We start from the raw sequence: 72,089 nt of genomic DNA on the forward strand, positions 1-72,089 counted from the left end.
AAGTACATACAGTTAGGTCCAGAAATATTTGGACAGTGACACAATTTTCGCGAGTTGGGCTCTGCATGCCACCACATTGGATTTGAAATGAAACCTCTACAACAGAATTCAAGTGCAGATTGTAACGTTTAATTTGAAGGTTTGAACAAAAATATCTGATAGAAATTGTAGGAATTGTACACATTTCTTTACAAACACTCCACATTTTAGGAGGTCAAAGGTAATTGGACAAATAAACCAAACCCAAACAAAATATTTTTATTTTCAATATTTTGTTGTGAATCCTTTGGAGGCAATCACTGCCTTAAGTCTGGAACCCATGGACATCACCAAACGCTGGGTTTCCTCCTTCTTAATGCTTTGCCAGGCCTTTACAGCCGCAGCCTTCAGGTCTTGCTTGTTTGTGCGTCTTTGCCGTCTTAAGTCTGAATTTGAGCAAGTGAAATGCATGCTCAATTGGGTTAAGATCTGGTGATTGACTTGGCCATTGCAGAATGTTCCACTTTTTTGCACTCATGAACTCCTGGGTAGCTTTGGCTGTATGCTTGGGGTCATTGTCCATCTGTACTATGAAGCGCCGTCCGATCAACTTTGCGGCATTTGGCTGAATCTGGGCTGAAAGTATGTCCCGGTACACTTCAGAATTCATCCGGCTACTCTTGTCTGCTGTTATGTCATCAATAAACACAAGTGACCCAGTGCCATTGAAAGCCATACATGCCCATGCCATCACGTTGCCTCCACCATGTTTTACAGAGGATGTGGTGTGCCTTGGATCATGTGCCGTTCCCTTTCTTCTCCAAACTTTTTTCTTCCCATCATTCTGGTACAGGTTGATCTTGGTCTCATCTGTCCATAGAATACTTTTCCAGAACTGAGCTGGCTTCAAGAGGTGTTTTTCAGCAAATTTAACTCTGGCCTGTCTATTTTTGGAATTGATGAATGGTTTGCATCTAGATGTGAACCCTTTGTATTTACTTTCATGGAGTCTTCTCTTTACTGTTGACTTAGAGACAGATACACCTACTTCACTGAGAGTGTTCTGGACTTCAGTTGATGTTGTGAACAAGTTCTTCTTCACCAAAGAAAGTATGCGGCGATCATCCACCACTGTTGTCATCCGTGGACGCCCAGGCCTTTTTGAGTTCCCAAGCTCACCAGTCAATTCCTTTCTTCTCAGAATGTACCCGACTGTTGATTTTGCTACTCCAAGCATGTCTGCTATCTCTCTGATGGATTTTTTCTTTTTTTTCAGCCTCAGGATGTTTTGCTTCACCTCAATTGAGAGTTCCTTAGACCGCATGTTGTCTGGTCACAGCAACAGCTTCCAAATGCAAAACCACACACCTGTAATCAACCCCAGACCTTTTAACTACTTCATTGATTACAGGTTAACGAGGGAGACGCCTTCAGAGTTAATTGCAGCCCTTAGAGTCCCTTGTCCAATTACTTTTGGTCCCTTGAAAAAGAGGAGGCTATGCATTACAGAGCTATGATTCCTAAACCCTTTCTCCGATTTGGATGTGAAAACTCTCATATTGCAGCTGGGAGTGTGCACTTTCAGCCCATATTATATATATAATTGTATTTCTGAACATGTTTTTGTAAACAGGTAAAATAACAAAACTTGTGTCACTGTCCAAATATTTCTGGACCTAACTGTATACTCATGCTGAAAGAAAAGAGCTGGATGAGTAAAAGGAGGAGACACAAATATAGGAGTATCTGCAACTGAACATGGATGCCATAACTGTGCAACTTGAGCCTTGCTCATTTTGGGCTTCTAATCTGGAAAAATGGCCTGACCTTGCCACTTACGCCTTGGGGGTCATGTCGTGTCCCGCAGCCAGCGTTTTCTCGGAACGTGTATTCAGTGCTGCTGGAGGTGTGCTGACAGATAAGCACACGTGTCTGTCCAGAGACAATGTGGACAGACTAACGTCAATCAAGATGAACAAATCATGGATCCGCAAGGACATTTCTACCCCTGTGTCATCCTGGGGAGAGTAAAAGCTTGTGGATTTTTGAATGTGCTTCATGCAAATCAACATTTTAAGTTTGCAACTGTGGGACAATTGATGTCACTTAAGTGGTGTCTGTGGCCCAATTTTTGGAAAAAATTGAGACTCTTGTTGGAGTCCCCTTGCTGTGTTTTAGATGATCGTTCATCAAGATGAACAACTCATGGATCCGCAAGGACTTTTCTACCCCTGTGTCATCCTGGGGAGACTAAAGGCTTGTGTATTTTTGAATGTGCTTCATGCAAATAACCATTTTAAGTTTTCAACTGTGGGGCAATTGATGTCACTTAACCTTCGTCAGGCTGCATAATTTTACAACGTTAACAGGCTGCAGAGGTACAATTGTACCTTCATATATACCTCCACTGTGGGAAGACTTTCTCCTTTACTTGGTTTCAAAAACTAAAGTTCATTCAGCTACAAATGTTATGCTGATATCTATTGGCGAGTGTTGTTACTGCTCACTTATGTTGCTGTCAATTAAGTTGATTCAAACTGGGAGTGGCTTCTACTTCTCTTCCTGCCTTCCTCCTCTCAGTAGCCATTTTGCTGTTCATCTCATTGCTGTGAGCACACACATTTCTAGGCTTGTGAAGTCTTCAATTTCTTGGATACGAAGGTAGGAAAGTCTCACAGCATCTAACAGCCAGTTATACCTTCATTCGCCTTATGTGGGGACAGAACAGTCAGAAATTGTCTTTGAGCCTGGACTTGGCTTACATATATTTTGTATGAAACTTATCACTATAGGTATGATTTTTATACGAAAAATGGATAATAATTAGTATCTACATATTGTTTTACGATGTTTTACTTATATTCAACACAAAATAAAGATGGTGGCTCTGTTACAATTTTCCTATTGGTCGAAAAAACAGTCGAAGATGGAATGAAAATTCTGAAACCGTATACGGTTTACATAATATATAAATGACATTTATAAATAATTATCACTAGAAATAATTTACTTTTTTATCTGAACTTTAGAATCGAGTTTCATTCTACTTGCCACATGTTACTGAACGAAATTACGAAGCCAAAATTCATCTACCAAGTCATCATGAGTGATAGTGATGCTGGATCTAGTTTCCGCCATAATCCAAGAAAACGTGTTTGCAGGTTAGTATCATTTTGTGAAAAGCCAATAATGTAGTATTGTGTAGTATTTCGGAAAATTATTTATTTTTCATTTTTTCATATTTACAGATTTACATCTGACAAAATAATGCGAATGCTAAAAGAATCTGATTCTGAGCATGAGGAAGAACCATATGTTGCATCTGATCATGAAAACTATGTACCAGAAGTGGATGTTACTGAAGAAGATTCAGACATTGAACAAGAAATGGTCATAGAGCAGGAAAAAGAATACGACTCAGACGAAAGTGTTGAGGATGAGTCTGTGCCTCAAAGTGCAGGCGACATTTGGACTGCTAAGGATAAAACTCAGTGGTGTAGTGATCCACTGCCAAATGCACTAACAAAATCTCTTAATGTCCTATGACAAAGAGGTGGCCCTGCAGCAATCAGCAACCTGTATACAGCAAAAGAACTATTCAAGTCAATCATGACTCCCGAGATGTGTGACATCATATTGCAAGAAACAAATCGAAAGGCCAAGAGAGTTTGTGATGCTTACAACAACAAACTGGTACAACATTTTCCTGATTCTTCTGAATGGCCGCCACAAAAAACATTCAAGTAATTTACTGAAACTGAACTCCATGCATTTTTGGGCATACTGATTGCTGCTGGTGGGCACAGAGACAACAAAGAGAATCTGGAGGAAATGTGGAATGTTGCTGTTCTGCCTCTTATACGTGCAGCCATGTCTCGTGACCGCTTCAAGATGATACTCAGATTTATCAAATTTGACAACGAAAATACACATGCAGAACATGTGCAAACAGATAAAGCTGCACCAATACGGGACATCTGGACAATGCTGAACAGAAATCTGAAGAGAGCCTTCAAGCCATATAATTGTATCACCATAGACGAGCAATTATTTCCATTTAGAGGCAATAATAAATTTACCCAGTATATACCTTCAAAACCAGCTAAATATGGCATAAAGATTTTCTTGGCTTGTGACTCATCAAACACCTACCCGTTACAAGGTCAGCTCTACACTGGGAAACTAACTGATGGTCCTCGACAAGTAAACATTGGTGAACGAACAGTATTGGACCTAGTGAGCTCGTATAAAGGCTCTGGAAGAAATGTCACCGACTCACCACCGATAACTTCTTTAAAACCATGGAACTAGCTAAGGTATTGAACTCCTGGAACATGACACTAGTTGGTACAGTGAGAAAAAACAAAAGGTTCCTACCTAGCAACATGCAGACTGCCAAAGAAAGGCCTGTAAACTCGACAAATTTTGCCTACCATCATGATGCAACAGTCTGTTCATATGTACCAAAGAAGAACAAATCAGTCGTGCTTCTATCATCTATGCACATGACGGGAGAAGTTGAAGAGACACTAGCAGCCAAGCCAGAGATAATAAAATACTACAACAAAACAAAAGGCGGAGTTGATGTTATGGATAAAATGTTGGGAGAGTACACTGTGAAACGACGAAAATTACGTTGGCCTCTGGCATTTTTCTACAATATGATTGACGTCACTGAGTTAGCATCCTACATCATCTACAGAGAACACAATCTAAGCTTCAGGACAAAGGATCAATGAAGAAAGTTCCTGAAAGATCTCGCAAATCAGCTGTGTATGCCTGCAACTGAAGATCGTAGTACAAACCGAATGTTGATGAGAAACCATTTTCTTCGAGGTACAGTAGAAATGGTGCTTGGACGATGCATTCTGGTAGCATCGCAAGCAGCAGCTGGCCCTCAAATACCTCATGGAAGTCGTGGACCCTCCCTTGTTGTTGGTAGTTGCTATGTCTGCCGAGACCTGAGGCAAAAACAACGTAAGACTAGAAAGTCTTGTGTGGTTTGTGTGAAACCCAATTGCGATGAACACTCGGTAGCTAGGACAACATGCATTACTTGCGAAGAAAATCAATAAAAAAAGTTTCTTACATTTTCTTTTATAATGTAAATGAACAGTTGTTTTACTTGTTTATAATAATAAAAAAGCATTATCATTAAAAAAAAATTATTCTTTTTTCCTTCATTCAAAATATATGACGGTACATTTGTACCTATGCAGCTTGTTATGGAAGCAAAAATATCTCGACCCCTTATCTCGGAAGGGGGTGGAGATATTTTATTGAAATTTGGCCAATATATTCTGGACCAAAACTGCAGAGATGTCACGAAATTTCAGCCCTCTACGGCTTTTCGAAAAAAAGTAATTGCAATTTTAAAACGGAATAGTTACAATTGTACCTACTCAGCCGAACGAAGGTTAAGTGGTGTCTGTGGCCAAATTTTTGGAAAAAATGGAGATTCTTGTTGAAGTCCCCTTGCTGTGTTTTACATAATTTTAGAAGAGCATGACATGCCTAAGAGGTTGACTTTCAGCATCTGCAAGCTGTTGGCTACAGAAATGCTGCCTTTCCGTCCGGTGGACACAGAGGATTTTTGAGACCTTATGTCCATCACAGTGCCCCAAGATCAGATGCTCAGTCGCCACTACTTCTCCAAGAAAGGTGTGCCTGCGCTACACCAGCATGTCGCACACAACATCACCGATTCCTTGAGAAAATCTGTGTGTGACAGGGTGCATTTCACCACAGATACTTGGACCAGTAAGCATGGACAGGGGCGTTACATGTCGCTGACTGGGCCCTGGGTAACTATGGTGAAAGGTCGAGAGGGGTTTGCTGTACAAGTCTTGCCGTCCCCATGAGTTGTGCGTCAATCCTCTGTATGTAGAAGTTCCTCCACTGCTTCTGCCTCCTCAACCTCATCTGGGTCCTCCACCTCCGCCCAAATCCTGTCTGGTAAGGCCACCCGCGTTGTAACTGTGCACAAGGAATCCCGCACACCTCCTTACTATGCTGGCAGCAGATCTCAACGGCATCAAGCGGTTGACTCTTTACTTTGAAATGTATGGGAAATGTGAGTCACACCGTTGAGGAGTTGTGGACGGTTAGCTCTGGAGACCAAGTTTCATCAATGGTTGTTTCCACTCACCCTGCAGCCAGGGAAGGCCATGTGCGAGAATGCTGTAAACCTGAGTGCGGACCTTCGCCGGTGCAATGTGACACATGTGCCTTGTATGGCTCACGTGTTGAACCTGGTTGTCCAGCAATTTTTAAACCACTATCTCGGCCTACATGGACTTCTGCAGAGGGCACGTTCGCTATGTGCTCACTTCCGCTGTTTACACCCCGCAGCTCAATGAGTTGCTTCGCTCCAGAAGTCTTTCGGCCTGCCGGTTCACCGTCTGAAATGCAATGTGCCAACACGCAAGAATTTGAATCAGCACATGTTGCAGCGACTGTGGCAGCACCGCCAAGCCCTGGTGCAATACATTATGATGTATAGCCTAGGCCAACGAGATCCAGAGGTGGGGCAGATCCTGCTGCTGGAGTTCTCTCAGCTCAAGGAGCTATGCACCCTTCTGCACAGTTTCGAAATAGCGACGAAGATGTTTAGCGCTGACAATGCAAATCTAGTCATTTACATGCTGGAGTACACTCTAAAAAGTATTCAGAGTCAGGTGGTGGGACAAGAGGAAGGGGAGGAAGTACAGGATGAGTGATATGCAGAAGGGATAACAAGATCTCCAAGGTCCAAATGGTCAGCAGCACCAAGGCGGCAGGCATGCGACGGTGGGGGAGAGGGATTAACAAGGGCGCATGGTAACATCGAAACTGTTGAGGAAGATGCAAGAGCTCAGGAAAAAATGGAGGATGAACTGGCGATGGGCATGGAAGACTCAGCAGATAAGGGAGACCTTGATCACATTTCTGTTGTGTGAGGTTGGGGGGAGAGGGCAGAGGAAGGAAGCATGATTCTCACCTCACCACCAACAACACAGCAAGGACTTGTTCCTCCTGGATGCGCAAGACACATGAGCGCCTTCTTTCTGCACTATCTACAACATGACCCTCAGATTGTCAGAATTAGAAGTAATGTTGACTACTGGGTTGCAACACTCTTAGATCCCCGGTTCAAGTCAAAATTTGGCGAAATAATTCCTGCCATAGAAAGGGATGCACGTATGCATGAGTATCAGCAGAAGCTGGTATGCAATCTTAGTTTGGCTTTTCCACTAAACAACAGTGTTGCACAGAGTGAATCTCACATTTCTAACTTGCCAACCATGGAACTGTCGAGTCATCACTCAAACCATACCAGTAACACCGTATCTGGTGGTAACAGCAATTTTATGTAATCGTGTCATGAATTTTTTAGACCATCATTTGCATGGCCTGAAGACACAAGAAGTCTGACACATAGTCAACGCCTGGAGAGGATGATGCAGGAGTATCTCCAAATGAACAGCGATGTCATATCTTTGCAGCTGGAGACCTTCTCATTTTGGGCTTCCAATCTGGAAAAATGGCCTGAGCTCGCCACTTACGCCTTGGAGAACTTGTCGTGTCCCGCAGCCAGCGTTCTGTCGAAATGTGTCTTCAGTGCTGCTGGGTGTGTGCTGACAGATAAGCGCACGCGTCTGTCCACTGACAATGTGGACAGACTAACGTTCATCAAGATGAAGAAGTCATGGATCAGCTGGAGGAAGTAGGAAGTGAACGCTGTCTCCACGTGGATTTTACAGAGGCTGGGAACGCTCTGAACATTGTAGGGAGCCCCAACTACATGCTGGTATATGTGAGTAACAGGCTTCATTGAGATATCCTAACTGCTGACATGTATTGTAGAGCTGTGAGTGTTATGTGATGGACTCTTTTCATTTACCTTTCATTATGCAGAGTTTTAAATTTATTTGGACCGGACATACCAATTGCAACCTGAGGGGTATGTTTGACTTTAGAGATATATGCAGCACCATATGGGATGCTGCATAGGCACTTGGTGATTGTATTGCTTTTTCCATAGGACCCTAGTCCATTCATCTACACTGACACAGAAAAGAAAAAAGCTTGTTGAAGGGGAATTATGAATGGGCATGTTATTAATAGGTATTTTTGATTATATGGGCACATAGGTGTTTCTGGTTTTGAGGTGATGGACCTCTATGTGTTATTCTCCTCCTGTGCACCCTCTGGAGGTTGGTATCTCCTTCTGCCATGATTATTTACTGTGAGATTCCTGGTGGTAATTACACCTGAAAATATGAACTGTCTGGGACACAAAATTCTTTTAATCTTTCAGGTGACACCATCATTCACCTAGAATATACAGCCTTGTCCCGAATGAGATGACAAGAATCTGAAAAATATTTCTAGAACAGGAATTCTGTGTTCGGTAATATCCACGCTAATATTTTATGGAACTCTGTATTACCTGGCAATTTTTGGAGTCTAAAGATACGCCAGCACCAGAGGAGACTATAATAGTCATATGTACAATCTGAAGATCATTTGTTTGATGTACTCTGTTTGGGGAGATTACAAAAACTATGTCTGTATTCACTGTATGATTGGAGGATAATGTATAAATTATTTGTATTTTTCTATACTACTTTTTGATGACCCCTGAGGAACCTTCTATTAGAAGGGGAAACGCGTCGGGTCGATTAGGGGTAGAAGGTTGACAGCCTCCTCACTAATATAGGAAGTGGCAGTATATATAGAATTATATCTCAGTGCAGAACCAACTAATTTAGGGTAAAAAGTGCTGCCTTTAGGGATCTTGACTGTAGGACCCTTGACTATTGGACTGTTTAGGGATATATTTTTATATTGCGCCTTACTGACATTTGTTCTTGCTCCTAAATAGGGGTAACACATAGGACTATAAAAATAAGGGGGATATATGTTTGAAATTTTTGTATGGCACCAATGAATATTTTCTATATAATGTGGAAGTATGTTTAATTGCTTCTGTTAATAAAATTGATAATTTTTAAATTAAGGAGTTTTTAGTCTGTGAACCAGTTTTGAGCTCTCCTTGCATTACTTTTTTCGTGAGAAAAAAAGAAGTCATGGATCAGCAAGGATTTTTCTACCCCTGTGTCATTATGGGGAGACGAAAGGATTGTGGATTTTGATTGTGCTTCATGCAGATCAACATGTTAAGTTTGCAACTGTGGGACAATTGATGCCACTTAAGTGGTGTCTGTGGCCCAATTTTTGGAAAACATGGAGACTCTGGTTAGAGTCCCCTTGCCGTGTTTTAGATGATCGTTCATCAAGATGAAGAAGTCATGGATCCGTAAGGACTTTTCTACCCCTGTGTCATCCTGGGGAGAGTAAAGGCTTGTGTATTTTTGATTGTGCTTCATGTAAATCAACATGTTAAGTTTGGAAATGTGGGACAATTGATGCCACTTAAGTGGTGTCTGTGGCCCAATTTTTGGAAAAAAAAAGGAGACTCTTGTTGGAGTCCACTTGCTGTGTTTTAAATGATCCAAGATGAAGAAGTCTGGTTTAATGAGCTAAGGGTATAAAAACCCATCTGACTTCATATTTGGTATAAGCGCCCTTGGATAAAGCCTCGGTGAAACGCATCAGGGTGTTCTGTGGTAAGATGCAGCATGTGACTATTTTGGATATTCTGTATATCTGCATATGACTTATTATATGTACAGTCATATAAAAAAGTTTGGGCACCCCTATTAATGTTAACCTTTTTTCTTTATAACAATTTGGGTTTTTGCAACACCTATTTCTGTTTCATGTATCTAATAATTGATGGACTGAGTAATATTTCTGGATTGAAATGAGGTTTATTATACTAACAGAAAATGTGCTATCCGCATTTAAACAAAATTTGACCGGTGCAAAAGTATGGGCACCCTTATCAATTTCTTGATTTGAACACTCCTAACTACTTTTTACTGACTTACTAAAGCACTAAATTGGTTTTGTATCCTCATTGAGCTTTTAACTTCATAGGCAGTTGTATCCAATCATGAGAAAAGGTATTTAAGGTGGCCACTGCAAGTAGTTCTCCTATTTGAATCTCCTATGAAGAGTGGCAACATGGGCTCCTCAAATCAACTCTCAAATGATCTGAAAACAAAGATTATTCAACATAGTTGTTCAGGGGAAGGATACAAAAAGTTGTCTCAGAGATTTAAACTGTCAGTTTCCACTGTGAGGAACATAGTAAGGAAATGGAATAACACAAGAACAGTTTTTGTTAAGCCCAGAAGTGGCAGGCCAAGAAAAATATCAGAAAGGCAGAGAAGAAGAATGGTGAGAACAGTCAAGGACAATCCACAGACCACCTCCAAAGACCTGCAGCTTCATCTTGCTACAGATGGTGTCTGTCATGATTCACCTCCCTATCCACATGGCTAGGGGGCGGAGCCTTCTCTCGGGCCTCACTTCCAGCCCCTGGATGCCTTAAAAGCTGACACTTCCAGTGAACCAGGGCCGGCTATAAGCTTAGCTCTGCTTTGCCTGTGATTGCTGGTCCTGTGAGTGATATCCTGATCTGTCTGTTCCTGTGCCCCCGTGCCCTTGTCTGTGTTCTGTCCCCTGGTCGTCCCTCCTGTCCTGTGTCCCCCCTCCTATTCCCCACTCGGTTGCTTCCTCCGGTACTGACCTTAGCCTGACTTTGACTTCGCTTCTGCTTGCTCCTCCGGTCCTGCTTCTGCCTGTACGCTCTTTGACCCAGCTTGTCTGACTATTCCTCACATACCCTGCAGTTCTGCCTCTCAGCTGTGCTGATTAGGCAGTGCATGAGAACGCTGTGCATTTCCTTCCTGGTTCTCATTGCTCTGTGTAGTGTTGTTTGCTGCAGAGCTCAGGCTCCCCCTGGTGGCAGCATTACAGTATAGCCGGCCCCAATAGGCTTTATCTCCCATAAGGAAAAAAAAAAGCCATTTAATTCTTGGTAGTGGGATCCAACTTTGCAGGATAACAGACTGTAATGGATCTACTCAGTACTTTGTGCGAGCAAGTAGCCAACCTTACGCAGCTGGTGCAGGATTTGGCTGCAGAGCATCGCACCCTGGTAGCTTCACACAACATTCTGCAGAGTGAGGTTTCTGCTTCTGCGAGGGCCACCTCAGTGGCAGTTACCTCACAAACCGTAGGACAGCATAGTCCCACTGATGTCCAACTGACCTCCCCCGAACCCACGGTGATGCTCCCCGATAAATTCTCGGGTGAGAAAAACCTATTTTGGACATTTAGGGAGAGTTGCAGGCTTCTTTTCACTCTCCGGCCTCGGTCCTCGGGGAATGAGACCCAGCGGGTGGGGATCATCATGTCATTACTTAGAGGGGGTCCCCAGACCTGGTCGTTTTCCCTACCCCCTTCGGCCCCGGAACGACATTCGGTTGACCTCTTCTTTGACTCCCTCGGGGTGATATATGACGAACCAGACCGTGTACGGGTGGCTGAGGACAGGATCATGTGTCTCACTCAGGGAAATCACACTGATGAGCTATATTGTTCTGAGTTTCGGCAGTGGTCCACTGAGGTACGATGGAATGATTCTGCACTCAGGTGCCAATTCCGGAGAGGTCTTTCGCACTACCTGAAATACGCTTTGGCTCTGCACCCTCCTCCCAGCACCTTGGATGATGCGATGACGGAGGCAGTTTGTATGGACCGCAGATTACGGGAAAGAAGGGGAACCATGCGTGACATTCTGCCCCCTCTACCTAGGGCACCTTCTTTGCCGGCTATGGAACAGATGGAAGTTGGAGCCATCAGTCCAGTTGAGAAGGAGAGGAGAAGACGCCGGGATCTCAAGCTGTGCTTCTATTGTGGACACCATGGACACTGGACGAAAGACTGCCCGGCTTGCCCCTCCGCTAAACAGTTGTCGGGAAACTTCTAAGTCTGGGTAACGGTCGAGGAGGTTGCCCAGACTGTCAGGTACCTTTCCTCTCCTCCAATAAGATACTTCTGAATGTCGACCTCTGTTCAAGGAGTCGGTCTGGTCTGCTACTGCCTTTGTTGACTGTGGGTCCGCTATGAATTTCATTGACTCTGAGTTGGTCCAAAGATTAGAGTTAGGCACAGTGAGGTTAGAAGGACCCATTCAACTCCTGGCAATTGATAAAACACCGCTGCCTCAAAACCTCATTCGGTTGCTACAGAAAAATTTACTCTAGTGATCGGGTCTCTGCATTCTGAAACTATTTCTTGTTTTGTAATGGCTAATCTCCCTGCTGGATTAGTGTTGGGGTATCCATGGTTAAGGTTACATAATCCCGTTATTGATTGGGAGTGTCGTACCATATTCAAATGGAGTCCTGCTTGTCATAAAAGGTGTTTACAATCTGTACCTGTGTTCTCCGTAAGTCCTGAGGGTCTTCCGGAATACCTGAGGGACTACGGAGATGTATTCTCGGAAACAGAGGCCAAGGTTTTGCCGCCTCATCGCCCATATGACTGTGCCATTGATTTACTTCCCAATACCAAATTGCCCAAGGCCCGTTTATATCACCTCTCGGGTCCAGAAAGGGCTGCTATGAAATCATACATATCTGATAGTATACGTAAAGGGCATATCCATCCTTCTTCTTCCCCTGTGGCTGCTGGGTTCTTTTTTGTAAAGAAGAAGGACGGAGGATTAAGGCCATGTCTCGATTTCCGAGAGTTAAACAAAATTACTGTGAAAAACACGTATCCGTTTCCACTCATCCCTGATCTCTACAATCAACTCTCTGAAGCCCGGTGGTTTACCAAACTAGATCTCAGGGGGGCCTATAATCTTATCCGTATTAGAGAAGGGGATGAGTGGAAAACGGCCTTTCTGACGTCAGAGGGGTTATTCGAGAATTTGGTGATGCCTTTTGGTCTAACAAATGCCCCTGCGGTGTTTCAAAATTTCATCAACGATATCTTCTCTGATTTTCTTGGTCGTTTTGTGGTCATCTATCTCGATGACATTTTGATTTTGATTCGCTCAGTATTACAGAGATTACGTGATAACCATCTGTTTGCCAAGCTTGAAAAATATGTTTTCTCTGTTCAGGAAATAGCCTTTCTTGGGTTACTCCTTTCTCGTGATGGGTTTAAAATGGACCCAGGAAAGGTGCAGGCTATCATGGATTGGGTGCAACCCAGGGATATCAAGGCGCTACAACACATTTTGGGTTTCGCTAATTATTATCGAAGGTTCATTAAGGGGTTTTCTCAAATTGCCAAGCCATTGACTGACCTTACATGGAAAGGGGCGGATCTGCAGAACTGGTCGCAAACGGCTGTCCAGGCCTTTCTTGAGTTGAAGAACCGGTTCATGTCCACCCCAGTCCTGGTACAGCCTGACCTCGAGGCGCCGTTTGTTGTTGAGGTGGACGCCTCAGAAGTGGGGGTGGGAGCTGTTCTCTCTCAGGGCCCTGCTACTCTGACTAATCTGCGACCATGTGCGTTCTTCTCCAAGAAATTCACTCCAGCTGAGAGGAACTATGATGTGGGTAACCGTGAATTATTGGCGGTAAAGTTGGCATTCGAAGAATGGAGGCATTTTTTGGAGGGTGCTGTTCACCATATTACTGTCATCACTGATCATAAAAACCTCGCGTATATCGAGTCCGCCAAGAGATTGACGCCTCGACAAGCGAGGTGGGCTCTTTTCTTTTCTAGATTTCATTTTTGTATTACTTTTCGGACGGGGTCTAAAAACGTGAGGGCAGATGCACTGTTTCGTAGTTTGGACCCGGTGTCACCTCCAGAGCCTCCTTCCTCCATTCTTCCATGAGGGGTGGTGGTCGCTGCCTTGTCGTCCGAGTTAGAGGCTGAGGTCAGGGAGGCCCAGTCCTCAGCGCCATCTTCCGCTCCAGACACTAAACTGTTTGTCCCTTTGCACCTCCGGTTACGAGTACTTTAAAAGTTCCATGAGTCCGTACTTAGTGGCCATCCTGGAGTTACAGCCACTCGCAGGGCTGTTGCTCGACTGTTTTGGTGGCCGTCTCTTCACTCAGATGTTGCTCGGTTTGTGTCTGACTGTGCTACATGTGCCCGTGCTAAGGTATGTCGTAACCGGCCGGGGAACTGGTTCCATTACCTGTTCCTGAAAGACCATGGACCCACTTGTCCATGGATTTCGTTACGGACCTCCCTGTCTCTAATGGTATGACTGTGATCTGGGTGGTGGTGGATCGTTTTAGTAAACAGGCACATTTTGTTCCCCTCTCCGCTCTACCTTCTGCTGCGACCCTTGCCAACCACTTTATTGACCAGTTGGTTCGGTTACATGGGTTGCCCCTGAATATTGTGTCTGACAGGGGGGTACAATTCATTTCTCGGTTTTGGAGGTCCTTGTGCAGGCGGTTGGGAATTGAGTTGTCCTTCTCGTCCGCCTATCATCCCGAGTCTAATGGGCAGATGGAAAGGACGAATCAGACCCTTGAGCAAATCCTTCGGTGCTTGGTTTCTGCTCAGCAGGAGGATTGGTGTACGTTTTTGCCCCTTGCGGAGTTTGCATTCAATAGCAGAGTCCATCAGTCTACGGGAACTTCTCCCTTCTTCTGTAATTACGGGTTTCACCCTCACTTCGGGACCTTCTCTAGAGTGGATTCGGGGTGTCCAGGGGCCGACTCCATCGTTCAGCATCTGGGGGAGGTGTGGAAGGAGGTATGGCGGTGCATCGTGACGGCTCAACAGTCCCAGAAACGCCAAGCGGACAAACGCCGTTCTCTGGGACCCCCATTTCAGGTGGGGGACAAAGTGTGGCTGTCCACTCGGAATATCAGGCTCAGGGTTCCGTCTGCTAAGTTGGGTCCTAAGTTTATAGGGCCCTATGAGATCATCGAAGTGATCAACCCGGTGGCCTTTCGGTTACAACTGCCCCAGACCTTGCGTATTCCCAATGTATTTCATACCTCCTTGCTTAAGCCATTTGTTCCTTCGGTGGTGGGTTCTCAGACCCCTCCGGCTCCGATACTGGTGGACGGTGAGGAGGCGTATGAAATTCAGCGTATTATCGACTCTCGTTGGGTTCGTAGTTCCCTCCAGTATCTGATTCATTGGAAGGGTTACGGTCCGGAGGACCGGTCCTGGGTGCCGGCTGGCTCCGTGCGGGCCGATCGGTTAATTGCGGCTTTCCACCGTAAGTATCCTGGGAAGCCTGGGGGTCCGGTGGCCCCCCCTTGAGGAGGGGGTACTGTCATGATTCGCCTCCCTATCCACATGGCTAGGGGGCGGAGCCTTCTCTCGGGCCTCACTTCCGGCCCCTGGATGCCTTAAAAGCTGACACTTCCAGTGAACCAGCGCCGGCTATAAGCTTAGCTCTGCTTTGCCTGTGATTGCTGGTCCTGTGAGTGATATCCTGATCTGTCTGTTCCTGTGCCCCCGTGCCCTTGTCTGTGTTCTGTCCCCTGGTCGTCCCTCCTGTCCTGTGTCCCCCCTCCTATTCCCCACTCGGTTGCTTCCTCCGGTACTGACCTTAGCCTGACTTTGACTTCGCTTCTGCTTGCTCCTCCGGTCCTGCTTCTGCCCGTACGGTGTTTGACCCAGCTTGTCTGACTATTCCTCACATACCCTGCAGTTCTGCCTCTCAGCTGTGCTGATTAGGCAGTGCATGAGAGCGCTGTGCATTTCCTTCCTGGTTCTCATTGCTCTGTGTAGTGTCGTCTGCTGCAGAGCTCAGGCTCCCCCTGGTGGCAGCATTACAGTGTCAATGTGCATCGGTCAACAATACAGCGCACGTTGCACAAGGAGAAGCTGTATGGGAGAGTGATGCGAAAGAAGCCGTTTCTGCAAGCACGCCACAAACAGAGTCGCCTAAGGTATGCAAAAGCACATTTGGACAAGCCAGTTACATTTTGGAAGAAGGTCCTGTGGACTGATGAAACAAAGATTGAGTTGTTTGGTCATACAAAAAGGCGTTATGCATGGAGGCAAAAAAACACGGCATTCCAAGAAAAGCACTTGTTACCCACAGTAAAATTTGGTGGAGGTTCCATCATGCTTTGGGGCTGTGTGGCCAATGCCGGCACCGGGAATCTTGTTAAAGTTGAGGGTCACATGGATTCAACTCAGTATCAGCAGATTCTTGACAATAATGTGCAAGAATCAGAGACGAATTTGAAGTTACGCAGGGGATGGATATTTCAGGAAGACAATGATCCAAAACACCGCTCCAAATCTACTCAGGCATTCATGCAGAGGAACAATTACAATGTTCTGGAATGGCCATCCCAGTCCCCAGACCTGAATATCATTGAAAATCTGTGGGATAATTTGAAGCGTGCTGTCCATGCTCGGCGACCATCAAACTTAACTGAACTGGAATTGTTTTGTAAACAGGAATGGTCAAATATACCTTCATCCAGGATCCAGGAACTCATTAAAAGCTACAGGAAGTGACTAGAGGCTGTTATTTTAGGAAAAGGAGGATCTACAAAATATTAATGTCACTTTTATGTTGAGGTGCCCATACTTTTGCACTGGTCAAATTTTGTTTAAATGCGGATTGCACATTTTCTGTTAGTACAATAAACCTCATTTCAATCCAGAAATATTACTGAGTCCATCAGTTATTAGATATATGAAACTGAAATAGCTGTTGCAAAAACCCAAATTGTTATAAAGAAAAAAGGTTAACATTAATAGGGGTACCCAAACTTTTTCATATGACTGTATGTAATGCGGTGTGTCGAGACTCTCATTCATTATAACTTTTGTCCATAGCTTTCCAGAAGGTTAGTTATGGCATTACCTACTAGTATTTATCTTTGATTCCTCACACCCCCTATTACATTATTGAATGTCCATGCTTTGTTACAGTCAATGCAGTGTTACATCTGTTATCATTATTATAGACATGCTGTCATGCTTCCATCTCCCTGCTTTGCAGAGTGTTCATTCACATGGATCAACTTTATTAACATTTTGTAAACTCATATGTGGCATGTAATATTTGTGCATTAGGGCTAATCAGATGATACTTTATGAATCTATTTGATGTGTCAATTTTTGACAGATATTATATATTCTGTTTGTGCCCTATGTATGAATAATTTTTGTTCACTATTGTTAGCCACTGAGAGATTCTTTATAACTATACCCCAAATAAAGTTGTTCCTCTTCAAGTCATCTTCTTACTGTGCATAAATTTTAATCTTGTATATTTTTTATACTTACCAATAAAGATTTTTTAAAATGGCATGCTGTAGTTTTTCATAGGTTTTTGTTTGGTTCACTGTGAACTACATTTCTATGGTGATTACATAGGCTCTTTTTGAGTGGTGATCAATTTTTCAGGTTTGTCTGGAAAAATGGCCTGAGCTCGCCACTTACGCCTTGGAGATCCTATCGTGTCTCTCAGCCAGTGTTCTCTCGGAACATGTCTTCAGTGCTGCTGGGTATGTGCTGACAGATAAGCGCACGCGTCTGTCCAGTGACAATGTGTACAGACTAGCGTTCATCAAGATGAACAAGTCATGGATGCGCAAAGACTTTTCTACCCCTGTGTCATCCTGGGGAGACTAAAGGCTTGTGGATTTTTGAATATGCTTCATGAAAATAACCATTTTAAGTTTGCAACTGTGGGACAATTGATGCAACTTAAGTGGTGTCTGTTCCCAAATTTGGCGAATTAATTTCTGCCATCGAAAGGGACGCATGTATGCAGGAGTATCAGCAGAACCTGTTACACAATTTAAGATCAGCTTTTCCACTAAACACCAGTGGTGCACAAAATGAATCTCATCGCTTTGTCATGGCTAGGAGGAAATGGTCTTTTACTTGTCCACATCTGAAGGACCAAGGGCTGGCTGCTGTGCTGTGATGGCGTTGAGTAGGGTGTCCCTCCACAGTTGCAAATTTGGTCATCTACAAAATGAGTGGAAAAAGGCCAGATGCTGGTGGAAAGGGGAACAGGCGTGTTGGAAAGGGAAAAAAAGTTTGTGTCCGTGGGGTTGGTGGCAAAGCAACAGTAACATCTGCTGAAGAAACATCATCTTTTACGGGGGGACTGGCAAATTACGATAAGGTGGTATATATTCCAATCGCCAGTCGGGGTCCACCGTGCTCCCATATGGAAAAGGAGATGCTGGCAACAAGGTTAGGAGGAGGATACAGAGCTGGGTGGCTCTGAAACTAATAGGATCCTGACACGAGTTACACGACACTCTGATCAGGAGACTGTGAACCCTGTTAGCGTCACAGGGTCCACACACCCAGCCCAGGAACTCCCTGTTAACAACACAGGGGCCCTGGGGTACGCTGTCCGTGTGTGTAGGGGGCACACCTGTGGATAGCAGGTGCAGCAGCAGCCCAGTTAATGCCCCTGGGCTGCACTAGCAGGACTGGTAGGACAGGAGCTGGCCGTACCATGCTGTGTTACCAAGCGTGGTGACGTCCAGCACCGACGCCCTACCCCTTCCTACCTCTGTCCCAAAGCCGCAATTGGTTCAACACATGGCGATGTGCTCTGTCTGAGCATAATAGAAGACTGGTCACCTCCATATTGTCTCCAGCCCCTTTTATAACCTGGGTCCACCCCAACCCAGAGTAGACCACAATGCACCTCCAGGAGCCAATAGCAGAGTGCCACGTCATCAGTCACATAACCAGCGGCCTATCCGGAACCGCCACTTCACGGATGACCTCATGGCAGCCACACCCCAAACACCTCACCAGTCATCGTCTGATGAACAATGATGAGGTGCCAAGTCATAGGGGCGGGCCTCTGCGAGCCAGTCCGGAGTGGCCACATCATCAGGACATCTGATGCCCTCTGGCCTATCAGGGCCTGCCACCTCACAGACATGGCCAGTGAGGTCCTTACCGGACCTAGTCTCTGATGCAGTAAGTGCCTGAGCATGCTCAGTAGCCTGAACAACAGTTTCAGAAAACAGACTATCAGCTTGAGCATGTTCAGTAGGCACAACACAAGACTTAGACACGGCACGGAGTCCAAGTAGCCGTGCAAAGAGGCTTTTCGCACTAAGTGTGGGAGCATGCTCAGTAGCCCGAACTGGGGACTTAGCCTCAGGAATGGCACAGTCAGGCTGAGCATGCTCATTAGGTGAAACACTGGACTTTGGCTGGGGTAAATCGGCACATGCATGCACACTAGCGGCGTCTCCACACTTAGACGTGGAGGAGGAAGCAGCCAGCTGGACGACCCGAGGCACGGTAAAAAATGGCAGCCGACGCCTGGGTGCAACTGGAACCACAGCAGGCTGCTTGCGGCTACGGCGGCACTGATTCGTAACACCATCTTCCAGCCAAAATAAGATGTCTACATCTTCCCGAGGATAATCAGATATGATCCCTTTGTTATGGACACGACCATCGCTCCCAAATGTAGATGAGGCACCAAACAGCAGGTGCTTGAATGGATCTCAAGTGCTCCATCAAGTGGCCTCTCCTCCACCTCAACTTCAATATCCCAAATACTCCATTCCTCTGTGGTGTCACCCCAATCGCACTTGTTTTCTACCAGCTCTCAAGTCTCTATCCGCCCTGCTGAGTATGGGGTAACAGAGATGGTGGAGTCTGCAGAGCTGTTCAGTCACACTATAGCCTTTGAATCAGAGGTCTACTCCAAAGCTACAGTGAGTCCAGACAAGAAAATGATCTGCACTGATGCCCAGAAGCTATGTGAGTCGGATCCAGGCCCAGATGAAGAAGGTTCTGAGCATAATGTAGACCCTCATTCCCAAACTGTAACTCCTCTTGATAGAGATGTGATGCCCTGGCCTATCAGGTCGTCACAAGGGTGCCGTGCAATCTGCCCTTCTGCATGGTACCCACTCCTCGTTGGCTACGGGTCCTGTCCCTTTGGTGTTGCTAAGAATAGGTATACACAAATCCTGAGGAACATTCTGCACCACACCCACCAGACACCCATTGTGCAGCCTGAGGGGAATAGAGCCATACAGATGGAGGGATAGTAGAAGGAGGGCCAGAAGTGTCAGTCAGTAGTCAGAGAGTTCGAGTGCAGCAGTGACAGTGAAAGGTCACACTGCGGAGCTGGGCTCCTGTACCCGTCCTAGGTACCAGACGTTGGCCTGGCTAGAAGGAGCTGGAACCTCAGACGCAGGGGGTAGTGACAGGGGGCACGGTACTGCCACGGAGGGCAGTTCGGCGGCCTTGTGCTACAACCGGGCAGGGGCCAGGGCACGACGGGGTACGCAGACCCTAGGCTGGGAGGAAGCTTCACGCAGCCCAGTAATTCACCAGACGAGAACGGAGTCTTCAGGAACCGTTCCCCATCCACTTCAGAATCGGGGTACTAGCGCAAAGAGGGGGATAGGACTTCCCACAAACGTCCAGAAAATCCCAAGCGTGAACCCTGAGAGCAAGCTCACCCTGCTAGCCACGCAGGTGAGCGGGACCCGAGTAGTTTTAAGTGAAAGGGATCCATACAAAGGACACACAGTGCCAAGGGACAAGGCTTCAGACCAACCAGCAACACCAAGGGGGCAGGGGCCCAGCGTGCTTGACCAACGGAGACGGAGCATTCAAGAGTTTGGTTTACCTGGTGTCAGCGTCAGTGACTTTGGACTGTGTGAGTACCCGATATCCCATCACCCCTGAAGGGTTCTCCACTCCATCCATCACCGAGTCCCGGGACACCACTCCCCCTGCACACGGAGGGGTTAACATCTCGAGATGCCACTCCATCGTTCCCGGGCTCTCCCCCAAACGGCAGCGGTGGTCCCTCACGTTACCACACACCGTGGCTGGCGTCACGAACATTATCCCATTCACCACCCAAAACATCCCCCCTTTTTATTCTGGGTAGCCGCGTGACCCCGCCTCGCATCCGAAGACCCCTCGAGCCACTGTGGATCCGGGTCCGAGCAGCCCGTCGGCTGTTACGGAGGCGGCACACCTTAGAAAAATTTGGCGTCACGAACAGGATGCGAGCACGACCCACTAACCTGGGTGACGTGCGCCTTGAGAAGTTAAAATCGCTTTCCAAAATCCCGTTTTCTGCGACATCCGCCATTTTTCCACTGTTTTCGCACCAAAAACGCCATCTTCTTGGAAAAGGGTGCAAAGCTGAAGCCCCGCCCTTCGTCTTCAGCCTGAAAAAGGAACCGAAAGTTCCCAGAGATCCACAGCGCACGAAAGAGTGCTGGGAGAAAACCGAGGGTGCGTGCCCGAATGTAGCGAAAGCGGAAAAGAAGCAGGGACGACAGGACTCTGCCATACTGTTCCTGGACAACACAGGCAAGATGACAGAGCGGAGCTGTTCACTGGAACGTGCCGTTCCTGGGACCGCGACCTGGATTGAAGAAGAAACCGAGCAGCTGTGCAGGAGAATGCGGACGCAGTTCCTGTTCATAGTAAACTACTGGAGGGAAGAGATGAGGAGTCTGGCAGTGGCGGTGCGAGCCCGTGAGATTGAAATCCCACGTGAAGAAAGGGTAAGCGGTTACCCAGTCCCTATTGATTACCATAATCCGGCCATGGCGGCTGAGGGATCCGGTCCGCCCCCGCTTGCGGCTACCACTCCACTGTCACCACTCCCCCTGCACACGGAGCTGCCACTCCGTCGTTCCCGGGCTCACCTCCCCAAACGGCAGCGGTGGTCCCTCAGGTTACCACACACCGTGAGTGGCGTCACGAACATTATCACATTCACCACCCAAAACATTCCCCCTTTTTATTCCGGGTAGCTGCGCGACCCCGAGTCGGATGCGGGAACCCCTCGAGCCACTGTGGATCCGGGTCTGAGCAGCCCGTCGACTGTCACAGGGTCGGTACAGAGACAATGAGGAACATGCTGATGAAACTCAGATACCTGATTGGAACAGCAACGTTACTATTCGGTCAGGGCAGGAAGAGGTTGGCTCTGAAGAGTCTATACGAGAGGAGTGAGAACACACAGGGTGATGATGAGGTTGGAGACCTCACTTACTGTCAACCCACAGTCGATGAGGTTAGCAGAGGAGTTGGAGGAGGATGCTACTGACGACGAGGTTAGGTTGCGCCTTCCTGGACAGAGACGGAGTACTGGAAGCACGTCAACAAGTGCATCCTCAGCCACAACTCTGCCTCTGAGCAGAAGTCGTGGTGGCTCTGCAGGTCGCATGTGCTGTAAGCCTTTAGCCTGGGCCTTTTTTGACATCACAAAGGATAACCCAACTCATGTTATCTTTAAGATTTGTCACCAATCTGTAAGTAAAGGCCAAAAACTCACTAGTTTCAGTACTTTGTCCATAAACCGTCACATGGATATGAAGTGATAGGGTGAGGGTGTATTGATGACTAGAGATGAGCGAACCGGTCGCAGTTCGGCTCGAGCTCGGTTCTCCGAACCGAGGTCTGGTTTGCGTTCGGTTCGGCGAACCGCTCGAACCACATAGGAAACAATGGGAGGCAATCACAAACATATAAAAACACCTAGAAAACACCCTCAAAGGTGTCCAAAAGGTGACAAACAACTCAAAAGACAAACACATGGGAAAGTGACAAGGACATATACTCATGCGAAAACAAAAGAGCTGGACAAGGAAAAAGAGGAGACACAGATATAGGCATGGCATGCCCATCTAAAATGATGTAAAACACCGCAAGGTGACTCCAAGCGGAGTCTCCCTTTTTTCCAAAAATTGGGCCACACAGATACCCACCCCTTCAGTGGCAGCACTTGTGCCCCAGTTGTACACTTCACAGGTAGATTTGCATCAAGCACATTCCAAATCCACAAGCATTTACTCTCCCCAGGATGACACAGGGGTAGTAAATTCCTTGTGGATCCATGACTTGTTCATTTTGATGAACGTTAGTCTGTCCACATTGTCACTGGACAGACGCGTGCGCTTATCTGTCAGCACACACCCAGCAGCACTGAAGACACGTTCAGAGACAACACTGGCAGCTGGACACGACAAGATCTCCAAGGCGTAAGTGGAGAGCTCTGGCCATTTTTCAAGATTTGAAGCCCAAAATGAGCAAGGCTCCATTTGCAATGTCATGGCATCGATGTTCATTTGGAGATACTCCTGGGAGTTTCACTCCGTGCACCACGGTTGTTTGGTGGAAAAGCTGAGTTAAGATCGAGTAACAGCTTTTGCTGATACTCATGCATACGTGCGTCCCTTTCTATGGCTGGAATTATGTCACAAAATTTGGACTTGTACCGGGGATCTAATAGTGTGGCAAGCCAGTACTCATCATCACTTCTAATTTTGACAATACGAGGGTCATGTTGGAGGTAGTGCAGCAAGAAGGCGCTCATGTGTCTTGCGCAGCCATGCGGACCAAGTCCACGCTGTGTTTGTGGCATAGAGGTGCTAACCGTTCTTTCTTCCTCTGACATCTCCCCCCAACCTCTTTCAACTGAAATTTGACCAAGGTCTCCCTCATCCGCTGAGTCTTACATGTCCATGGACAGTTCGTTCTCCATTTATTCATGTTCTCCTGCACCTTCCTCAACATTTTTCCTACTACCATGCGCCCTAGTTGATCCCTGTCCCCCATGGTCCTATGCCTGCCGCCTTGGCGATGATGAACGTCTGGACCGTGGTGATGTTGTTGTGTCTTGCGCATATGAATCCTCCTGTAGTTCCTCCCCTTCCTGTTGTCCCACCCCATGACTACGAATAGTATTCAGCGTGTGCTCCAGCATGTAAATGACTGGAATTGTCATGCTGATAATGGCATTGTCAGCGCTAAACATATTCGTCGCCATGTCGAAACTGTGCAGAAGGGTGCATAGGTCCTTGATCTGAGACCACTCCATCAGGGTGATCTGCCCCACCTCTGCATCTTGTTGGCTCAGGCTATACGTCATGACGTATTGCACCAGGGCTCGGCGGTGCTGCCACAGTCGCTGTAACATGTGGAGAGTTGAATTCCGCGTGTCGGCACATCGCATTTCAGGCGATGAACCGGCAGGCCGAAAAACTTTTGTAGCGATGCAAGTCGCTCACCTGTGGCGCTTGAACGGCGGAAGTGAGCAGACAGTTTTCGTGCCCTGTTCAGAAGACCATCTAGGCCGGGATAGTGTGTTAAAAATTGCTGGACAGCAAGGTTAAACACGTGAGCCATACAAGGCACCTGTGTCACCTTGCCCAGGCGAAGGGCCGCACCCAGGTTTGCAGCATTGTCGCACACGGCCTTACCAGGCTGCAGGTTGAGTGGAGACAACCATTTACCAAACTCAGTCTTCAGAGCTGCCCACAACTCAGCCGCTGTGTGACTTTTAGTTCCAAGACATTTCAAGACAAAGACCACCTCATGCCGTTGCGCTCTGTTGCCAGCATAGTAATGAGGGGTGCGTGATTCCTTCTGCGCAGTTCCAACGCTGGTGGCTTGACCAGGCAGGCTTGGGGCGGAAGTGGAGGACCCAGATGAGGTTGAGGAGGCAGAAGCTGTGGAGGAAATTGGACAGACAGAGGATTGACACCCAAGTCGTGGGGATGGCAAGACTTGTGCAGCAGACCCTTCACCATCTATCACCATAGTTACCCAGTGCCCAGTCAGCGACATGTAACGTCCCTGTCCATGCTTACTGGTCCAAGTATCGGTGGTGAAATGCACCCGTTCACACACAGAGTTTCTCAAGGAAGCGGTGATGTTGTGTGCGACATGCTGGTGTAGCGCAGGCACACCTTTCTTAGAGAAGTAGTGGCGACTGGGCATCTGGTACCGGGGTACAGCGACAGACATAAGGTCTCTAAAATCCTGTGTGTCCAGCAGGCGGAAAGGCAGCATTTCGGTAGCCAAGAGCTTACAGAGGAATAAAGTCAACCTCTTAGCTTTGTCATGGGTTGCAGGAAATGGCCTTTTATTTGTCCACATCTGAGGGACGGAGATCTGGCTTCTGTGTGTAGACGGTGGTGAGTAGGATGTTCCTGAAAAAATGCAGGTTTGTGAGGAAAGTGCAGGCGTAGACATGATGTTGCCTTCATCCAACAGTGATGCTATCGATGTCTGAGAGAGCTTTACACACGCGCTTGTTTCCCCTTCCAAACCAACTGATGACCTACCAAGCAAACTGCCTGTTGCGGTTACAGTGGTGGAAGTTGTGCGTTAAAAACCAGGTGTGACAGCTGTTTCCACAGTCCTAGAAGATGAAGAGCGCACTGGAAGGGGCAGGCGGTGGATGGTCCGCTCCGCTAGGCCGCATTGCAGCACGGTGAGCTTCCCACGGGGACATATGATATTTATTCATGTGACGATTCATGGAAGAAGTTGTCAAACTGCTGAGGTTTTTGCCTCTACTATCAGATTCCCAACAAATTTTACAGATCACCTGATTTAGGCAAGGTCAAAAAAGGACCAGGCTAGGCAAGGCCTAGAGGCCATGTGACCTGCTGAGCCACCCCGACTAGTGCTCAGAGGCAGAGTGGTGGCTGAGGATGCAGTTGTAGACGTGCTACCAGTACTCCTCCTCTGTCCAGGAAGGCGCAAGGTAACTTCGTCGTCAGTAGCATCCTCCTCCACAGCCTCTGTTAACCTCCTCGAGTGCCTGACTGTGGGTTGACAGTAGGTGGGATCTAGAAGTTCCTCATCAAGCGTTGTGTTTGCATTCCCCTCCCGATCAGACCGAGCCTCTTCCTGCCCTGAACGAATATTTAAGTTGTCATCCCAATCTGTTATCTGCGTCTCATCGTCATCAGTATGTTCCTCATTGTCTATAACAACAGGTGTTACAGTTTGTGAATAAGGGTCAACATTATGCACAGAAACTTGGTCCTCATGGCCTGAATCTGAGTCACAAAGGTTCTGGGCATCACTGCAGACCATTTCCTGGTCTGTACTCACTGTAGCTTGGGAGCAGACCTCTGATTCCCAGGCTATAGTGTGACTGAACAGCTCTGCAGACTCAGCCATCTCTGTTCCACCTTACTGTGCAGGGCGGATGGAGACTTGAGAGCTGGGAGAAAGCAAGTGTGATTGGGATGACAACTCAGAGGACTGGTGTTTTTTGGATGGGGTAGTTGAGGTGGAGGAGAGGGCACTTGTTAGACCACTTGAGATCCATTCAAGCATTTTCTTTTTTTGGCCATCATCTATCTTTGTTCCAGTTGTTCATGTTCATAAAAAAGGGAGCACATCTGATTGTCCACGGAAAGTAGTAGACATCTTACTTTTGCTGGAAGATGGCCTATCTTCAGCAGATGTTAATGGCGCTTTGCCACCTTCCCCACGGACACAAACTTATTCTCCTTTTCCAACACGCCTGTTCCCCTTTCCACCAGCATCTGTCATTTTGCCACTCATTTATATTGCGACAAGATTGTGCACTTAAAATGTGTTAGTAAAAATTGAGAGGTGGTGCAGATTGCAGCGTTGGTCTACCTTTATTGACAGCAGAATAAACAACAATAACTATCCCAGACAATGCAACTATGGCCCTTAAACTGGCAGCACAGTTTGCTATTCTAATAGCTTAGTAAAAATGAGTTTGAGTGTGCAACGCAGAGGTGCTGCAAATATCTTTGCACCAGTGGGACACTAATGAAGTCCAACAGCCACTTTTAGGATGCCACTAAGTTTCCTCAGTGTTTGCTAGTATAATAGCTTACTAAAATAAGTTTGAGTGTGTAATGCAGAGGTGCTGCAAATAGCTTTGCACCAGTGGGACAATAATGAAGTCCAACAGCCACTTTTCGGATGCCACTAAGTTTCCTCAGTGTTTGCTAGTATAATGGCTTTGTAACAATGAGCCGGAGTGTTCAATGCAGAGGTGCTGCAAATATCTTTGCACCAGTGGGACAATAATGAAGTCCAATAGCCACTTTTAGGATGCCACTAAGTTTCCTCAGTGTTTGCTAGTATAATGGCTTTGTAACAATGAGCTTGAGTGCGCAATGCAGAGGCGCTGCAAATATCTTTGCACCAGTGGGACACTAATGAAGTCCAACAGCCACTTTTAGGATGCTACTAAGTTTCCTCAGTGTTTGCTAGTATAATAGCTTAGTAAAAATGAGTTTGAGTGTGCAATGCAGTGGTGCTGCAAATATCTTTGCACCAGTGGGACACTAATGAATTCCAACAGCCACTTTTAGGATGCCACTAAGTTTCCTCAGTGTTTGCTAGTATAATGGCTTAGTAACAATGAGCTTGAGTGTGCAAAGGGCAGGAGGGTACAGTGGTCGGGTTGTGGGTCAGTGTAGAGGAAAGGAAGACTCACTTTCTATCCCTCCTAATGGTGAAATGCAGCGATGAAGTCCCTGAGCTTAGCTACACAAACGCTGTTATCTGTAGCTGTTAAAATCTGTTTCCACGGACCTGACTGTCACCTATGGCTCTGAGCCTGCTGTAATTAGCCCTTACAAGGGCTGAAAGAAGCGTCTATCCCTATTCTGTATAGCGCTGTGTGTAGGGCGTACACAGCAGTATTGGAAACAGGAGCTGCGCCAGCGGTGACTGACACCCAGAAGCAGAAGGCAGATAATGGCGTCAAGAGGGGCAGATGCCTGTATTTATAATGCAGGGACATGTGACATGGACATCCTATCACACATGCCGTTGCTTCTCTGGCAAAAAGTCCACTTAGCTGTGTGTGTGTCTGGGATTGGCTGACATGCTGGCCCGCCCCACTACACGCGCGCTTAGGGAAGGAAGACAAGAAAAAAAAAAGGCAATCGCCATTATCCCAGCAGCAGTGATCTGAACGCGCAGTCCACGCACACTATACGCTGAAATTTCATAACAGTGTGAGTCACAGAGTGACTTACACTATTACAGCGAAAAGCCAGCTACTAATTAGCTTGGCTTTTTGCTGCTGGAACCGTTCTCGAACGTAACTAGAACTATCGAGCTTTTAGCAAAAAGCTCGAGTTCTAGTTCTATCTAGAACACCCCCCAAAATCACTCGAACCGCGAACTGGAGAACCACGAACCACGAACCGCGCTCAACTCTATTGATGACCTTTATCCACTGTGAATGCAAGATGCTTATTTGCCGTTCATTGTATGCATTGTTATTCACATGTTAAAGGGTGAGAGTGTATAAATGACCTTCATTCACTGTAAAGCTGGGTTCACACTAAGCGACAGCGACAACGACGTCGCTGTTACGTCACCATTTTCTGTGACGTAACAGCGACCTTGTAAGTCGCTGTTATGATCGCTGCTTAGCTGTCAAACACAGCAGAAGCAGCGATCATAGCGTCGCTGTGCTACATGTGCAGAGAGCAGGGAGCCGTGCTTAGCGCTGGCTCCTTGCTCTCCTAGGTACAGTACACATCGGGTTAATTAACCCGATGTGTACTGCAGCTACATGTCACAGTGCAGAGAGCAGGGAGCCGCGCACACTGCTTAGCGCTGGCTCCTTGCTCTCCTTGCTACAGTATACATCGGGTTAATTACCCGATGTGTACTGCAGCCACATGTGCACAGAGCAGGAGCCGGCACTAGCAGCAAGGGCGGAGGCTGATAACGAAGGTAAATATCGGGTAACCAGGGAAAGGCCTTCCCTTGGTTACCCGATGTTTACGCTGGTTACAGCTTACCGCAGCTGCCAGACGCCGGCTCCTGCTCCCTGCTCGCTTCATTTCGTCGCTCTCTGGCTGTCACACACAGCGATGTGTGTGTCACAGCGGGAGAGTGACGACCAAAAAATGAAGCTGGACATTCAGCAACGACCGGCGACCTCACAGCAGGGGCCAGGAGGTTGCTGGATGTCACACACAGCGACAGCGACGGGACGTCGCTGCAACGTCACGGAAAATGGTGACGTAGCAGCGACGTCGTTGTCGTTGTGTGTGACACCAGCTTTAATGTAAAATGCTTATTTACTGTCTATTGTATGCATTGTTGATGATCACTCAAGAGGGGTCGCTGTTTTGCATGTGCCTTTGACTGTTGGGTCACCAAAGCAACAGCAAAATGGTCTTCGGCTGTGGACTTGGAGACCGGGGGAGGTGCTGTATGTGAGCTGAAGGAAAAGCGAAAGGTGTGCGTAGCAGAAAGGAGCCGCCGCAGAAATATTTAGTTGGATTGTGAGGAGACTCGCGTTGGAGTTTGGTGAGGAGGACCGTAACGCATGTGAGCAGCATCCTGTGCTGGAGACCATCATTCTTCAGTTGCTGGCTATACTGATTACCGTGAGAGGATCGTGAAGTCTGTATTTATGACAGCTGGACATCACATTACCCGGGTACGGTAGGCTGGGCCCAGGATTGCGTGCACGAAACACTTAGTTTTGGTAACAAAACATAAAGCTGTTCTGCTTAGGCCAACTATATAGACAATAAGACTTGCTGGCTTTGCTCTGTCAGTTTGTCAGTTACAAATAAAATCTTAAAGGGACAGCAACAAATGTTTGCATTGACTGTTGCTTTACAAGATTTCCAGGACTGTGTTGCTGAGCTGTGTGGTTTGCCTTACCACTTTTATCATCTGCCTTACCTGTGAGGCTTAAGCAAACAGGGGTATTCAGGGGGGTTAATGGGTTTTGTTTATGTTTAGGTAGATAAGTTGTAAACTATTTTGCTGCACCACTGGTAGGTCCTGTTTGCGCACACACACACACACACACACACACACACACAATTACTCCTGCTACCAAGAGGGATTAACAGGTATTAGGCAACTGTTTAGACAGTCCCTTGGTTAGGCAAAGGTGGATGAGAAGGAGGTATAAATCGCCATTACGAGTGCCGCAGCATAGGGGTGTAGACTTTTGGACTTGTGAATATATTGTTCTATTCTTTCTGTTTTATGCATGGTTGTTAATGTTTGATTTGGTAAAGTTAAACAATCATTTTTCAACCCCTTGCCTGGAGTCCTTTTCCTGGTGCGTGGTTTTGCTGTATACTGGAAAGCCCACCCTGTACATGACTTTAAATGAAGCATAAGTCCCAGTGGGAAGGTCACTGTGCTACAATACGGGCAAGCGGGGTGGGGCAACCACCGTCAGCCCCATCAAGTGCATCTGTGTGCTCTTCATCCTCTGTGACTGTGGGGACAGCAGTCACACATGCTTTTGGACGCAGACCTTCCACCTCTTTCCCCGCAACAGGCAGTGTGTCAGGTCGTCAATTGTTTTGGAAGCGGACACAGCTGCTGGTGTTGAGTAGAGATGAGCGAACCGGTCGCGGTTCGGCTCGAGCTCGGTTCGTCGAACCGAGGTCTGGTTCGAGTTCGGTTCTGCGAACCGGTTCAGCGAACCTGTCGAACCCATAGGAAACAATGGGAGGCAATTACAAACAAATAAAAACACCTAGAAAACACCCTCAAAGGTGTCCAAAAGGTGACAAACAACTCACAACACAACACAAACACATGGGAAAGTGACAAGGACAAATACTCTTGCGAAAACTAAACAACTGGACGAGGAAAAAGTGGAGGAGACACAGATATAGGCATGGCATGCCCTTCTAAAATGATGTAAAACACCGCAAGGTGACTTAAAGCGGAGTCTCCATTTTTTCCAAAAATTGGGCCACACAGACACCCCTTCCGTGGCAGAACTTGTGCCCCAGTTGTACACTTCACAGGTAGATTTGCATCAAGCACATTCAAAAATACGCCATCCTTAACCATCCCCAGGATGGCACCGGGGTAGGTAGAAAAGCCTTTGCTGAACCATGACTTGTTCATCTTGGCTCCTTTTTAAAAACACAGCAAGGGTTACTCCAAGCGGAGTCTCCCTTTTTTCCAAAAATTGGGCCACACAGACACCCACCCCTTCAGTGGCCGCACTTGTGTCCCAGTTGTACACTTCACAGGTAGATTTGCATCAAGCACATTCCAAATCCACAAGCATTTACTCTCCCCAGGATGACACAGGGGTAGTAAATTCCTTGTGGATCCATGACGTGTTCATTTTGATGAACGTTAGTCTGTCCACATTGTCACTGGACAGATGCGTGCGCTTATCTGTCAGCACACACCCAGCAGCACTGAATATGCCTGCCGCCTTGCTGATGATGAACGTCTGGACCTTGGTGATGTTGTTGTCCCCTGCACATATGAATCCTCCTGTAGTTCCTCCCCCTCCTGTTGTCCCACCCCCTGACTACGAATAGTATTTAGCGTGTGCTCCAGCATGTAAATGACTGGAATTGTCATGCTGATAATGGCATTGTCAGCGCTAAACATATTCGTCGCCATGTCGAAACTGTGCAGAAGGGTGCATAGGTCCTTGATCTGAGACCACTCCATCAGGGTGATCTGCCCCACCTCTGCATCTCGTTGGCTCAGGCTATACGTCATGACGTATTGCATCAGGGCTCGGCGGTGCTGCCACAGTCGCTGTAACATGTGGAGAGTCGAATTCCATCGGGTCGGCACATCGCATTTCAGGCAATGAACCGGCAGGCCGAAAGACTTCTGTAGCGATGCAAGTCGCTCAGCTGCGGCGGTTGAACGGCGAAAGTGAGAAGACAGTTTTCGTGCCCTGTTCAGAAGGCCATCTAGGCCGGGATAGTGTGTTAAAAATTGCTGGACAACAAGGTTGAACACGTAAGCCATACAAGGCACGTGTGTCAACTTGCCCAGGCAAAGGGCCACACCCAGGTTTGCAGCATTGTCGCACACGGCCTTACCAGGCTGCAGGTTGAGTGGAGACAACCATATACCAAACTCAGTCACCAGAGCTGCCCACAACTCAGCCGCTGTGTGACTCTTATTTCCAAGACATTTCAAGACAAAGACCGCCTGATGCCATTGCGCTCTGCTGCCAGCATAGTAATGAGGGGTGCATGATTCCTTCTGCGCAGTTCCAACGCTGGTGGCTTGAGCAGGCAAGCTGGGGGCGGAGGTCGAGGACCCAGACGAGGTTGAGGAGGCAGAAGCAGTGGAGGAACTTGGACAGACAGAGGATTGACGCCCAAGCCGTGGGGACGGCAAGACTTGTGCAGCAGACCCTTCACCATCTATCACCATAGTTACCCAGTGCCCAGTCAGCGACATGTAACATCCCTGTCCATGCTTACTGGTCCAAGTATCGGTGGTGAAATGCACCCGTTCACACACAGAGTTTCTCAAGGAAGCGGTGATGTTGTGTGCGACATGCTGGTGTAGCGCAGGCCCACCTTTCTTAGAGAAGTAGTGGCGACTGGGCATCTGGTACTGGGGCACAGCGACAGACATAAGGTCTCTAAAATCCTGTGTGTCTACCAGGCGGAAAGGCAGCATTTCGGTAGCCAAGAGCTTACAGAAGGATAAAGTCAACCTCCTAGCTTTGTCATGGGTCACAGGAAATGGCCTTTTATTTGTCAACATCTGAGGGACAGAGATCTGGCTGCTGTGTGTGAACGGTGGTGAGTAGGATGTCCCTGGAAAAATGCAGGTTTGTGTGGAAAGTGCAGGCGTAGACATGATGTTGCCTTCATACAACGTTGGTGCTATCGATGTCTGAGAGAGCTGTACATACGCACTTGTTTCCCCTTCCAAACCAACTGATTACCTACCATGCAAACTGCCTGTTGCGGTTACAGTGGTGGAAGTTGTGCGTTGAAAACCAGGTGTGTCAGCTGTCCCCACAGTCCTAGAAGAGGAAGAGCGCGCGGATTCACTGAAAGGGGCAGGCGGTGGATGGTCCGCTCTGCTAGGCCGCATTGTAGCACGGTGAGCTTCCCACTGGGAAATATGATATTTAGTCATGTGACAAATTCATGGAAGAAGTTGTCAATGTGTTGAGGTTTTTGCCTCTACTAACAGATTTCCGACAAATTATACAGATCACATGATTTGGGCGATCCTTTGCAAGGTCAAAAAAGGACCAGGCTAGGCAAGGCTTAGAGGGCATGCGACCTGCTGAGCCACCCCGACTAGTGCTCAGAGGCAGAGTGGTGGCTGAGGATGCAGTTGTAGACGTGCTACAAGTACTCCTCCTCTGTCCAGGAAGGCGCAAGGTAACTTCGTCGTCAGTTGCATCCTCCTCCACCGCCTCTGTTGACCTCCTCGAGTGCCTGACTGTGGGTTGACAGTAGGTGGGATCTATAACTTCCTCATCAATTGTTGTGTTTGCACTCCCCTCACCCTCAGACCGAGCCTCTTCCTGCCCTGACCGAATATTTAAGTTGTCATCCCAATATGGTACCTGCGTCTCATCGTCATCAGTATGTTCCTCATTGTCTATAACAACAGGTGTTACAGTTTGTGAATAAGGGTCAACATTATGCACAGAAACTTGGTCCTCACGGCCTGAATCTGAGTCACAAAGGTTCTGGGCATCACTGCAGACCATTTCCTGGTCTGTACTCACTGTAGCTTGGGAGCAGACCTCTGATTCCCAGGCTATAGTGTGACTGAACAGCTCTGCAGACTCAGCCATCTCTGTTCCACCATACTGTGCAGGGCGGATGGAGACTTGAGAGCTGGAAGAAAGCAAGTGTGATTGGGATGACAACTCAGAGGACTGGTGTTTTTTGGATTTGGTAGTTGAGGTGGCGAAGAGGGCCCTTGTTGAACCACTTAAGATCCATTCAAGCATTTTCTTTTATTGGCCATCATCTACCTTTGTTCCAGTTGTTCATGTCCGTAAAAAAGGGAGCACATCGGATTGTCCACGGTAAGTAGTAGACATCTTACTTTTGCTGGAAGATGGCCTATCTTCAGCAGATGTTAATGGAGCTTTGCCACCTTCCCCACGGACAAACCCTTTTTTTCCTTTTACAACACGCCTGTTCACCTTTCCACCAGCATCTGTCATTTTGCCACTCATTTTAATTGCGACAAGATTGTGCACTTAAAATGTGGTAGTAAAAATTGAGATGTTGTGTAGATTGCAGCGGTGGTCTAGCTTTATTGACAGCAGAATAAACAACAATAACTATCCCTGACAATGCAACTATGGCCCTTAAACTGGCAGCACAGTTTGCTATTCTAATAGCTTAGTAAAAATGAGTTTGACGGTGCAATGCAGAGGTGCTGTAAATTGCTTGGCACCAGTGGGACACTGATCAAGTCCAACAGCCACTTTTTGGATGCCACTAAGTTTCCTCAGTGTTTGCTCTTATAATGGTTAGTAACAATGAGCTTGAGGTTGCAATGCAGAGGTGCTGTAAATTGCTTGGCACCAGTGGGACACTAATGAAGTCCAACAGCCACTATTTGGATGCCACTAAGTTTCCTCAGTGTTTGCTATTATAATGGCTTAGTAACAATGAGCTTGAGGGTGCAATGCAGAGGTGCTGTAAATTGCTTGGCACCAGTGGGACACTAATGAAGTCCAACTGCCACTTTTTGGATGCCACTAATTGTCCTCAGTGTTTGCTATTTTAATGGCTTAGTAACAGTGAGCTTGAGGGTGCAATGCAGAGGTGGTGTAAATTGCTTGGCACCAGTGGGACACTAATGAAGTCCAACAGCCACTTTTTGGATGCCACTAATTGTCCTCAGAATAATAATGGAGGACAGCAGCCACTCTTTGGATGGCACTAACTGGCAGCACTCTGCAATTAAAATGGCTTTGGTAAAAAGGGCAGGAGGGTACAGTGGCCGGGTTGTCGGTCAGTGTAGAGGAAAGGAAGCCTCACTTTCTATCCCTCCTAATGGTGAAATGCAGCGAGGAAGTCCCTGAGCTTAGCTACACAGACGCTGTTATCTGTAGCTGTTAAAAACTGTTTCCACGGACCTGACTGTCACCTATGGCTCTGAGCCAGCTGTAATTAGCCCTTAAAAGGGCTGAAAGAAACTTCTATCCCTATTCTGTATAGCGCTGTGTGTAGAGCGTACAGAGCAGGATCACCGGCAGGAGCTGCGTCTGCGGTGAGTGTCACCCAGAAGCAGAAGGCAGATAATGGCATCCAGACGGGCAGATGCCTGTTTTTATAATGCAGAGACATGTGACATGGACATCCTATGACACATGCCCTTGCTTGTCTGGCACAAAGTCCACTTAGCTGTGTGTGTGTCTGGGATTGGCTGACATGCTGGCCCGCCCCACTACACGCGTGCTTAGGGAAGGAAGAAAAAAAAAATGCCATTATCCCAGCAGCAGTGATCTGAATGCGCAGTCCCCGCACACTATACGCTGAAATTTCATAATAGTGTGACTTACACTATTACAGCGAAAAGCCAGCTAGTAATTAGCTTGGCTTTTGGCTGATAGAACCGTTCTCGAACGTAACTCGAGCTAACGAACTTTTAGCAAAAAGCTCGAGTTCTAGTTCGATCTAGAACACCCCCCAAAATCACTCGAACCGCGAACAGGAGAACCACGAACCGCTCTCAACTCTAGTGTTGAGCTCTCAGACATCGAGAGTACTACCTTTGGATGAAGGCAACATTATATCTACGCCTGCACCTTCCTCACAGATTACCTGGACTACCTGCAGTTAAAAATTGTGTAGCAGAAATGGAGAGGTGGTGCAGCTTGACAGCAGTGGTACGTCTCTGACTTTCAGAGACACTGATGCTATACCCCAAAGAATTGCCTGTACTTTTTGCGTTTAAAAATTGTGTAGCAGAAATGGAGAGGTGGTGTAGCTTTCTTGACAGCTGTGGTACGTCACTGACTTTTACAGACACTGAAACTATGCCCCAAAGAATTGCCTGCACTTTTTGCATTTAAAAATTGTGTAGCAGAAATGGAGAGGTGGTGTAGCTTTCTTGACAGCTGTGGTACGTCACTGATTTTCACAGACACTGACTTTATGCCACAAAGAATTTCCTGCACTTTTTGCATTTACAAATTGTGTAGCAGAAATGGAGAGGTGGTGTAGCTTTCTTGACAGCAGTGGAACGTCACTGACTTTCACAGACACTGATACTATGCCCCAAAGAATTGCCTGAGCTGATTTAGACAACGCTGTGAAAAACCCTTGCACAGCACTGGCACAGACAAGCAAAAATGGCTATGAAGTGCTCCAATCTAGCCCTGAAAAGAGCTGAAATTTCAACTAGTCCCTACTCCCTAAACCGATGTCTTGATTGCACTTTCTAGTGCCCACAGCAGCAGCAGCAGCGGGAGATAATGGCGGTGATGGGGAAAATTGCCGGGTCTCATAGGGTCTTATAGGGCAAGGACATGTGACATGCACAGCCAATGAAACATGCCCTTGCTTGTCTGGCAAAAATCCACTTTGCTGTGTGTGTGTCTGTGATTGGCTGACAGCCTGGCCCGCCCCACTGGACGCACGGTTAGGAAAAAAAAAATGGCGATCGCCATTCTTTCAGCACTCAGCAGCACTCATCTAAACCCCGTCCCCCCCTCAAAATATACGCTGAATTTTGATAATATCATTAACAGTGACTGACAGTATTACAGTGAAAAGCCAGCTAGTAACTAGCTATGCTTTTGATGATCGAACCGTAACTCGAACAGCCGAACTTGATGCAAATCGTTCGAGTTCGTCGAACAACTCGAACATCGCTCAAAACAAATCGAATTTGAAATTGGCAAACGGTTTGATTCGAACATCGCTCATTTCTACTTTTAAGATAACTGAACAGGTAGAGGATGAAATGCTACAACAAATTGAAAAGGCAGCAAATAATAATAATAATAATAATAATAATTGGGTCATTATTATGGGGGATTTCAATAATCCAGACCTTCAGTGAACAGAATCTTCGAGTTGTGCTAAAAGCTGCAAATTGAAACAGTACTAACAAATGTGGAGGGCACCACTTCACTCACAGAGAGATTTTTCCTGACACAATAGAAACTAGTCCAATATATAGAGAAAAGAGAGTGTCATACAAGGAGGATCACCATTAAAAATATTATTTTATTTTATTTCACCAAATCAACACAAGAAAGTTGAACAACACAATTAAAAACATTTAAAAAGCAAAAAGCTATAGTTAAACACACATGGTCCAACTGCCCTCATACAAAGAAAGTTGTGCAATATAAGGCTAGGTTCACACACTGCGTTTTTTTGACGCTGCGTTTTTGTGCATTTTTTGCGGCAAAAACCGCACAAAAATGCACCCGCGTCAAAAAAATGCGTCAAAAAGCGCACGTGTTTTTGCCGCGATTTGGTGCGTTTCTTGCTGCGTTTTGGCTCACTGCGATTATTATGCGTTTTTTATCAGTGAACAAAAAAAAAGGTCTGATGTCATTTCCTTTCTTCAATATGTTCTTCATTCTCCACTAGTGTATGCAGGAGAGCAGACAGCTGCAGAACTACAAGGCTCAGCATACTCCATCCAATAGTGTATGCAGGAGAGCAGACCGCAGCTGCAGAACTACAAAGCTCAGCATGATCCATCCAGGACTGTATGCTGGAGGAAGAGTCAGGGGGAGCAGACCTACAAGGCTCAGCATCCTCCATCCAATAGTGTATGCAGGAGAGTAGACAGCAGCTGTCGAACTACAAGGCTCAGCATCCTCCTTCCAGGACTGTATGTAGGATTTCTTTGCCCCCCCAAACAAAAACAATGACGTGGGCTTCGCCATATTTTTGTATGCTAGCCGGGTACAGCAGGCAGGTATGGGCTGCCCCCAACCCTCAGCTGCCTATTTGTACCCGGCTGGGAACCAAAAATATAGAGAAGCCCTTTTTTTTTAATTATTTCATGAATTTCATGAAATAATTAAAAAAAAAAAATGACGTGAGCTTCGCCTAATTTTTGTGTCCAGCCGGGTACAACTAGGCAGCTGGGGATTGGAATCCACAGTGCAGGGTGCCAATGCTTTCTGGGCACCCCCGCTGCGAATTGCAGTCCGCAGCCACCGCAGAATATTGGCGCTTTCATAGAAGCGCCATCTTCTGGCGCTGTATCCAACTCTTCCAGCTGCCTTGATGCCGGATAGCTCACTGGGTAATAATGGGGTTAGGGCTAACTGTATATTATCAGCTGGCCCTAAGCCCGAAATTCATGGTGTCACGCCAATATTAGACATGGCCACCATGAATTTCTAGTAAAGATAAAAAAACCACAACATACAGAAAAATATTTTTATTAGAAATAAAACAAAACACAATTAGTGACTCCATCTTTATTGAAATAAAGACCCCCCCCTCCGCAGTAATCCTGGGTCAAGGGTCCCGCGCTGTCCAATCCGGATCCAATATCATCTGAAAGGCAAAGCGATCAGATGATGTGTCAGGATCAAGTGCCTGAATCACATCACACATCAGCTGATTGCATAAAAACGTATACAATAAGCTGATGCATCGGTGCAAAAAAAAAAAAATACTCACTTATGTGCTGATTACCGGCAGCTCCTAGAGCGAGTCTGATCCCGTCCGATCGCTGCAGGAGCTGCCGGTAATCAGGGATGAAGTCTCCTGACGCATCCGCTGATAGGTTAAACCGGCCGGGCGCTGGCTTCAGCCCGAGACTTACGATCAGCTGACGCGTCAGGTGACTGCATCAGGTGATCCATCGCCAGGTCCTGCATCCTGCAGGCCTACGTACCCAGGGAGACTGCACACACCTGGAGCGGCGGTACCGGGAGGAGGATCTGGGAGCGGGCATGGCACCGGGAGTCTGCAGACAGGTGAGTATGACTTTTATTTTCTACTGTTCACTTTTGATTTTCAGCCGCTTCCACCTCCTGCCCGTACATGGCGCCGCACGGCAGCATACATGCACAGGACGGGAGGTGGACGCAGCGGTGACTGTACCGGGAGGATTCACTCTTCTGTGTTTACTGACAGAAGGAATCCTCTTCCTGTACATGTCACTTTACTACCCACCTCCTGCGTTTATAGCTGCGCTTTTGGTCTTAGAAACGCACTAAAACGCACCAAAACGCACCTATTTGCGTTTCTCATTGCGTCTTTCAACATCCCATTGCACTCAATGGATGAAAAGCGCAGTGAAAAACGCGGGAATAATTGACATGCTGTGTTTTTGTGGCACCACAAAAACGCAGCTGAAAAAAAAATGCTGTGTGCAGACAGCAAAAATGAAAACTCATAGACTTTGCTGGGGAAGCAAAGTCATGCAGTTTTCTGAGCAAAAACGCACCCGAAAACTGCGCAAAAACGCCGCGAAAAACGCACTGTGTGAACTTACCCTAAACCCTCACTCTAATGCAGCAATATACAGATCAATAGAAGCAGACCTTTTGTCCAAAACAACCAAGTGAGGCAGTGGTAAACAGGAGGTCACAGATTGAGAAGAAATTATTGTTTTAAGGGAATTAACTTAAGATAACACCCATGGACAAGATAACACCACAATTATCATCTGTTAAAGAAGAAGGCTAGGTTCACACACTGCGTTTTTGTGCGTTTTTTGCTGCGTTTTTGCTCACTGCGTCTTTATGCGTTTTTTATCAGTGAACAAAAAAAAAGGTCTGATGTCATTTCCTTCTTCAATATGTTCTTCATTCTCCACTAGTGTATGCAGGAGAGCAGACATCTGCAGAACTACAAGGCTCAATATACTGCACCCAATAGTGTATGCAGGAGAGCAGACAGCAGCTGCAGAACTACAAGGCTCAGCATGCTCCATCCAGGACTGTATGCTGAAGGAAGAGTCATGGGGAGCAGACCTACAAGGCTCAGCATCCTCCATCCAATAGTGTATGCAGGAGAGCAGACAGCAGCTGTCGAACTACAAGGCTCAGCATCCTCCTTCCAGGACTGCATGCAGGATTTATTTGCCCCCAAACAAAAAAAATGACTTGGGCTTCGCCATATTTTTGTATGCTAGCCGGGTACAGCAGGCAGGTACGGGCTGCCCCCAATCCCCAGCTGCCTATTTGTACCCGGGTGGGAACCAAAAATATAGAGAAGCCCTTTTTTTTTTAATTATTTCATGAATTTCATGAAATAATTAAAAAAAAAAATGACGTGAGCTTCGCCTAATTTTTGTGTCCAGCCGGGTACAACTAGGCAGCTGGGGATTGGAATCCACAGTGCAGGGTGCCAATGCTTTCTGGGCACCCCGGCTGCGAATTGCAATCCACAGCCACCCCAGAAAATGGCGCTTTCATAGAAGCGCCATCTTCTGGCGCTGTATCCAACTCTTACAGCTGCCCTGATGCCGGGTGGCTCGCTGGGTTATAATGGGGTTAGGGCTAGCTGTATATTATCAGCTGGCCCTCAGCCCGAAATTCATGGTGTCACGCCAAAATTAGGAATGGCCACCATGAATTTCTAGTAAAGATAAAAAAAACCACAACACACAGAAAAATATTTTTATTAGAAATAAAACACAACACAATTAGTGACTCCATCTTTAATGAAATAAAGAACCCCCCTCCGCAGTAATCCTGGGTCAAGGGTCCCGCGCCGTCCAATCCGGATCCAATATCATCTGATGGGTTTGCTGGAAGGCAAAGCGATCAGATGATGTGTCAGGTTCAAAGGCCTGAATGACATCACACATCGGCTGATTGTATAAAAGCCGTTTGAAAAATCAGCTGATGCATCGGTGCAAAAAAAAAAAAAAAAATACTCACTTATGTGCTGATTACCGGCAGCTCCTGGAGCGATGGGGCGGGAGTCTAATCCCGTCCGATCGCTGCAGGAGCTGCCGGTAATCAGGGATGAAGTCTCCTGACGCATCCGCTGATAGGTTAAACTGGCCGGCCGCTGGGGTCACCCCGAGACTTACGATCAGCTGATGCGTCAGGTGACTGCATCAGGTGATCCATCGCCAGGTCCTGCATCCTGCAGGCATACGTACCCGGGGAGACTGCACACACCCGGAGCGGCGGTACCGGGAGGAGGAGCTGGGAGCGGGCATGGCACCGGGACCCTGCAGACGGGCGAGTATGACATTTTTTTTTCTACTGTTCACTTTTGTTTTTGCAGCCGCTTCCACCTCCTGCCCGTACATGACGCTGCACGGCAGCTGACATGCACAGGACGGGAGGTGGAAGCGGCGGTGACGGTACCGGGAGGATTCACGCTTCTGTGTTTACTGACAGAAGGAATCCTCATCCTGTACACGTCATTTTACTACCCACCTCCTGCGTTTATAGCTGCGTTTTTGGTCTTAGAAACGCACCAAAACGCACCTATTTGCGTTTCTCATTGCGTCTTTCAACATCCCATTGCACTCAATGGATGAAAAGCGCAGCGAAAAACGCGGGAATAATTGACATGCTGCGTTTTTGTGGCACCACAAAAACGCAGCTGAAAAAAAACGCTGTGTGCAGACAGCAAAAATGAAAACTCATAGACTTTGCTGGGGAAGTAAAGTCATGCTGTTTTCTGAGCAAAAACGCACCCAAAAACTGCGCAAAAACGCTGCGAAAAACGCACTGTGTGAACTTACCCTAAACCCTCACTCTAATGCAGCAATATACAGATCAATAGAAGCAGACCTGTTGTCCAAAACAACCAAGTGAGGCAGTGGTAAACAGGAGGTCACAGATTGAGAAGAAATTATTGTTTTAAGGGAATCAACTTAAGATAACACCCATGGACAAGATAACACCACAATTATCATCTGTTAAAGAAGAAGGCTAGGTTCACACACTGCGTTTTTTTGCCGCTGCGTTTTTGTGCGTTTTTTGCTGCGTTTTTGCTCACTGCGTCTTTATGCGTTTTTTATCAGTGAACAAAAAAAAAGTCTGATGTCATTTCCTTCTTCAATATGTTCTTCATTCTCCACTAGTGTATGCAGGAGAGCAGACAGCTGCAGAACTACAAGGCTCAATATACTCCATCCAATAGTGTATGCAGGAGAGCAGACAGCAGCTGCAGAACTACAAGGCTCAGCATGCTCCATCCAGGACTGTATGCTGAAGGAAGAGTCATGGGGAGCAGACCTACAAGGCTCAGCATCCTCCATCCAATAGTGTATGCAGGAGAGCAGACAGCAGCTGTCGAACTACAAGGCTCAGCATCCTCCTTCCAGGACTGCATGCAGGATTTATTTGCCCCCAAACAAAAAAAAATGACTTGGGCTTCGCCATATTTTTGTATGCTAGCCGGGTACAGCAGGCAGGTACGGGCTGCCCCCAATCCCCAGCTGCCTATTTGTACCCGGGTGGGAACCAAAAATATAGAGAAGCCCTTTTTTTTTAATTATTTCATGAATTTCATGAAATAATTAAAAAAAAAAATGACGTGAGCTTCGCCTAATTTTTGTGTCCAGCCGGGTACAACTAGGCAGCTGGGGATTGGAATCCACAGTGCAGGGTGCCAATGCTTTCTGGGCACCCCGGCTGCGAATTGCAATCCACAGCCACCCCAGAAAATGGCGCTTTCATAGAAGCGCCATCTTCTGGCGCTGTATCCAACTCTTACAGCTGCCCTGATGCCGGGTGGCTCGCTGGGTTATAATGGGGTTAGGGCTAGCTGTATATTATCACCTGGCCCTCAGCCCGAAATTCATGGTGTCACGCCAATATTAGGAATGGCCACCATGAATTTCTAGTAAAGATAAAAAAAACCACAACACACAGAAAAATATTTTTATTAGAAATAAAACACAACACAATTAGTGACTCCATCTTTAATGAAATAAAGAACCCCCCTCCGCAGTAATCCTGGGTCAAGGGTCCTGCGCCGTCCAATCCGGATCCAATATCATCTGATGGGTTTGCTGGAAGGCAAAGCGATCAGATGATGTGTCAGGTTCAAAGGCCTGAATGACATCACACATCGGCTGATTGTATAAAAGCCGTTTGAAAAATCAGCTGATGCATCGGTGCAAAAAAAAAAAAAAAATACTCACTTATGTGCTGATTACCGGCAGCTCCTGGAGCGATGGGGCGGGAGTCTAATCCCGTCCGATCGCTGCAGGAGCTGCCGGTAATCAGGGATGAAGTCTCCTGATGCATCCGCTGATAGGTTAAACTGGCCGGCCGCTGGGGTCACCCCGAGACTTACGATCAGCTGATGCGTCAGGTGACTGCATCAGGTGATCCATCGCCAGGTCCTGCATCCTGCAGGCATACGTACCCGGGGAGACTGCACACACCCGGAGCGGCGGTACCGGGAGGAGGAGCTGGGAGCGGGCATGGCACCGGGACCCTGCAGACGGGCGAGTATGACATTTTTTTTTCTACTGTTCACTTTTGTTTTTGCAGCCGCTTCCACCTCCTGCCCGTACATGACGCTGCACGGCAGCTGACATGCACAGGACGGGAGGTGGAAGCGGCGGTGACGGTACCGGGAGGATTCACGCTTCTGTGATTACTGACAGAAGGAATCCTCATCCTGTACACGTCATTTTACTACCCACCTCCTGCGTTTATAGCTGCGTTTTTGGTCTTAGAAACGCACCAAAACGCACCTATTTGCGTTTCTCATTGCGTCTTTCAACATCCCATTGCACTCAATGGATGAAAAGCGCAGCGAAAAACGCGGGAATAATTGACATGCTGCGTTTTTGTGGCACCACAAAAACGCAGCTGAAAAAAAACGCTGTGTGCAGACAGCAAAAATGAAAACTCATAGACTTTGCTGGGGAAGCAAAGTCATGCAGTTTTCTGAGCAAAAACGCACCCGAAAACTGCGCAAAAACGCCGCGAAAAACGCACTGTGTGAACTTACCCAAAGAAGTCTTCTTCTTTGCCCTTGATGAAGTCATCCATGAGGTGACGATACGCGTAGGGCTGATTCCTTCCCTCCCCCCTGCTTGCAGGTTTCCTTACTTTATCCATTGGCTATTTGCACAATGGTGAGGTTACTTATTGCATGATACTCTGTATTGATAAAACTGCGGCTGTAGCTGTGGAGGTCACAATTTATGTTGATTAAAAATTTCTATTCAACCACTTAGTAATCCACATCACTTGGCCATTTAAGCTGCAATCACGGTTTTTCAGTCAACTAGCTATCCTTATATAAGAAAGTATATGCTATTTAAACATTGTTCATACAGTGCGACAAATACACATCCCTGTTTCAACCTATGGCTGTTAACAGGATACCTATTTATAACCCAGCATAGTATAAACGATATGTATATTCATAACTAGTGATGAGCGAGTACCAAAAAGCTCGGGTGCTCGAGGCTCGGGCCGAGCATCCCAAGATACTCGTGTACTCGGCCCGAGCACCGAGCCCAATGTTATCCTATGGGAGACCCGAGTATTTTTCTGAAATGACCCCCGGCAGCATGTAGAAACCCAAACAATGTCACAAAAGTCTCAGAAGAGTGCTCAAATGACATGGCAACAGCATGGGGAAGACCCCTTGAAGCATTTATCACTCAAAAGTCACAGCTTTGAACAATTTTATCCGAGTTTTACGCCATTTTTACGGACTCGCCAGAAAACCTTCCAAAATGACACCAAAATGAATTTTCATGGCGGAAATGTTAAGGGCACATACCCAAAAGTGAGATAGAGCTGGTGTATGTTACTTTTTGAGATTACATGAAAGATTTTACGTGAAAACATTGTGTGGCACTTCGATGTCCCTGAGAAGAGACGTACATGAAGGCCTCTTGAGTCTAATGTGCCCATTTTGAGGAAGTGAGTCTTTGTAGTATTTTCCTTTGCCAGGGCAGTCCAAAATTGTGAGGTTCACCAATGTCCCTGCATACAGACGTGCATGATGGCCTGTAAACCTGAAGCGCCCATTGTAAGGAAGTTGGTCTATTGTAGTATAGCCCTTTGGCAGTGCAGCCAAAAATTGGGAAGCTCCACATTGTCCCTGGAGAGAGACGTGCATGATGGCCTGTAAATCTGAAGTGCCCATTGTAAGGAAGTGGGTCTATTGTAGTATAGCCCTTTGGCAGGGCAGCCAAAAATTGGGAAGCTCCACATTGTCCGTGGAGAGAGACGTGCATGAGGGCCTGTAAACCTGAAGTGCCCATTGTAAGGAAGTGGGTCTATTGTAGTATAGCCCTTAGTCAGGGCAGCCAAAAATTGGGAGGCTCCACATTGTCCCTGGATAGAGACCTGTTAGGTTCTTAGTGCTTGCATTTAAAAAACGCACGTGTGTGCTTGTTGGTGGCAGCGGTCAGGTGCACTTGTGTGCGTTTTGCACAAACTTGGATATAATGCACAAGTCTAGTGAATACACGTCAGCACAGCATTGCAAAATGCGCAAGGGCGTTGGCAACGAACAAGGAAGTGGACGTGATGGTGGTGCAGGCAGAGGCCGAGGTCGTGGGCAAGCTCTAATTTCGCCACAACAAAGGGCCACATCTACTCACTCGGACGTCCTGTACCAAATTCTTGCGGACCGCAGCAGTACACCTCTCTTGAACCAAGAGCAGTGTCAACAGGTTGTTAGTTGGATAGCGGATAATGCTTCCAGTCAGATTGGCACCACCACAAACACTCTGTCTTCCCCACAGTCAAGTGTCAGTAGCCGTGATACTGCACCGCACAGTTCAGAACCTGATCCTCCTTCCTACCACCAGGCCGAGTACACGTCCACGGACATTACTGATCCCACACTTGGACACTCGAAAGAGCTGTTCACGTTTCCATTCGCACATTCTGGCCTCTCGCCAGCTACTGTTGAAGTGGGTCATGACGAGATCGTATGTATAGATGCCCAAATATTTGAGCAGCCACGTTCTCACGAAGTTGGCAACGTGTCTCAACAAGGGGTGGACGATGATGAGACACAATTGTCAGGAAGTCAGGAGGACTTGAAGACGATGTGGTGGATGATCCAGTAACTGACCCAACCTGGCAGGAGGATATGCAGAGCGAGGACAGCAGTGCACAGGGGGAGGGAGGCGTAGCTTCCCAACAGGCAGTAAGAAGCAGGGTGGTGGCCCCAGGCAGAAGTCAGCCAACCGTTCCCCGGAACAACAACACGACACAAGGTGCCTGTACAAATGTTAGGTCTTCCCGAGTCTGGCAGTTTTTTAAGTTGGCTCCAGATGATTCTAAAAAGGCCATTTGCAACACCTGCCATGCCAGCATCAGCAGGGGTACCAAAACTAGCAGCCTGACCACCACCAGCATGATCAGGCACATGTCAGCCAAGCACCCGACTTTGTGGGATGTACAACAGAGTCGAGGAGCAGTGCTTGCTGATGTCACTGCTACGTCTTCGCTTGTTGTGCATGCGAGCCAATCCCCTGTCCATGATGCCCGCCAACAAGCCTCCTCCGGCCCTGCACCTGCAGTTGCCCACGCAGAAATAACACCATTATCAAGCACGTCCTTGTCCCAGCGCAGCGTTCAGTTATTCATTCAGCAAACCTTTGAACGCAGGTGCAAATACACTGCCAACGCCCCACATGCCACACTTCTAAATGCTAACATTTCGCGACTGCTTGCGCTGGAAATGTTTCCTTTTAGGCTGGTGGAGACAGAAGCATTCCGCGACCTGATGGCGGCAGCTGTCCCACGTTACTCGGTCCTCAGCCGCCACTATTTCTTCCGGTGTGCCGTCCCCGCATTGCATAACCACGTGTCACAAAACATCACACGTGCCCTGAACAACGATGTTTCAGCCAAAGTCCACCTAACCACAGACACGTGGACAAGTGCTTGTGGGCAAGGCCGCTACATCTCGTTGACGGCACACTGGGTTAATATTGTGGAATCTGGGACCCAGTCTGACCGAGGGACGGAACACGTCCTTCCCACACCAAGGTTTGCAGGCCCTACCTCAGTCAGGGTTTCACCCACACTCTACAGCTCCGGAATGTCATGCTCCTCAGCCTCCTCCTCCTCCTGCGCATCCTCATCCACTTTACCCTCCACACCAGTCCCAAGCTGGAAGCACTCCAGCACTGCCTCAGCGAAGCGGCAACAGGCTGTGCTGAAGCTAATCTGCATAGGTGACAAACCCCCTAATGCAGAAGAGGTGTGGACAGCTCTGAAACAGCAGGCAGATCACTGGCTCACACCTCTGAACCTAAAGCCAGGAAAGGTCGTGTGTGACAATGGCCGGAACCTGGTGGCGGCTTTGAGGCGAGGCCAGCTGACACATGTTCCATGCGTGGCCCATGTGCTCAACCTCGTGGTTCAGCGGTTTCTAAAGTCATACCCAGAGCTGTCTGATCTGCTGGTAAAAGTTCGCCGCCTGTCTGCACATTTTCGAAAGTCACCTACTGCTTCAGCCGGCCTTGCCGGCTTTCAGCGCCGTTTGCATCTTCCGGCTCACAGACTGGTGTGTGATGTCCCCACGCGTTGGAATTCAACTCTGCACATGTTGGTCAGGATATGTGAGCAGAAGAGGGCAGTTGTTGAGTACCTGCATCACCTAAGCCGTCGGGAAATGGGTCAACCTCCACACGTAACACCTGAGGAGTGGAGATGGATGTCCGACCTATGTACCATCCTCTAAAACTTTGAGGACTCCACCAAGATGGTGATCGGCGATGACACCATTATTAGCATCACCATACCGCTTCTCTGCAATGATTCTCTGCATACGGTTCTCTAAAATGGTCTCTGCTAAAAAACAAACATGATGCATTGCAGGCGGAGTGCGATGAGTTGGAGCAAGAAACAGTAGTGGGTGTGGGTGATAACACACAGCCCAGCCTCGTCTTATCACAACGTGCAGTGGAGGACTATGACGAGGAGGAGGATGAAGACATGGAGCAACTCTCCGGCCAAATTGAGGATATGACATGCACACCAGTCATATCGTCGGTACAGCGTGGCTGGCCAGAGGACAGGGTAGATGAGGAGGAGGAGGAGGAGGACAGCATGTTCAGTCATCGTGTTGGTCAGGATACCGTAGTGATGGCTGTTAAGAGTCTGGCGCACATGGCTGACTTTATGGTAAGCTGCCTGTCTCGTGACCATCGCGTTAAGAACATCTTGGCCGACAATCATTACTGGTTGGTAACACTGTTAGACCCACGCTACAAGGAGAACTTTATGTCTCTTATTCCAGAGGCGGAGAGGTCAGCCAAAATGCTGCAGTTCCGGAAGGCCATAGTCACAGAAGTAGGCAAAGTATTCCCCTCACAAAACGCTAGCGGCATAGGTCAGGAATCAGTGGACAACCAAGGCGTACAGCCGAGAGGGGCACAAGTCCAATCTGCCAGAGGTAGGGGAACAGTCTTTAAGATGTGGGACAGTTTTCTCAGCCCCTCACGTACCACAGCCCCTGAGGTGCGGGGTAGTGCCACAAGAAATCCTAAGTTTGCCCAGATGCTCAAGGAGTACCTTGCAGATCGAACAACTGTACTCCGACATTCCTGTGTGCCTTACAATTATTGGGTATCCAAGCTGGAAACGTGGCATGAATTGGCTCTCTACGCCTTGGAAGTCCTGGCCTGCCCTGCCGCTAGCGTTCTGTCAGAGCGTGTTTTTAGTGCCGCAGGTGGAATCATTACAGATAAACGCACCCGCCTGTCAACTGAAAATGCTGACAGGCTTACTCTGATCAAGATGAACAAGGGTTGGATTGGGCCAGACTTCACCACACCACCAGCAAATGAGAGCAGAATTTAAAGTTTGTAACGGGAATTTGACATGTACCTCCACTCACCCATGGGTACACACTTCTGGAGTTTGGCTAATCGCTGGACTGCTCCTCCTTCTCCTCATGCGCCACCATGATGACCGTTACAATAGTTAGGCCGTTGTTTCAGGTATACCCCCAGTGGTAAATTTTTGTGCCCATTTTTTCAGAATGGATATTACAACGAAAGGAGACCCGCTCCTTTGCAATGGGAACAATGTTTTGAGTCCCTCATACACGTCTCTATCCAGGGACAATGTGGAGCCTCCCAATTTTTGGCTGCCCTGCCAAAGGGCTATACTACAATAGACCAACTTCCTTACAATGGGCACTTCAGGTTTACAGGCCATCATGCACGTCTCTATCCAGGGACAATGTGGAGCCTGACGCTGCCACCGACAGGCACACACGTGCGTTTTTTAAATGCAAGCACGGACGCAATAAGAACCTAACAGGTTTTAGGAGCGACAATTACTGAGAAGTTTGACACTATCAGACACTGCTGACGTGTATTATTCACTAGACTTGTGTGTTATATCCTAGTTTGTGCAAAACGCAATTAAGTGCACCTGTACGCTGCCACCGACTGCCACACACGTGCGGTTTTTAAATGCACGCACGGACGCACTAAGAACCTAACAGGTTTTTAGGAGCGACAATTACTGAGAAGTTTGACACTATCAGACACTGCTGACGTGTATTATTCACTAGACTTGTGCGTTATATCCTAGTTTGTGCAGAATGCACACAAGTGAACCTGTACACTGCCACCGACTGCCACACACGTGCGGTTTTTAAATGCAAGCACGGACGCAATAAGAACCTAACAGGTTTTAGGAGCGACAATTACTGAGAAGTTTGACACTATCAGACACTGCTGACGTGTATTATTCACTAGACTTGTGCGTTATATACTAGTTTGTGCAAAACGCAATCAACTGCACCTGTACGCTGCCACCGACTGCCACACACGTGCGGTTTTTAAATGCACGCACGGACGCACTAAGAACCTAACAGGTTTTTAGGACCGACAATTACTGAGAAGTTTGACACTATCAGACACTGCTGACGTGTATTATTCACTAGACTTGTGCGTTATATCCTAGTTTGTGCAAAACGCAATTAAGTGCACCTGTACGCTGCCACCGACTGCCACACACGTGCAGTTTTTAAATGTAAGCACGGACGCAATAAGAACCTAACAGGTTTTTAGGAGCGACAATTACTGAGAAGTTTGACACTATCAGACACTGCTGACGTTTATTATTCACTAGACTTGTGCGTTATATCCTAGTTTGTGCAAAACGTACACAAGTGAACCTGTACGCTGCCACCGACTGCCACACACGTGCGGTTTTTAAATGCAAGCACGGACGCAATATGAACCTAACAGGTTTTAGGAGCGACAATTTCTGAGATGTTTGACACTATCAGACACTGCTGACGTGTATTATTCACTAGACTTGTGCGTTATATACTAGTTTGTGCAAAACGCAATTAAGTGCACCTGTACGCTGCCACCGACTGCCACACACGTGCAGTTTTTAAATGCAAGCACGGACGCAATAAGAACCTAACAGGTTTTTAGGAGCGACAATTACTGAGAAGTTTGACACTATCAGGACTGTTTTAGACTGTGTATACCAGCCCCAGATATGATGAAGGCTGGTATACGGTCACCACTAGGAATGGCTATATACCCTGCCTGCCTGTATACAGCAACAATAGTCCTGAGAAGGACTCTTCTGGTCACTAGCCTGTATTCCGACCTGGCTATACCCTGCCTGCCCTGCCTGTATACAGCAACAATAGTCCTGAGAAGGACTCTTCTCCTGTACTCCGACCTGGCTATACCCTGCCTGCCTGTATACAACTACAATAGTCCTGAGAAGGACTTCTGGTCACACTGTTTGCAGCCCTGCTACAGAAATAACTATAAAGGGCCGCAAACCTTTCCCTGAAGCAGCAACACTCTCCCTGCACTGACTGTCTGGATGGCTGTGTGCAGAGCAAAGCGCGCCCGCCGGTATAAAGGCTCGGTCACGCTGTGCGGGCCGGCCAATCACTGCAATTCCACAACTAACAGGGCTGTGGCATTGCAGTGGTCTGCCAGCCAATCCCTGCATGAGGGCTGGATCTCAAAAGAGCGCCAACATGCAGCGATGAAGACCACGAGTACAGCACGAGTATCGCGACATTACTCGGTCCCCGCCGAGTAGCCCGAGTACAGTGATACTCGTGCGAGTACCGAGTAGTGACAAGCATACTCGCTCAACACTGTTCATAACTAATATCTCTACATTTTGTATTTGAAGGAGTCCTGTGAAATTATATTTATTACCTGAAATTCATCTAATAATTCTAATCAAGCGCTATCATCCCACATATCCTTGTGTGTCAACATCATGTAACACTGCATGTTTTAATGTGTTCTGTGTATGTCCTGTAAATTTTCACTTTTTTTGCACTTAATCATAATAATAATAAAAAAATGTATTATAAAAATGTGAAATTACTCCTAGTCTCTTGTTTAAATATGAATTGTATGGAGTTAGCATAAAAATGCATAAGAGTATAAAAATCTGGATTTCTTTGTTGGTATTTCCTTACTTTATCCATACAGGCTCGCATATAGGTTGTCTGATTCTCACTTTCAGCTTTCAGGAGGTCTCATTGTCTGAGCAGGTTTTTTTCTTTCAAACCTGTTTTCTGCTAATGAGAATTATTTGACTTTATTTATTTAATAATAAATAAATTACATAATTTTGGTGTTATCTTGTCCATGGGTGTTATCTTGAGTAGAGTTGAGCGAACCTCTGAAGGCTCGAGTTCAAATAGTTTCGTTGAACGGAGGCCCCGTTCGACGACCGTTCGACGAACCGTTCGACGAACCACTCGAACTCCATTAAGAACAATGGGAGGCAAACACAAACACATAAAAACACATTATACATGTACACATAAAGTTAATAAACATTGCCATAACACTTACAGGTCCCCGCGACGCGTCCTGCACTCTGTCTCCCGTCGCTTTTCCTTCCGATAATCGCTGCGTCCTCTCGGTAACCAGCACTGATGATAGGACCTATCGTGACGTCAAAATAGCATGTGACCAGTCACGTGTCTATTATCTCATTGACTACAGACTGGTCACATGGCTAGACGTCATTGCTAGGTCCGGTCAGTGCATCTCTCCAGTAAGCGGTGCTCGTTTGAGCATGTCCTTCTACCGGCGAGATGCTCTTGCACAAGATTGGCTTCCGCGTCTATGCATGTCGCCGCTCTTTATAGAGTCAGCCCATATGTAGGGACTAGATGCCACAGCCGGTGAATAGCGGCACCGGGAATCACGTGATCGGAGCACCGTTGGTATGGTAACCTGTCTGTCAGTGGTGACGTCACCGCCTACAGCACGCAGCTGCTGCTCACTCACTGAGTGAATAGACTGCACAGGAAGCAGCAGCGTCTTCCTCCCATCCAGTGCTGTCTGATGTAGCAGAGCTGCATGGGTTGAAGGAGAAAGAAGACAGAAGAGCAGGATCGTGGAGGGCTGACAGGGAGTAATAAACATGGAGTCTCTAATGTGTCTGTGTATTTATTTCAATTAAAGTATTTTTTCTCTGTGTGGTGTGGTTTTTTTTAACCCTTTATTGGAGATTCTTAATGGCCGGGTCAAACTTGCCTGACATTAAGAATCTCTGGCTTAATACTAGCTAGTAAAACAAAGCTAGTATTAACTCCTTATTACCCGGCAAGCCACCCGGCTTCAGGGCTGCTGGAAGAGTTGGATACAGCGCCAGATGATGGCGCTTCTATGAAAGTGCCATTTTATGGGGCGGCTGCAGACTGCAATTCGTAGCAGAGGGGCCCAGAAACCTCGGGCCAACCTGTGCTGTGGATTCCAATCCCCAGCTGCCTAGTTGTACCTGGCTGGACACAAAAGTTGGGCGAAGCCCACGTCATTTTTTTTTTAAAAATTTTTTCATGAAATTCATGAAATAATTAAAAAAAAAAAAGGGGCTTCCCTATATTTTTGGTTCCCAGCCGGGTACAAATAGGCAGCTGGGGGTTGGGGGCAGCCGTACCTGCCTGCTGTACCTGGCAAGCATACAAAAATATGGCGAAGCCCACGTCATTTTTTGGGGGGGCAAGAATTTCCTGCATAAAAAGCGATCAGATGATGTGTCAGGTTCAAGGGCCTGAATCACATGACACAGCAGCTGATTGTATAAACGGCTTTTATACAATCAGCTGATGCATCAGTGCAAAAAAAAACAAAAAAACTACACACATCTGTGCAGACTCCTGTCCGACAGCATCAGCTGATAGTTTTGCCGGGCGGTAAAAAGCCGGCCTCACCGCTCGACTTATAGTGTCAGCTGATTCCGTCAGGTGACCGCATCAGCTGATCATCACTAGGTCTGACAGAGAGAGAAGAGAGAGAGAAGAGAGAGAAAGAGGGAAAAAGAGAAAAAGAGAGACTGAGAAAAAGAGAGAGAGAAAAAGAGAGAGAGGAAAAGAGAGAGAGAAAGAGAGAGAGAGGCAAGAGAGAGAGGGGGAGAGAGAGAAAGAGAAAAAGAGAGAGAGAGGAGAGAGAGAGGGAGAGAGAAAGAGAGAGAAAAAGAGTGAGAGAGAGAGAAAGAGAGAAAAAGAGAAAGAGAAGAGAGAGAAAGAGAGAGAGAGAAAGAGAGAAAAAGAGAGAGAGGAGAGAGAGAGAGAGAGAGAGAGAGAAAAAGAGAGAGAGCCCAAATTGTGCCCCCAACTCCCCATAACCCTGATCCACTCCTACCACACTTACTATATCTCTCTTGCTTTGGCAACACTAATTGTATTTTGGTCCTGCTAATAAAGCATATTTGAATTTTAATTTGAATTTGAAAGAGAGAGAGAAAGACAGAGAGAGAAAGAGAGAAAGATAGAGAGAGAGAAAGAGAGAGAAAGAAAGAGAGAGCGAAAGAGAGAGAGAGAAACAGAGAGAGAGAGAAAGAGAGGGAGAGAAAGATAGAGAGAGAGAAAGAGAGAGAGAGAAAGAGCAATGCAGCCTCATTCCATGAACTGCTCCAATTTTAGAGGTGTGGCCCGCGGCTCACAGCTGATGTCCGGCTCCTCCCCTCAGTGCATAATTAAATTAAATTATAGTTATAAATAAATAATAATTATAATTTTAAAAAAAATTACATTTTTTACCGGGACGGCCAGGATTTGAACTTCTGACCTAATGCTTCTAAAGCCTGCTTTACATGTTGCAATTTCGCATACGATTTCGTATGCAATTGCAACGCCCCCATCGTATGTGCGGCACGTTCAATTTGTTGAACATGCCGCACAAACGATTAACCCCCGTCACACGTACTTACCCATCCATACGACTTTGCTGTGGGCGGCCAACGTCCACTTCCTGGAGTGGGAGGGACGTTCGGCGTCACATCCTTGTCACGCGGCAGCCGGCCAATAGAAGCGGAGGGGCGGAGATGAGCGGGACGTAAACATCCCACCCACCTCCTTCCTTCCGCATTGTCAGTTGGGAGCTGCAGGACGCAGGTATGATCTGTTCATCATTCCCGGGGTGTCACACACTGCGATGTGTGCTACCTCGGGAACATTGAACAACCTGCCGTTCAATTTTAGAGAAAGGTACGATGTGTATGCGATGAACGGATTTTCGTTCAATCGCAATCGTACGTACCTGTCACACCCTTTAATGTACCTTACAATGCCGGATGTGCGTCACTTACGACTTGACCCCGCAGACAGATTATAAGATATATTGCAGCGTGTAAAGCGGGCGTTAGACGGGAGCTCTATCCATTGAGCCACTGGCTCTATGAAGAAAAAAAGGCAGATTTGGTAGTCTTGACGTTTACATTGCAGAGTGAAGTCTGGTGACAGGGCGGCTTACTTCAGCTGCTGCGTGGAGAGGACACAGATCGCTCCCTGTCATCTTCATGTAGCAGAGCTGAGTGTTTCGTGTGGATTACTTCGGACCTGGATTGTTGTTTGGGGATTTTAATAAAAAGGTAAATGAGGTGTTTTTTTTTTCTTTTATTCCAAATAAAGGATTTTTCGCTGTGTGTTTCGTTACTTTCAAATACAGTTTAATCATGGAAGGTATCTTGGGGAGACGCCTGGCATGATTAAATCCTTTCATGAAATAATTTTAAAAAAAAATGACGTGGGCTTCGCCCAACTTTTGTGTCCAGCCAGGTACAACTAGGCAGCTGGGGATTGGAATCTGCAGCGCAGGGTGCCAAAGCTTTCTGGGCACCCCTGCTGCGAATTGCAGTCCGCAGCTGCCCCAGAAAATGGCGCTTTCATAGAAGCGACATCTATTTTCGCTGTATCCAACTCTTTCAGCTGCCCTGGTGGCTCGCTGGGTAATAATGGGGTTAGGGCTAGCTGTATATTATCAACTGGCCCTAAGCCCGAAATTCATGGTATCACGCCAATATTAGACATGGCCACCATGAATTTTTAATACAGATAAAAAAAACACAACATACAGAAAAATATTTTAATTAGAAATAAAATACAACACAATTAGTGACTCCATCTTTATTGAAATAAAGAACCCCCCTCCGCAGTAATCTTGGGTCAAGGTTCCCGCGCCGTCCAATCCAGATCCAATATCATCTGATCAGTTTGCTGGAAGACAAAGTGATCAGATGATGTGTCAGGTTCAAGGGCCTGAATCACATGACACAGCAGCTGATTGTATAAACGGCCTGATGCATCAGTGCAAAAAAAACCAAAAAAACTACACACTTCTGTGCAGACTCCTGTCCGACAGCATCAGCTGATAGTTTTGCCGGGCGGTAAAAAGCCGGCCTCACCGCTCGACTTATAGTGTCAGCTGATTCCGTCAGGTGACCGCATCAGCTGATCATCACTAGGTCTGAGAGAGAGAGAAGAGAGAGAGAAGAGAAAGAGGGAAAAAAAGAAAAAGAGAGACTGAGAAAAAGAGAAAGAGAAAAAGAGAGAGAGGAAAAGAGAAAGAGAAAGAGAGAAAGGGCTCGATGCATGTACAAACTATGGCACGGTTTAAATTTCCATGTATGTTGGTTGTTCTAACGTGTCTCAATCTTCATAGATTGTGCAGGAGACGCAGGACTCATGCATGTACGCTGCAGTGCTAGACCCAGCGTCAATGCATGAAATTAAGCAACGTACGCACACACAGCCTAAAACTGACAGGCATTTTGGCAGAACCTATTTCTGCATAGCATTCAGTTGGCGTTCTGTGATCTCAATGCAGAAAGCATAAATGACGTAGTGACAGAGTGCTACAAAGAGGTTGTTGCACAGCGTCTAGCTTCCAGTCGCAGAAGAAACTTCACTGAGCAGATTATATGGGATAAACAAGCTTTTACTTCTCAGAACATGAGGTAAATGTGTGCATCATCATTCAGCACTGCAAAAGGAAGGAGGAAACAGGAAGTACAAGGACCTTTACAATAGAATGAGTGAGAAAAGTAACTTCGCCATCTACTGTCAGATCAGCATAAAGTCCTCCTCACACAAACATACACCAACAGAGGTACCCTTTACACCTTGTATAGGGGCTCCAAAACGTTGCATGTCTATTCTGCAATGTCTAATCTGCTTCCATTTAAGCCCACATTTATTATGCCCGCTCAATACCCTGCAGATAATGGTTGTGATAAATAGCAAGGCTCTGCCGCGGGAAGAGTCGAGCATTTCTCCTGGTTATTAACCATTTAAAAGGCGCTGTTATTCTCTGACAGGGCAATATCTCAGAGTCTCTTCACAAAACAAAATGAAGTGGTTTATTCATTCTTTAACCTTGTAGACAAACTTGGCCATTACTATCCCATTCTGTTGCCACAGTTTGCTGGGGTGCTTCTTCCGTCTAGCCCGTGCCCTGGATATTGTCGAAGCCTATACTTTTGCCTGTTCTTTTCTCCGCAGCTACCCGTGTCCAATTATGTCCAGGTGAGCCGTAGGCTCTGGACACACAGAGGATTCCTCCAGGTTCACTGACGGGTCCAAGTTACCAAGTACCGTTTACACACCTGGAACCTCCCTGCAGAACTAACTTACTTCCCTCAGGCCTGTCTCACCAGCCAACCCTCTGGCTCTCTATCACTCCTCCCATCTTAGCTCTCAGTTCCTTCGGCAACCAGAAAGTATCTGTTAGGCTGGTTTCAGACGTCTTTGATTAATCAGGTACCAGTCACATGTATGGTTATGGTCATACATGTGTCACACGTGTGACACCCGTGTTTGCATATCGGGTAAAACAGGTGTCTCTGCAATGAAAAGATTTTCTATATTTACCTGTATCCAGCAATGCTGTCTTCTGCTCTGCTGCGTCCCGCTCCTGACCCCGTTCATTATTTTCATTGATTATTCAGTGCCCGAGGATTTGGAAGCCAGAGCATCGCGGGGACAGCGCCGGACAGCACAGCCGAGGACAGCACCGCCAGAGACATCGCCGGTGACAGGTGAGTATATAGCAGTTTCTGCAGTGACATCTAGGGGGTTATCGGAGTTTCCAATAAACTGTCATGAACCCCTGGAAGTCACCATCGTGACACTCGCTGTAGCGCAGTTGTCGCAGGGGTGTCATCAGGAGGTCATCAGAGTTCATTGGGAAATCCGATGACCTCCTGGACGTCCCTGCACACACACTGCTGGCAGGATACTCACCTGTCACTAGCGCTGTCCTCGGCGGTGCTGTCTCCAGCGCTGTCACCGCGATGCCCCTGCTCCCAGCTGCTTACTGCAGTGAATAATCAATGAAAATAATGAGCGGGGGTCAAGAGCGGGATGCAGCGCTGGATACAGGTAAATATAGAAAATATTTTTATTTAAAAACCCGTGTTTTCTCTGGTCTGTGTCACACTGATGTCACACGGATCACATCAGTGTGCGGTCCGTGTGACACCCGTGCTGCCCGAGAAAAAAACGGACACGTCACCGTGTGAAATAGCGGGGTCACACGGTCCGTGTGAAAACACGGCCGTGTGAGTACACAATAGTGTAACATGCGTACGTGTGACATCAGTGTTAAAAACGGATGTCACACGTACCTAAAACACGGACGTCTGAAACCAGCCTTACATTGTACATTCTAAAACTGTCACCTAATACCTATCTGTCACGCCTACTTAACATTCTTATACTTTGCATTATACTGTTAATACATTACTCACACATAACGGATTAAACATTACATTCCTATAAAATACACATTATGATAAAACGCAATTTTCTGTAAAACACTTTAAACTTTCGGCCGCGAGATTGCGCTGATCGCTGAACTGCACTGGCTCTGCTACACGACCAGCCCGTATTCTCCAGCAGCAACACTTAGACAATATTATAAAAACACAACTGTAAAATACTTCGGACATATAGTTAACAACCGTAGGAGTGGTATAATCTGTCCACCTCCTACACACATGCCCATCGACATTCCTCAGATGCAAACATGTGACATTGATGACTTGCTAATGGCTGCCAGAGGTCTGCTGAAGACCTCTGTGATTACGGTGCCTCATTGAAAGCCAGCCTGTGACTGGGCTTCAAAGGAGATGTACAGTGGTGGTGGTGGGGGGATTTTCTCTCTGCACTGTTGGAAAGCGTGTTACATTAAGGGAGAGGTTGAGGGAGCAGGTGGAAGCCCTAGAGGAGGTGGAGGAGACATAAGCAGTGGAGGAAGTGGTAGATACATAGGTTTGTCCAGCAAGTCTTGGGGATTTCAAAAATTGTGGAGCAGCTCCTTCCCTGCCTGCCCACACAGCCACCAGTCGCCCAGTGCCCAGTCAGCGAGATGTAACGCCACTGCCCATGCTTGCTCATCCAGGTATCAGTGGTGAAATGCACCCTGGGAGACAGAATTTTTCAAGGAAAAGGTAATGTTGTCTGCGACATGATGATGTAGTGCAGGCACAGCTTTATAAGAGGAGTAATGACGACTGGGCAGCTGGTACTGAGAAACTGCCATGACAATTAGCTTTCGGAAACTGTATCCACCAGGAAGAAACAGCATTTCCATGGCCAACAGTTTAGATATGGTGAAGTTCAAGTTCTTACTTTGGCATGTGCAGGAGAAAAAAAAAATATTACGTAACCACAACTGCGGGACAAAAGGCTGGCTGCTGTGCCGAGAGAGGGAGGAGTATGGTGTATATGACAAACTGGTGGACTGCGAGGGAGGTGCAGGTGGAGAGGTTATGATGGATTGAGAAAAATGTGGTGTACTCGGTGTCGGAAATTGTTCAAAAACACCAGGCATATTCACTTCCACTGAACCCTACTGTAGTGGGAATCCAAGTGGAGGGTCTGCGGCCGGAGACCTGCCTGACAACACTTGCCACGGACAAGAAAGATGAGCAGCAGATGAGGTAGTGGCCGGTGGTTGGCAAGGCCCACTAGGCTACATTTTAGCACAGTAAGATTTCCAGAATAATGCATGTCAGTTCATGCTTGTAGTAGTCAAATTATTGGAATTTCTTTACAAAGTTGGCAGATAATGTAAACAAGATGGGTCATATTTTGCAGTCTCAAAAAAGACCCAGGCTTGGCAACCATTGCCGCCCATGCAAACTTTAGACCCGCGACCGCTGCTGACCACAGCCAGAGTTGTGGTGGAGGATGCACTACTTGTCTCATAGTTTTTAAGGTTGAAGGGAGACTCTAAGGGCAGCTTTGCACGCTGCGACATTGCAAGCCGATGCTGCGATGTCGCACGCGATAGTCCCCGCCCCCGTCGCAGGTGCGATATCGTGTGATAGCTGGCGTAGCGAACATTATCGCTACGCCAGCTTCACATGCACTCACCTGCCCTGCGACCGTCGCTCTGGCCGGCGACACGCCTCCTTCCTAAGGAGGCGGGTCGTGCGGCGTCATAGCGACGTCACACGGCAGGCGGCCAATAGCGGCGGAGGCGTCGAGATGAGCAGGATGTAAACATCCTGCCCACCTCCTTCCTTCCGCATATCCTACGGAAGCCGCAGTGACGCCGGTAGGAGATGTACCTCGCTCCTGCGGCTTCACACACAGCGATGTGTGCTGCCGCAGGAGCGAGGAACAACATCGGACTGTCGCGTCAGCGTAATTATGGATTACGCCGACGCTGCACCGATGATACGATTATGACGATTTTGCGCTCATTAATCGTATCATCTAGGCTTTACACACTACGATGTCGCATGCGATGCCGGATGTGCGTCACTTTCAATTTGACCCCACCAACATCGCACCTGCGATGTCGTAGTGTGCAAAGCCCGCCTTAGTCCATCTTGTTCAACCCATAGCCTAACATGTTGATTCAGAGGAAGGCAAAAAAACCCCAATGTGTCAAACAGCTCCAATGGGCGAAAAAAATTCCTTCCTGACTCCACATACGGCAATCAGACTAGTTCCCTGGATCAACACCCTGTCATAAAATCTAATATACATAACTGGTAATATTATATTTTTCAAGAAAGGCGTCCAGGCTCTTCTTAAATGTTAGTAGTGAATCACTCATTACAACACCATGCGGCAGAGAGTTCCATAGTCTCACTGCTCGTACAGTAAAGAATCCTCGTCTGTGGTTATGATTAAAGCTTCTTTCCTCGAGACGTAGCGGATGCTCCCGTGTTCCAGTCGCAGGCCTAGGTGTAAAGAGATCTTTGGAAAGGTCTCTGTACTGTTCCCTCATATGTTTATACATTGTGATTAGATCCCCCCTAAGCCTTTGTTTTTCCAAACTAAATAACCCCAAGTTTAATAACCTGTCTTGGTGTTGCAGCCCACCCATTCCTCTAATAATCTAGGTCGCTCTTCTATCTACCTGTAAGATTATGCTATTTATAACCTTCTATACTTTTGCTATCAAGAAAAGCATCCATTCCTCTCTTAAACTCATTCAGTGAGTTGGCCATCACCACTTCCTCAGGAAGAGAGTTCCAGAGCCTCACTGCTCTTACCGTGAAGAACCCTCTTCTATGCTGATGTAGGAATTTTCTTTCCTCCAATCGAAGAGAATGCCCCCTTGTTCTTGTCATAGTCCTTGGTACAAACAGATCATGAGAGAGATCTCTATATGGCCCTCTGATATATTTGTACATATTTATTAGGTCTCCCCTAAGTCTTCTCTTTTCTAGAGTAAATAGACCTAATTTTGATAACCTTTCTGTGTATTCTAATGCACCCACTCCATTTATTATTTTAGTAGCCCGCCTCTGAACCCTTTCAAGTTCAGTAATGTCTTTCTTGAGCACCGGTGCCCAAAATTGCACACAATACTCCAAGTGTGGTCTGACGAGTGATTTGTACAGAGGGAGAATGATGTTTTCATCTCGTGCCCCCAGACCTCTTCTAATGCATCCCATCACCCTATTTGCTTTGGTGGCTGCTGCCTGACACTGGGCACTCCAATTTAGATTCTTATTGACTAAGATGCCTAAGTCTTTTTCCATGTCGGATTTCCCCAGCGGTTTCCCATTTAGTAAGTAATCGTAGCATCTGTTTCTCCTTCCCACGTGCATAACCTTACACTTATCTGTGTTAAACCTCATTTGCCATTTTTCAGCCCAATTCTCCAATTTACTCAAATCCATCTGTAGTTGCAAACTGTCCTCCTATGTGTTAACTACCTTACATAGTTTTGTATCATCTGCAAATACTGATATTTTACTTTGTAAACCATCCACCAGATCATTAATAAATATATTAAATAGTAGGGGGCCCAATACAGACCCCTGTGGCACCCCACTAGTAACCCTGGCCCAATCTGAGTATGCGCCATTAATAACCACTCTTTGTTTTCTACCACTAAGCCAGCTACCTACCCATCTACACACATTTTCCCCGAGCCCAAGCTTTCTCATTTTACTTAGCAGTCTTTTATGTGGGACAGTGTCAAATGCTTTACCGAAGTCGAGATAAATGACATCCAATGATTCTCCTCGGTCCATGTGAGAGCTTACATCTTCATAGAAGCTGATCAGGTTAGTTTGACAGGAGCGATCCTTCATAAATCCATGTTGATATGGAGTTAAACAATTATTAACATTGAGACATTCCATAATAGTATCCCTTAAAAACCCTTCAAACATTTTACCCACAACAGATGTTAAGCTTACCGGCCTATAGTTTCCAGGTTCCCTTTTACACCCTTTTTTGAATATTGGTACCACATTTGCTAGCCGCCAATCCAGCGGAACAGACCCAGTTTCTATAGAGTCTTTAAATATAAGGAATAGAGGCCTGTCTATCACATTACTTAACTCCCTTAATACCCGAGGGTGAATGCCATCAGGGCCTGGTGATTTGTCAATTTTAAAGTTACTAAGTCGGTTCTGCACTTCTTCCTGGGTTAGGCAGGTTATACTTAATGAAGCGTTTACATAATCACTCTGCATTTCCCGTGGCATATGCTTTTCCTGTGTGAACACAGTTGAGAAAAAAGTATTTAAAACATTTGCTTTTCCCACATCGCATTCTATGATTTTACCCTCATTATTCTTTAAAGGGCCAACACCATCAATTTTTGCATCAGTGTTTTTTCCAGAAGTGGCAACGTAACCTCCTCGTCTTTCTCCTCTTGTGCTGAGCTACTCAAATGCATGACTGTGGGTTCACACCAAGTGGGATCTAGAACTTCATCGCCATCCTCTCCATTGTCGTACTCCTTGCCTTGACAGTCACCCTCCTCCTCTTCCTGCACTGAGAACACAGTACAGTATGCGTGAGCCTCAGGTATCCAAGTCTCATCATAATCACCTGCACCCCTGGGGTCTGTATTTTGCCTGGACCCTACTTCATCCAACTGAAAGACTTTGGGCATCAGTGCAGATGATTTCCTCCTCGAGTGTTTTTCTTTGGAGGAGACCTCTAATGCCCAAGGAATAAAATGTGGGAAAAGTTCTGCAGACTCGCACATCTGTGGTTCCCCACAGTTAGCTGTACAGTTGGAGATTTGTGACGCGGGTGGGAAGCAAGGGTAATTGGGTTGCCACCTGTGAGGACTGTACTGTATGTGATCACGGAGGTCAGAAGGAAAAAGCAGGCACAGCTCCCAGCTAGTAATCACTGCACTTCTCCACCTATCACGGTGAACAGACAACACTCGTTAGTATGGATCTGCAACTGGCGGTTCAGTTCACAGGTCAAGCATGGAACAATCATAGCAAAAACTAGTTTATTGCAGAAAAGTCTTATTTAATCTTTGGGTTAAAAAAAAAAGCATAAGACTTTCCTGCAATAAACTGGTGAGTGTCTGCTGCTCTTTTTTTGCTTTGATTGTACTGTGTGATGTTGAAGAGGAGAGGCCACTTGATGCAGCACTTGCCACCACTGTAGCACATGTAGATGAGGCCCAGAAAGAGCAAGTCGTACAGCTGTGCGGCTGCCACAGAAAGGGAGTGGAATATCCCATCCAGTAACAAAAGTTATCATTTGTCTTTAATTAGGACGAGCCAGTGTTTGTTCAATAGAGCTTTCAGTAAGATTAGAACCTACCCCACAACTTCAGGATTTCCCCCTCATGTTTGATGTACCCTTACCCACTTTTAGCCAGCTGTTTCACAACTCTAGACGCACACCTGTCAGTTGCCTGTCACTAAATTAGCAATCAGAATTATTTGTGGGGATTGCAATTTGTGACTGGACCACACAAGTAGAGATCATTATTTAGATTATGAAATGTCAATTTATGTCTGGACCACAGAAGTAGCAATCAGGATTTAGATGAAATGTTGATTTGAGGAGGGTGCAGGAACATGGAGTTAGCTATCAGAATATAGATGCTGAAATTTAAAATTGCTGGCAGGACCACAGAATTAGCAAATCAGGATTTAGATGCTGAAATGTCAATTGGTGCCAGGAGCAAAGTTATTATGAATTTGTATTTAGCTGCATTTATATGTAGCAGTCTCAAAATGGCACTAACGCTTTATTTCCACTTATATGCAGAGAGACATGTGACTAAAGGCCCCGTTACACACAACGACATCGCTAACGCGATATCGCTGGGGTCACGGAATTAGTGACACACATCCAGCGTCATTAGCGACGTCATTGCGTTTAACACCTATGAGCGACCGCTAACTATCCAAAAAAAAACCCTGGAAAAAATCATTGATTGTTGACACACTGTACCTTTCCCAAATATCGTTGCTCATTTTGGACACAGGTTGTTCGTTGTTCCTGAGACAGCACACATCGCTAAGTCTGACACCCTGGGAACGATGAACAGCGTTCCTGCGTCCGCCGGCAACGAGGTGAAAGTGACGTTAATGCAGCTGCTCTCCACCCCTCCGCTTCTATTGGTTGTGTAATGTCGCTTTGACGCTGCATGAACCGCCTGTGAGGTAAATCCGGAGATATGACGATAAATCATGATATTCAAGTTATGTCAGGAAGCCCTCTCCTGGTGTCACCCCCCCTTTCCTTCACACAACTCCTTCAATCAGAAAATTTACCACAGGGATAAACGGTTTGTTTAGCAGATAGGTGTCAAAGGAACTGGTCTGTGTTCCACTTACACCTCCAACAGCCATCTCCTCTGATATGGAGATTAGATGACTTGGGAACAATGGACGCAGGATGACCCCCTGCCGTCACCCTGTAACAAGAGTTGTATCTCATTATAAGGCTATGGAACTATCCAGACAGAACGACTCCAGTAAAAAATGGTTCATATCTCGCAAGCCATATTTCCGATAAATATGGCAACCATAAAAATGGTGTCTCCGCATGCGGACGATGCTGGCACACCCTTTTTATGGGAGCAGGACCTGGGGAAATACCCCAGGCGTGATATCAGCCAATGGGGAACTAGTAGACAAGTCATGAGTCCTCTCGTTCTGTAGCTAAATTCATAACTGTCACAATGAGAGCGTTGGCGTCTGCCTACGACGCTCCCAGGCCAAGTTATGGCCATATCCCCTGTTGTGGATATTGTCCATAACTCCAGCCAGGGGTGGAGCAGTGCTCCCTCTGAGGTCACTAAGGTAGGAGGGGACCTGGATTTGCCCAGGTTGATAACCCTACTTCGGCCATTTTCCAGTGTTCTTTCGCCGGGGGTCACGTGTAGGAAACATCTGTGGGAAGGATCCTAGAAACCTGGTCTACAGCGCCCCCCTGTGGCCAGACGCACAAGGTAACTGCTGGAACTGTGTATGCCTGTTTGTAAACCATGCTTTATCTGTAACTGTACTCTGACATAACTGTATATTCTGTAGATTCCCTATTGTATATATTGTAGTTCTAGTGTGCTTTAGGCTGATTAAATTATATAATTAATCTTGGGCTGTTCTGTTATCTCGATCTTGAATCCCACGTCCGTGTGTTCGGCTAATAGTTACCGTGAAGCGGTTGGTGGCAGCGAGTTGTGCCAAGGATTATTGTGGGGAGGCCAGTGAGATTCGGGGAGGTTTTATATATTCCGCCCGCGGAGGTCGGGGGAATATATACCCTACTCTCACCGGGGACCCTTCAATAATCGGCATAAGTAGTATAGCGGCCTCCTTGCTTATTGTCGGGCAATTCCATAATTGGCCTGACTATAAGAGGGGCGCTAGAGAGCGCGTCACGTGCTCTGTCTGTCGGTCGGGAGGTATAAAGGAGGGGTGACCCCCACTTGTTACCCCCCGATTGTGACGTACTGGTAGCCAGCGCGGGGGATTTCTGAGTGACCCCCCCGGTGGTTCGTGACATATTGGTGGCAAGCGGTGGGATCGAGATAATAGTGTGTGTGAGTGTGAGACCCATACTCCCAGACACTAAAGACTGCCTGCAGCAGCTGTGGCTGCTGGGGTCTTCAGACTAGCTCAACACTAGAGTGTCAGAGTGCAGATACTGTAAGGTGTGTGGGTGCATCAGGTGTCAGTTCTGTGTCAGTGACCAAAAGTCTGCAAGAATGGCTGATGGCACCAGGAGCAGAGCTATGCAACTGGCCAATGCTAAAGCAGGAGCCGAAGAGAGGGAGGACGGTGCTGTGGACAGTAATGAGGAGGTTGCCCACGAGTCCTCCAGGAGCTCGACGCCAGAAAACCGTTCTGCAGAGGACAGCGCACAACCTGGCAATTATGGACAAGATGAGGAGCAGCTCACCCAAGGGTCCTCAACGAGCCAGATGCCAGCCCTCCGCTCTGCAATGGACAGTGAATCACCAGGCTCCGCAGCGGGTCGCAGATCACCACGTGCCATTCCACCGAGCCTGGGAGGCTCGGATAGCCTTCTTCAAATGGCTATGGCCCTTCTCCAGGCTGGAGACCAGGAGGGCTACAAGGAACTCCTGGCAGAGCGCAGGGCAGAGCGGCAGGCAGCGCGTGAAGAGCGCCAGGCAGAGCGTGAGGCTGCGGAGCGACGGCAACAGGCAGACCGTGACCACCAGCTGCAGCTAGCTCAGCTCCGGCCCTCATCAGCCACACGTGACCTTCAAGACACCAAACTTCCAAAGGTCCGTATTGAGGACTTCCCAGTGCTGGAGAAGGATGGAGACTTGGACTCTTTCTTGACTGCTTTTGAACGGACTTGCCTGCAGCACCATCTGGACAAGGACCAGTGGGCCAAATATCTGACCCCCCGTTTAAGGGGTAAGGCCCTGGATATCCTTGGGGACTTGCCTGCTGAGGCAGATCAGGGCTACGACACCATCAAGCGGGCCCTGATCCAACAGTACAACCTCACTCCAGAGTCCTACCGCAAGAAGTTCCGGAGCCTACAGAAGGGACCAAAGGACTCCTGGGCTGACCACCGGCGGGCACTTGCCCGAGCTGCCGACCACTGGACCCAAGGCCTGCAGCTTTCCACCAGACCGGAGATCCTGGACTTGTTCATCACGGAGCAACTCTTGTGGAACTGCCCTGAGGATCTCCGCCAGTTCATCCGAGACCAGAAGCCAAAGGGGTCCACGGCTACAGCTGCCCTGGCCGATGACTACACCAACAATCGGGCTCCTGAGGCCAGGAGAGCAGCCACCAGCAGCACCTGGAGAGGGGGTAAGATGAACTCTGCGACTGCCCCACCTGCCCCTAGACTGCAGGGGGTGTCCCCCTCACCTCCCCTCTCCAGGCCCGTGGCAGAACCAAGACGGTGCCACCAGTGCAACTTACCTGGACACTTCAAGGCCATGTGCCCTCAGCGTCCCAAGGCCCCGGCTCCGTCCCCGTCCCAAGGGCCGCCCAAGGTGTATTGTGTGGGTGGGGGTGGTGGTAGGTCCCTGGACAGCTTCCAACCTGTCACCGTCGGCCAGTCTGTGACCATAGGACTGCGAGACAGCGCCTCGGAGGTGACTCTGGTGCGGCCTGAGATGGTGTCCCCCCAAGACTTGATACCTGGAAAAACCCTCGCTGTCTCCGGGATTGGAGGCATTGACCCGGCGCTGCCTGTTGCTGGCATTTATGTGGACTGGGGCGCGGGGCGAGGGGTGAGGGAGGTGGGGGTAACTGATCGGATCCCCGCAAACGTGCTACTTGGGACAGATTTGGGGCAGATAACCTCCCAGTTTGGGCCCCCCCCCAAGGGCTGAACCTTCAGCCAGTACTGACGTGCCTCCGGACAATGTTAATGTGTTATCTATGAATGATGTGAGAGAGGGGGGAGTGAACTCTGATATTTCTGCTTGCATAGACACCATAGACACACACACAGCTGCAGCTGTGACAGGGGAGGGGGTCAGAGAAAGGTGTGACAATGCCTCTACCAGTAATCAGCCTGTGAGCTGGGATCTGTTGCCCTCTGCAGGGATAAGCAGAGAGCAGGGTGCTGCAGGGGGAGGACCAGTGTGTGGGGTGGGGGCTACCACAGCAAATGTGGGGTCCCCAGAGATTCCACAGCGGGGTTCTGTTGCTGCAGGAGGGGAACAGGCAGGTGAGATTGGGGCCGGTCCAGGAGCGGAAGTGCTCCCAGGTAAGATCTCGGTGCATGGTTCCCCCACAACCGGGGTGTCAGGAAGCCAGGTAGGTCTGCCTGAACCGGCGACTTGGTCAGGAACGGAGGAGGAGCAGGCACGACCCACGGTCGCAGCGGCTGTGGCCGCTGTCACCCGCAGTGGGAGTGCTGGAAGCCAAGGGGCCTCCCGGAGGTCCGATAGCTCTTCCCCTTCTGACCAAGTGGCAGCCGAGTCAGGTGGAGGCCAGGACACAGGTCCCGGGGTACTGACCGAAGATGTGACAGTCTCGTCGATTCTGGCCACATCTAGTCAGGGGTTTCAGGCAGCGTTAGAAGCTGACGACAGCCTGAAAGCTCTAAAAGTGCAGGCGGCACAGCCTCCCTCGGACTCGGACCCGGAGCGAGTGGTCTGGGACCAAGGACGGCTGTACCGGGTCACGGTCCAGCAGGGTTCACCGGAGGCGTGGCCCAGGGACCGACAGTTAGTGGTACCCTATCCGTTCCGGACGGAGTTGTTGCGGATCGCACATGAGATTCCGATGGCCGGACACCTAGGGATCGCTAAGACCAAGGCCAGGTTAACCCAGCATTTCTACTGGCCAAAAATGGGGGCCGATGTGGCTGCCTACTGCCGTTCGTGTGAAACCTGTCAGAGAGTGGGGAAGGCGGGGCCACACCCCAAAGCCCCACTGGTATCTCTGCCCATCATCGATGAGCCTTTCAGGAGGGTGGCTGTGGATCTGGTCGGCCCGCTGGCCATCCCCAGCAGCTCCGGGAAACGCTTCATACTGACGGTAGTGGACTATGCCACCCGGTACCCAGAAGCAGTGGCCTTGTCGTCCATTCGGGCTGACAAGGTGGCCACCGCATTGCTGGAGATTTTCTCCCGAGTGGGTTTTCCCCAGGAAATGCTCACTGACCGGGGGACCCAATTCATGTCCCAGCTGATGGAGGCCCTCTGTAAGCAAGTCCAGGTGCGACATCTGGTGGCCAGCCCGTACCATCCACAGACTAATGGCCTGTGCGAGCGGTTCAATGGCACCTTAAAGCAGATGCTTAAGATGTTGGTCGACTCCCATGGGCGTGACTGGGAGCGGTATCTCCCACACCTGTTATTTGCTTACCGGGAGGTTCCACAGGCCTCAACAGGATTCTCACCGTTTGAGCTCCTGTACGGGCGACGTGTGCGGGGCCCCCTGGCTCTGGTGAAAGAGGCTTGGGAAGGGGATTTGGCCACCCCTGGAGTGTCGGTTATCGAGTATGTCGTGCGCTTCCGGGACAAAATGCAGGCCTTGACGCAACTGGTACACGACAATATGGCTCAAGCCCAGGCCGATCAGAAGCGTTGGTACGACCAGAACGCTTGTGAGAGGACCTACCAAGTGGGTCAAAAGGTGTGGGTACTGGTCCCCGTACCACAAGACAAGCTTCAGGCAGCCTGGGAAGGCCCATACCTCGTGTACCAGCAGCTCAACCCTGTGACGTACCTGGTCACCCTGGACCCTGCCCGTGGAAGGCGGAAGCCCTTCCATGTGAACATGATGAAGGCACATCATGAGCGGGAGGCATGTGCGCTCCCCGTGTGCAACCTGCCCGAGGAGGGAGAAGCGGAAACCCTCTTGGATATGCTAGCCCAGGTTAGGGCAGGCGGATCCATTGAGGATGTGGAGGTTGGCCACCAGCTCTTGGAAGACCAACGGTCCCAGCTGTGGGCCACCCTACACCCCTTCCGGGGGTTGTTTACCAACCAGCCCGGAAGGACTAACTTGGCTGTCCATCACGTGGACACTGGGGATCATCCCCCAATCCGGCGTTCAGCATACCGGGTCTCCCTGGAGGTGCAGCAACACATGCGCCAGGAGATTGACGAGATGCTGAAGCTGGGGGTGATCCAGGCATCCAACAGCGCTTGGGCCTCGCCTGTAGTCCTCGTCCCTAAGAAGGACCGAACCACTCGGTTCTGCGTGGACTACAGGGGGCTCAATGCTGTCACGGTCGCCGATGCGTACCCAATGCCACGCATCGATGACCTGCTCGATCAGTTGGCCGGGGCTCAGTACCTGACCATCATGGATCTGAGCCGGGGATATTGGCAGATCCCCCTGACACGCAAGGCCAGGGAACGCTCTGCCTTTATTACCCCATTTGGACTGTACGAGTCCACGGTGATGCCATTCGGGATGAGGAATGCCCCTGCCACTTTCCAGCGGATGGTCAACACCCTGCTCAAGGGACTTGAAGGGTACGCGGCCGCGTACCTGGATGACATTGCCGTCTTCAGTCCCACCTGGGAAGATCACCTAGAGCATCTAGCACAGGTGCTCAGGCGGGTCCACCATGCAGGTTTGACCATCAAGCCGGGAAAGTGTCAGCTGGCCATGAGCGAGGTCCAGTACCTCGGTCACCGGTAGGCGGGAGAACACTGAAGCCCGAGCCTGAGAAAGTGGAGGCCATCGCATCCTGGCCCACCCCCAGGACCAAGAAGCAGGTGATGTCCTTCTTGGGGACCGCTGGGTACTATAGGAGGTTTGTTCCATGCTATAGTAGCCTGGCAAAGCCCTTGACGGACCTCACCAAGAAGAAGCTGCCCTCTGCAGTCGATTGGACAATGGACTGCGAGACAGCCTTCCGGGCCCTAAAGGACGCCCTGTCCAGCCCGCCCGTGCTACAGGCAGCCGACTTCACGCGGCCGTTTGTAGTACAGACCGACGCCAGTGACTTCGGCCTCGGTGCGGTGCTCAGCCAGGTGGACTCTGCGAGCCAAGAGCACCCAGTCTTGTACCTGAGCAGGAAGCTGTTACCAAGGGAAGTGGCCTATTCCACGATGGAAAAGGAGTGCCTGGCCATAGTGTGGGCCCTGCAGCGTCTGCAACCCTATCTATACGGGCGCCACTTCATCGTGGAGACGGACCACAATCCCCTCAGCTGGTTACACACTGTCTCCGGGACGAATGGCAGGTTGTTGCGATGGAGCCTGGCGCTCCAGCAATAGAACTTCACCATTCGACACAAAAGGGGCCGTGACCACGGTAACGCAGACGGGCTGTCCCGACAAGGAGAGGTCGCGGACGGGCGCACGGGGGAACACCGGAGTGTGCTGCCCCCTAGCGCCCTCAAAAGGGGGGAGGTGTGAGGTAAATCCGGAGATATGACGATAAATCATGATATTCAAGTTATGTCAGGAAGCCCTCTCCTGGTGTCACCCCCCCTTTCCTTCACACAACTCCTTCAATCAGAAAATTTACCACAGGGATAAACGGTTTGTTTAGCAGATAGGTGTCAAAGGAACTGGTCTGTGTTCCACTTACACCTCCAACAGCCATCTCCTCTGATATGGAGATTAGATGACTTGGGAACAATGGACGCAGGATGACCCCCTGCCGTCACCCTGTAACAAGAGTTGTATCTCATTATAAGGCTATGGAACTATCCAGACAGAACGACTCCAGTAAAAAATGGTTCATATCTCGCAAGCCATATTTCCGATAAATATGGCAACCATAAAAATGGTGTCTCCGCATGCGGACGATGCTGGCACACCCTTTTTATGGGAGCAGGACCTGGGGAAATACCCCAGGCGTGATATCAGCCAATGGGGAACTAGTAGACAAGTCATGAGTCCTCTCGTTCTGTAGCTAAATTCATAACTGTCACAATGAGAGCGTTGGCGTCTGCCTACGACGCTCCGAGGCCAAGTTATGGCCATATCCCCTGTTGTGGATATTGTCCATAACTCCAGCCAGTGGTGGAGCAGTGCTCCCTCTGAGGTCACTAAGGTAGGAGGGGACCTGGATTTGCCCAGGTTGATAACCCTACTTCGGCCATTTTCCAGTGTTCTTTCGCCGGGGGTCACGTGTAGGAAACATCTGTGGGAAAGATCCTAGAAACCTGGTCTACAGCGCCCCCCTGTGGCCAGACGCACAAGGTAACTGCTGGAACTGTGTATGCCTGTTTGTAACCCATGCTTTATCTGTAACTGTACTCTGACCTATGTATATTCTGTAGATCCCCTATTGTATATATTGTAGTTTCTAGTGTGCTTTAGGCTGATTAAATTATATAATTAATCTTGGGCTGTTCTGTTATCTCGATCTTGAATCCCACGTCTGTGTGTTCGGCTAATAGTTACCGTGAAGCGGTTGGTGGCAGCGAGTTGTGCCAAGGATTATTGTGGGGAGGCCAGTGAGATTCGGGGAGGTTTTATATATTCCGCCCGCGGAGGTCGGGGGAATATATACCCTACTCTCACCGGGGACCCTTCAATAATCGGCATAAGTAGTATAGTGGCCTCCTTGCTTATTGTCGGGCAATTCCATAATTGGCCTGACTATAAGAGGGGCGCTAGAGAGCGCGTCACGTGCTCTGTCTGTCGGTCGGGAGGTATAAAGGAGGGGTGACCCCCACTTGTTACCCCCCGATTGTGACGTACTGGTAGCCAGCGCGGGGGATTTCTGAGTGACCCCCCCGGTGGTTTGTGACACCGCCCCCTCAACAAAAGTTTGTTCGCCGGCCACATCAACGTCATTAGGAAGATATATGCGTGTGACGCGTACTAGCGATAATGTTCGCCACTGGCAGCAATTTGCCCGTGACGCACGCACGATGGGGGCGGGAGCAATCGCTAGCGATGACGCAGCGTGTAAAGCGGCCTTTAGGCAGCCAATGGCACAAGCCCTTGTGTCTGAACATTATGGAAGGTTTCTGCACTCTGACTGGCTGCCAGAACATGCACACATTAAAGTTAAGGATAAGAGCAAAAAAAGGAAGCAAAAAAAGAAAGCAAAAAAAGGAAGCAAAACAGTCCACCGCTCCTGCTCATCATACAGCACCACTATAGTAGCCAAAGTCATAACTTAGAAGAAAAACATTCATGCAACTGCAAACAGTTACCAAAGTTGAACATTGCTATTTTTGAGAAAAGTGCTCTGCCTTCCTCACACTAATCCATATGGGCAAGACTCAAGCAGAATTTCAAATTGACAAACCTGTTTTGAACAAATTCGGTCTGGCACACATGACAGACTTCATGTACCACACTGCCTTGCCTGGGCAACACAGATTAGTGGTTTTACACCCTTCCCAACCCACACTACAAGGAGAACTTTACAGCTCATTCCTGCAGTTAAGAGGGCTACTAAA

The sequence above is a fragment of the Anomaloglossus baeobatrachus genome, chromosome 9, assembly GCF_048569485.1.
Source record: "Anomaloglossus baeobatrachus isolate aAnoBae1 chromosome 9, aAnoBae1.hap1, whole genome shotgun sequence".
In the NCBI taxonomy this organism is placed as follows: Eukaryota; Metazoa; Chordata; class Amphibia; order Anura; family Aromobatidae; genus Anomaloglossus; species Anomaloglossus baeobatrachus.